At 49.9% G+C, this 67,202-nt stretch overlaps 5 protein-coding genes and 2 long non-coding RNA genes across 9 annotated transcripts in view; 5 read left to right on the top strand and 2 right to left on the bottom strand.

The window, feature by feature from the left end:
* The window catches only part of LOC149912240 (rho GTPase-activating protein 33-like), an 802-nt gene extending 602 nt beyond the window's left edge, over positions 1-200 (top strand). Inside the window, exon 3 of the mRNA XM_090130723.1 lies at positions 1-200. This exon is cut by the window's left edge and continues 111 nt beyond it. Coding sequence (XP_089986849.1) covers position 1 — 1 coding nt within the window. The 3' untranslated portion in view covers positions 2-200.
* A 790-nt stretch (positions 201-990) lies between these two features.
* LOC149912239 (rho GTPase-activating protein 32-like) lies at positions 991-2,213 on the top strand. Its single transcript, XM_090132138.1, has 3 exons — positions 991-1,192; positions 1,368-1,513; positions 1,701-2,213. The coding sequence occupies exons 2-3, from the start codon at positions 1,435-1,437 to the stop codon at positions 2,126-2,128; spliced, it is 507 nt and encodes a 168-aa protein (XP_089988264.1). The 5' UTR covers positions 991-1,192; positions 1,368-1,434; the 3' UTR covers positions 2,129-2,213.
* An 8,497-nt stretch (positions 2,214-10,710) lies between these two features.
* On the top strand, positions 10,711-16,572 carry LOC149912238 (uncharacterized). Of its 2 annotated transcripts, XR_016462111.1 has the most exons (4): positions 11,190-12,242; positions 12,375-12,478; positions 13,204-13,391; positions 15,387-16,572. It is a non-coding gene; the product is annotated as an uncharacterized LOC149912238 (long non-coding RNA). The 2 variants fall into 2 exon arrangements; XR_016462110.1 differs by lacking the exons at positions 11,190-12,242; positions 12,375-12,478 and adding an exon at positions 10,711-11,181.
* Positions 16,573-27,174: 10,602 nt separating this feature from the next.
* LOC149912237 (uncharacterized) lies at positions 27,175-27,831 on the bottom strand. The gene is made up of 3 exons (XR_016461523.1): positions 27,691-27,831; positions 27,312-27,414; positions 27,175-27,216 (listed from the first exon to the last, which is right to left on the bottom strand). It is a non-coding gene; the product is annotated as an uncharacterized LOC149912237 (long non-coding RNA).
* Positions 27,832-28,608: 777 nt separating this feature from the next.
* Positions 28,609-29,810, bottom strand: LOC149912236 (rho GTPase-activating protein 33-like). The gene is made up of 3 exons (XM_090130669.1): positions 29,736-29,810; positions 28,968-29,090; positions 28,609-28,786 (listed from the first exon to the last, which is right to left on the bottom strand). The coding sequence occupies exons 1-3, from the start codon at positions 29,787-29,789 to the stop codon at positions 28,649-28,651; spliced, it is 315 nt and encodes a 104-aa protein (XP_089986795.1). The 5' UTR covers positions 29,790-29,810; the 3' UTR covers positions 28,609-28,648.
* Positions 29,811-55,015: 25,205 nt separating this feature from the next.
* LOC149912235 (uncharacterized) lies at positions 55,016-55,875 on the top strand. Its single transcript, XM_090130957.1, has 3 exons — positions 55,016-55,080; positions 55,350-55,471; positions 55,630-55,875. The coding sequence occupies exons 1-3, from the start codon at positions 55,056-55,058 to the stop codon at positions 55,873-55,875; spliced, it is 393 nt and encodes a 130-aa protein (XP_089987083.1). The 5' UTR covers positions 55,016-55,055.
* A 22-nt stretch (positions 55,876-55,897) lies between these two features.
* Positions 55,898-66,766, top strand: LOC116241264 (maestro heat-like repeat-containing protein family member 2B). 2 transcript variants are annotated; one of them, XM_090131812.1, is made up of 28 exons: positions 55,898-56,052; positions 56,188-56,286; positions 56,446-56,597; positions 56,956-57,099; positions 57,633-57,725; positions 58,009-58,078; positions 58,194-58,307; positions 58,393-58,466; positions 58,785-58,904; positions 59,050-59,157; positions 59,346-59,505; positions 59,613-59,653; positions 59,890-60,031; positions 60,580-60,632; positions 60,965-61,072; positions 61,376-61,501; positions 61,683-61,805; positions 61,940-62,095; positions 62,313-62,435; positions 62,721-62,800; positions 63,144-63,279; positions 63,396-63,488; positions 63,867-63,962; positions 64,139-64,262; positions 64,442-64,551; positions 64,927-65,079; positions 65,336-65,490; positions 65,634-66,766. In XM_090131812.1, exons 1-28 carry the CDS (start codon positions 55,908-55,910, stop codon positions 65,683-65,685), a joined length of 3,150 nt encoding a protein of 1,049 aa, XP_089987938.1. In that variant the 5' UTR covers positions 55,898-55,907; the 3' UTR covers positions 65,686-66,766. The 2 variants fall into 2 exon arrangements, with proteins under 2 accessions (XP_089987938.1, XP_089987939.1); XM_090131813.1 differs by lacking the exons at positions 65,336-65,490; positions 65,634-66,766 and having other exon boundaries at positions 64,927-65,328.
* Positions 66,767-67,202: the final 436 nt, after the last annotated feature.

The raw sequence follows: 67,202 nt of genomic DNA, 5'->3' as shown, positions 1-67,202 counted from the left end.
AACTTCTGGTTCTGTTTCAACACAACGCTTCATCTGTTCTCCAGTAAAAAAAACAATCCTCCCTTTTTCTCCATCAAATGTGCTCTTCTCCTGTAAAATCTGTGGCTGACAGAAGCGCAGGAGCCTGGGTTGTTCTCCAACCCCACGGGCACAATGTCTAGGTGACAATTGTGCTCTGTTCTTTAGATGGGAGTGACGTGTCCTTGATCATCCAGGGGAATTTCTGCAGTGGCATCACTGATTGCCCACTGCGGAAGTCTCCAGAGCCTCAGCTGACAGCTTTTGGCTGCAACAATTCAGACTCGGGGAAACGGTCTTGGAGAAATGACTTCTAAAATCTGCCTTTTCTACAGATCACAGCAGAACGAGTCTGCCTGCGCCAGCGGAAGAGCTGCCTGCATGGAGCTGCAGACGCAGTCGGATGTGGTGGAATTTCTCATCAACCACACAGACGTCCTCTTCTGCTCCAAATCCGGAGCAGACATCGCAGATGCAGCAGGTGAGTGTCTTCCTCCATTAGCTTGATCTTGACCTGACACCTTGATCAAATGCAGGCCTTCTCCGGGACCTTTGAGATTCTCTTTTACCATCAAGGGGACAGCAGACTTCTGGGCTTCCATTAGGGTATGGCATTCTGTTCCTGGATGCTGAGAATGTCCAAGCCCAAACTTCACAAGGAGGAAACCATCATTATTATGGTTTGCATGCAGGAAAAGCTTGATGCAAGTGTGGCAGTGAAGCTTTCTCAGTTCCCTGCCCCCATTTCCTTGGGTTTTTCCTTGCCTATTATGATACAGTAAGCTGCTCTTAATGATGACCGTGTCCTTTGCCATAAACAGACCTCTGCCCACATGGTTATTTTGAGCTCCTCTTCTTCCAGTGGCTCGGATAAGCAAGCCTGAGAAAAATACAGCACCTCCCCCAGAACTGTGGTGGCTGTGCTGCTGCTTTCTGATCCTCGCTCTTACCTGTGGTTTTCCCTGACAGGGCACAATTCTCTCCCAGGGCCCAAGTCTGTGGGGGTCTCTTCTGCTGCCACAAAGCTGCTCAGCCTGGAGGAGGCACAGGCACAGAGGCGAGGCCACAGCAGCTCTCCCCCTGTGACAGAGAGCAGCCGGGACATTGAATTGGAAGAGAGCCCTGCAGCTGGGCAGGGCAAATTCCACACTGTCATCGACTTTCCATCTGACAGGTAAAGAGGACTTTCTTTTCCAGCACCCAGCATCATTGTTTGGGTGGGTTTTTCTGTTTTTCTGCAGAAACCAGGCAGTGCTAGGAACAAGCAACTGCTGCCAAGAGCTCAGTGCAGCTCTTCCCTCACCCTGCACAACGCACGACTCACAGCATTGGCTGTTTTCTCTCTCCAGGCAAAATCCACACAGCAAGAATGAGGAATCACCAGCTAGCAGTTGGTGTTGCTGCTTCAGCCTCAGAATGCCATCCTATGGCAGCAAACGCCAACTGCAGCACAATGCCAGGCAGCCCTCAGAAACAGCAGTGGTAGTCCTGGCAGGTAAGGGTGCAAATGCAGCTTCCAAATCCCTGCTTTTCAGGAACATAGAATTCAAGCTTGCTCTGCACTTGTATCTCCTTCTGGCATTCCAGCCCCTGCCTAGCATCTTCAGTTCACCCCTGATCAAGAACCACTGTCGTAATTCAGCTTGTGAAAGTTTGACACTAACCCTGTGTATCCTTTCTAGGTGAATCGAGCCCTTGCCAACCCAGAAGATCCAGGGCAAGTAGCAATGATGCTCTCTCTGCTTCCATCAGTGGAGAGCTCATAGGAAGCACGAATCGCTGCAGTTCCAACAGCAGCCTTACACACGACAACAGTGATGGAGAGAAGGAGCTCATCGAAGTTCATGCTCTCATTACACCTGGCTCTGCTGAAGTTGATGACCTGGGCCTGCAAGACACCACAGTCACAAGTGTGGTCTGTCAGCCAGAGTCTCTGCAGTGCAGCCCATCCCAAGCACAGTGTGAGTGCCCCGACAACAGCACCTCCATGCAGGAGCAGGCCAGCGTCAGTGAGGAGGAGCAGAGCCTCTTGCAGAGGGACTTTCAATCAGGCCTCCAGTCCCAGGCACCGGACAGCAGCACTGAGAGCTCTGAGCCACTCTCTCCATGACAAGACAGGATGAGTCCCATCTTCACCATGGACCTCTCACACCCTCCTGAACTTCATATAATAATAAAAGCACACTTGTGCTCAATCATTGCCTTGACTGCCTCCAGAGTCTTCATTCACACGGACTGGGATGAATGCAGCACACAGCAAGGCACCCCAGCTTGCAATGCTGTGGCTGTTGGGTTTGTGCAGCACAGCTCCGGGTTTGTTCCTGTTTTGTCTGGCTTTGGGATGTCTGCAGGGGGAGCTCTGCTACCATTTGGCATGGTAGCAAATAATCTCTCGCATCCTGGATGCTGCTCATGATACTCCCAAGCTTCCTGGCTGTGGCTTTGTGATGCTTTTCAGGGCTTTCTGATGCATTTTGATGCCTTGGCTGTTGCTTAACACCTCCCTCCTCCCATCATGTCCTTTCCTGGCTCCCACCTACGAACTGGCCCTGCAGATCATCTCCAGACCTGTCATCAGCACACTGCGGCAGGAGAAGCTCCCCCTGGCCAACGTCAGGCAGTACTGCTTGGTCTGCAGCTCAGTGGCCATTTCCCCTTTAGGCGGCTCCTGCAGAAGAATCAAGCAGCAGAACCTTTTGCTCACCCTGCAGCACACAAATGCTACGAAAGCAGAAACAACCTGGGAACCTCTGGGTCTGCAAGACTTCACAGACACTCACCGACTGTGTCTGATGGCTCCCTCCCATCCTTGATTTCCTTCTCCCCTTCTCCTCGTCGGATCCCACTGCTGAGCCATGATCAAGCTGCCCAGTGTGGCAGAGCATCGTGCAGAGCCGTGCTGGCACCTCCTCCCCTTCCTCTCCTGCAGCTCAGCGTGCAACCTGAGCAAGCTTTTTTCTGAGAAAGTGACCAGCTCTTTTCCATCCCTTTGCCCCTACAAACAGTTGTCCAGAGGATCTCGTCCAAGAATTCCTGGAACAGCCTGCAGCTGGCTCTCCTGAAGTTCAGGCTCCTGCCTTTGCTTCCTGCCAGGCCCGCATTCCTTGAGATCACCAACTCAAGGAGGGCATGGTCACTGCAGCCCTGACCGCCTCCTGTCGTAACCCCTGGTGTGCACCATGTCCAGCAATGCTTCCCTTCTGCTTGCTGTGCCCAATGCCTGCACCACAGAGTGATTCTCACTGCACTCCAGGAGTCTGTCAGATTGCTTGCAGCCAGCCATGCTGATTTCCCAGACTGACTGGAATCCCCCATCGGGATGAGAGTCAGTGAGTGCGATGCTTCTGCTGGCTGCAGTAAGCAGCTCCCACCAACAGGCTCTCTTTCCAGGCGGCTGTAGCAGACCCTCACCTCCAGAAGCCCTGCACTGCTGCACTTCCTAATTTTACCCACAAGTTCACAACCTGCTCATGGCTCTTCTGAGTTCTTTGCACTCAACTTCTCATCATAGAGGGCAAATCCCTTGCCTTCCAGAATTCCATAGTATCAATTGTGTCAGGATTTTTTTATATTATTTATTTATTTATTTATTTATTTATTTCCATTTTCTAGGTAGGAAAATGAATTTCTGAGCCAGGAGAAGCAGAAGTGAAACAGTCTTCCTGGCACTGCTCAGGTTGCAGGAGTTGCCAAGTGCTCCTCAGGTAATGTGTGCTGAAGAGCTGACCTTGGTGGCCGGGGCTGTGGCTGCATTTTGTGCCTGTCATGCGGGAATCCAAGAAAGCCTATTCAGAGCAGGAGCTGCAGAGCGAGATAAACATCACGAGAAGGTAAGGCTGAGAAGCAAGGACACCTCCAGAAAGAAGAGAAAAACTGAGTCAAGTGAGCTGCGTGACGGCCGTGTGATGCTGACCATGATTGGAGGAAGAGCGCATGGCTGGGAATGACTGATGGCTCTGGTTGGATGGGTGCCTGTGTGCACAGAGGTAAGGAGTGTTTGTGGGATGTTTTGCTGGCATCTAACGGCTGTAAGGGGAAGTCAAGAGAGAAAACTTGTGAATGCATAGAAGGGATGTTAAAATCTGGAACAGACTGTTTGGATCAGTCACAGCTGAGTCCAGATTGCCACACTGTCAGAACCTGGGGCCTAGGATTTTCCTTTAAGAGTGCCAACTGCTCATTTTAAATGATAAAAAGTAACATTGATAGAAGCTTCCCTCCTTGCATTAGAATAAGGCATTGATATTTGATGTTTCTGTCTTTCCATTCCTTTAGCAGCCTGGGTGTTGATGCAGCTGTATGCATCTGCTGCCCTCTCCTTCTGTTTTGTGTAAAAGAACAGTAAAATATGCAATCAGTGTGAGATCTTTCTGAAGTATTTTACTTTATTTGCCCCTAGGCTGCAATGGCTGGGAAATGGCAGTGTCAGCCAGGAGCCCACACGGCGACCTGATGTCTCATTGTTGGGGTCTATTGGAAACCACCACGATGACAAAAGAATGCCTGGGATTCCTCCGGCCCAAATGCCAAACCTTGCACTTGGCTGTGCTGAACCTCATGAGGTTCACCCAGGCCCACCTCTCAAGTCTGCTGAGCTCAAACAGATGTCATTTTTCTCGTGTCCTTCCATTCCGAGTCCATCTGTTCCCCAAAGCAAAAGAATTTGGAGGGAACCACCGACAGTTATGTGAGCAATTTCAGCGTCTATTTCTGATCATGGCAACAACTTCAGAGGTCACACTTAATTTACGGTGCCCGTTGTAATTCTGACCAAGGCTGCAGTTGCAGCTGACTTCCCAAGGCTGCAAGACGTGGTGGTGACACAGCCTTGTGCTTCTGCATTGGTGCTCATCCCACGTTTCCTTTCTCTGTCTCGCAGGTCAGCTCCTGCTGGAAGCAGATGGTATCCCAGTGTGAATGAAGGTCAGTGCAGGAGCAGCTGCTGATGGGAGGAAGGAAGTCCATGCTGAAGAGCTCTGAAGCATCTGCAGGTATGGTTCTGGAGGAGGCAGCAGTGATGTCGGAGGGCTCCCAGCAGGAAGCTGTCTCATCCAAATGCTTGCTGAGTGGTTGGAAGGGAGCTTTCTGCATGACAGCAGCACCAGCTGCTTGCTTCAAATGCTGCAAAGACAAGGATTAGCACGAGTTCCAGTATCTACAGTATCATCACGAATCACGATAGGATTACAATGTGTCCTCATACAAACACAGCCATTTCTCTCTGAGTCCAGAGGCTGTCCGGAAAGCATCTTTGAGGTCTCTCACACCAAACCACTGCTGCCCGTGTGGGATCTGACTCATTAGGGTATAGGGGTTAGGAACCACAGGCTGTCTTTTGAGAACGGGTTCAGTCATTTCCTTACATCTTGCACCAGCCGATACGTGCCGTCTGCCTTCCGTGCCGACAGGATTGGGGTGTTATAAGGCCACAGACAAGGTTCCAGAAGACCATCCTTAACCACTGTCTGTGTTACAGCTTTTAGACCCACTCTCCCTTCTAAGGCTATGGGATATTGTTGCTGTTTCACAGCTCCACTCCCTCCTTGGGCAGTTCTTTGTAAGGGAAAATTGTGAGTCCACCCCGATTTCCTTCCCCTGCCCACAGCTTTGGATTCATTTCTTCTTCATCACAGCTGATAACACATTCATTGACACCCTGACATCTGTTTCACAGACTTGCAGCTGTAATCCTCATTTAAGTGTTAAATCTCTCCCCCATAAATCGGTCCCTGCTTCAGGCACAGAGAACAATTGCCCTGCAACTATTTTATCTTTCCATTTTAGTTCTGTGGTCTCCAAGAGTGGAGCTGTCATTTCTGATCCCTCAGCCCCCCTCCCAAGCCTGCTCATGGCTGTAACACTCCAGCAGGGACAGCCTCGGGACCCTGAGGATGCATTTTCTGCCATTCCTGCATGGCAGCTTGTCGAATCATTCCTCTTTCCTCCCTGTTAATCAACATACTCAGGATGGACATGATCTCGTCCCATGGGTAAAAATCTGGCCCCAAGAATTGATTACACTGCTCTGCTAATCCAATAGGATCTTCCACTGAAGATTTCATTTCGCTTTTAAAATCTCTCCCCTCTCCACTATGAATGGGGCATTGACATGCCCTATTCCTGTTAACCCTGGAATGGCACTGACAGCTTAGAGCAATGAGATGCTCTTTCTGCAGTGTCCTGCTTGCCTGCTCCTCCCTGGAGGACCAAATGCCACAGATGTGCACCGTGCCATGGAAGTAGCAGGAAAAGAGCACGAGAAGGCACTCCTCACCGTGCCATGGGGGAAGGAACAGTGCTTTGTCGTGTGTGTGTCCTTTTCTGCATGTGTGCAGCAGTAGAACACCACGTTTCCTGCAGTGCTCTGGAACACAACTTTCCTTTCACCTGGCTGCTGCTGGGTGTCCAGGAAGTTATGCACAACAGCCACATACATCCAGATACACGTCTGGTACCTCTGAACTAGCTAATGCTGTAGGATGGAATGTTGTTTCTGCACTGGCTATCAAATGTGGGACTGGTCAGAAGCAGTACAGCACAATGTGTTTTGTAATTTGCCCTTAGAAACAGTTTGAAACAGTTTGAAAAAGTAGAAAGACTTTATTAGTATTAGTAAAAAGAAGTTATTTCATAACATATTTTAGAAATACAGTTGTTCAATCATGTGATCAATTCTCACTTACAGAACTGTAATAGTTACAAATTGCATGGGTATAGCATTGAGGACCAGAAAGCATGTTGTAAGGCCATTCTGTTTGGATAGGAGAAGCTCAGCAAAAGAAAAACAGACTCCAAAGAAGCCAGGGCCTCCACACAAGGCCGTATTGACTCACTCTGTGGGCAGGTTGGGATGCAACAGGCAGGCATCAAGAGACTCCCCTCTGTCCTCCTTCCAAACTTCTCTCTCTTCAGGGATGAGCAGGTGTCCAGAAATAGTGGCCAAGTGTTGATAAGCAGCTGTCAGACGTTCAATAATTAGCAGTATACCTGCTGAGCTAGCAACAATTGGTGTTTAGCCAGTCACACACACACACACAGAATGGCCCGGGTTGAAAGGGACCTCAAGGATCAGGAATCTCCAACTCCCTGCCACAGGCAGGGCCACCAACCTCTGTACCACTGCACATATGCACATTGCTGGATAGAAACAGCAGTGTGGGAAAAATCTGTATGCTGTGGATGCAAAGGGTGAATCAGAATGGCTTAACAGCTCAAATTATGAATGTATTTTCACCTTCACATTACCCATACAATGTCTGAGAAGGAGCTGTCAGATTTTTTTGTAGCCAAAACTTACTCTGCTAGTTGAAAAGATGTGGCAAGAAAATGAGATCAAAAGGGGAGGCAAGAGCAGCAAAGGCAGCAGCCAGATGTTGGAAAAAACACCCAAGAAGACTGAAACAAAGCAGACATCATCTCTCCAGAGCGACTGTTGCCAAAGATCAAGCTGTGGCACGTAGCTCACAACAGGTCAAAAGGCTGCAGACCTTCTAACGATGGCTCTCTCTGTCTCTCAGCTTCCTGCATTTGGGCCTTATGCTCCCTTTCTTTCACCAGCCCTCATGTGAAGTGCCTAGCTGATGGCAGCCCTGCTCAGCCTCAGAGAAAGGTGACCCCAGCCAGCATTTCTGTGCTTTGTGTCCTGTGTCAGCAATAACTCTGAGTAACTAATGCATTCAGGAAAATCAGGGTCTGTTCGTGGACCATTTGCAAACATAAAGAGATGCCAAAACCGAATGGATAACTGACCTGTTATGAATGATTATCCCCACCTCTTCTGTTTGCAGCTCAGTGACTGTGGGCAGCCAGTCGAGCCAATGCACACCCCAGAAACATCAGACAAGGCACTTCTGACCTCGTTCTTCCTGTGACCTTACAGCACTGCCCTGCAGAATGAATGTGTGCCTGCAGAGATCTCTCTTGGCATGACTTCAAGAGCAGCTCAGTCAGTAGTTCACAACTTCACACCCATCTGGCTGTTAGATCTACGAGGGAACTGTTAATGTCAGAGCTAGAACATTGCCAAGCTGCAACAAAAGCTGCATGGCAACGCAGTGTTGATGATCTCCACATCTTTCCAGCAGTGAAATTTATTTTTAATTCTCTGCAGGAAAAGGTTTGTGCCAAATGACAAAGGAAAGAACCCTTCCTGCAAAACGTCTGTTAGAAAGCAGCACGTTGTCAGCTGGAATCATGAGTTATTTCAGCCCTCACTGGGCTGATCTGGAGAAGGGCTGTGCCAAGGTATTTACAGATGTCTTCTGATGGGTTTGAAGCATTTCTGGCTTGCGGGGTAGGCATAATTCTGCAAAGCTGGTGGATTGCTTGATCAATCTGAAATACAAGAAAGATCAATAAATGACCAGAAAAAAAAAAAAAAAGCACCCAGATATATTGATAGCTGCATTACGTACTACATGATTCCTTTCAGCTGTATGTTTTTTTTTAGATAAGAAAGTGTAGAGCTGCCAGTTCCCTTATCCATCCTTTCAAGCTCCAGGCTAAGTAAGAAATGTTATTCCTCTCAACTGGAAGATGCATTCTGGGAAGAATGGTCTTCAAACTATTTGCGTTTCTTTAAGACATTCAGTTATGGGAAAATAAAACAAACCAAAACAAAACAACAAAAAAACCCACCAACAACCTCTATATTCTGAAAATGAAAAAAAACCCTTTTGACTTTCTCTTGACTGACTGAAAAGTATAACACATCACATACAAATGTTTAAGGAACAAAGAGCTGTCATGGAAAAGGAGGGAGCTGCTCTTTTACCTATCAAACCTTCCACATCTTTGAGTGTCTGCCAACAACCAGAATGTGTGGAGGCACCTTCAGTAAATGGAGGGCAGTGATGGCACTGCACTTACATTAATCCTTGATGAAATAGTACAGCACTGATAGAAACTTCCCAACAGTCTGTGCTGATCTGAAATGCTCTGGCAACTCTTTGCAAAAGGCACTTCATGCTGAGTATTTTTATGTCATTGCTTGCTTGCTGGTATCACCTGTGCTGAGCTAGCTGGACAAACCCAGATTGGCAGCTCCTCAGATGTGTTACCAGCTAATTTCTCACTGATCATTAGAAACAGAAAGTTAATTCTGCTGGGAATTTAGCCAGCTTTCTTGCTGTGTATTCATCCTTGGCATAACTAATTCTGTCTTTAGACATGTTTTTGAAACACTCACACGTTTTACCAACAGATAAGTAGATAAGAGACCAAAATGCTGAATGGGAATGAAAAAAAAAAAGCCATGTCAAAACAACAACAACAACAAAAATAGAAGAATTAAAAGTGTTCCAAAAGGTTAAAGATGTGGACTGAAAAAGTCTCAGCCAAAAGTATTTCTGAGGAATTTTTAAATTTATTTCTGTATTTCTTCTACTTGCCAAGAAAGCACGATCTTACTTCTCCAGCAAAATTGGTGTGCCCTTATCTTACTAGAGAAAGGGCCTCTCACCATGGCACAAAGCTGCTAGAGTTTCCCAGGACACAGGAACAAGATTTTCTCCACTTTTCCACTCCTCCACTGTAGCATTTTGCAGTCAATGCTTTGGGGTTTTGGCAGAACTCACGGGTTACCCTAGTGTAGGATACTGGCTTCTATATTGCCAAGATACCTCATGGTAATTTTGGTCGCCCAGATTTCAGCTCTGTTGGGGATGAAAAAAGAGGCTGAATTTCCCACCGTCAGTCCCACAGATTCCTTCTCTCCCATTGGAAACGTCTGGGACATTACTGAGAAAAACACTGCAGTCTTTTGTTCAGGGGTTGGCAAAGGCAATGCTCCCTGCATTCCTTGCAGGGGGCTTTTTCCATGACTTTTTCACTGCTGTACACAAGTGCATACGGATACTTGGACACTCCGATGTAGGTCGCTCCAAAAGTAATGCCTGCTGTTGATTTCGATGGAAACTGCAGCTCTGCTGCCCTCTGCTGGCACGACAACAAAACGTAATGGAGTATTTGTAGGAAGGTTCAGCCTCTGCTGCCGTACCACCAACAGTCACCTCTGATATCACGGGCATTCATCATTATCTGTCATCACAACACCTGAACGTACGGCCACTGACACACTGAGGGAGAGGGGAAGGAGGAGAGGAAGAGGGGGAAACGGCGCGGGGGGGTCGGCGGGGGCTGGGGAAGGGGCGGCCCCCCCGAGGAGCTGGCGGGCAGAGGCAGCGGGGTGCAGCTCCGCACAGGACCCGAGCGGCTGCCCCTCTCCCTCCGGCCCGGCTCAGCCGTCTCAGCTCGCCGCGGAGCAGAGCGGCGCTTTCCCTCGCACTGCCGCGCTGTGACCGGCATTCCGGACGCTCTCGCGTCTCTCGCTTTGCCGGATCGGGTTCGTGCGGCGAGTCGCCGTTCCTCCTCGGCTCGCTGCCGTCGCGTTTTCTCTCGCTTCCAACGATCTGCTCGCTCTCTGCCCTTCCCCCTCTCCCGGAGCCCGGGGCCGGCCGGCTCGCGGCAAAGCGTTGCGAGCCCTGCGGTTGTTTGTCCTTTTCCCGGGGCTGTGCCCCCGTCACGGACACGGAGGAGAGGAGAGGAAGGGGAAGGAGGGGGGGGAAGGGAGGGGGAAGGAAGGGGGAGGAACGGGGGGGGGCTGGAAGAAGGGAGGAAGGAAGGGGGGCGAAGGGAGGGGGAAGGGGGGGGAAAGAAAGGGGAGGGAAGGAGGGGAAGGGAAGGCTTGGAAGGGGGGGGAAGGAAAGGGGAAGGAAGGAAGGTGGAAGGAAGGAAGGCAGAAGGAAGGGGGGGCAAAAAGGAAGTGGGGGCAAGAAAAGAAGGGGGAAGGATGGGGGGGCAAGGAAAGAAGGGAGAAGGATGGGGGCTTAGGAAGGGGGGGAAGGAAGGGGGAAGGAAGGAAGTGGGGGGGAAGGAAGGGGAAAGGAAGGAAGGGGGAGGAAGGGGGGGCAGAACGAGGGAGGGGAAGGAAGGTGGGAAGAAAGGAAGGGGAAATAAGGGGGGAAGGAAGGAAGGGGGAAGGAAGGAAGGGGGAAATAAGGGGGGGAGGGAAGGAAGGCGGTAGGAAGGAAGGGGGAAGGAAGGGGGGGGTAGGAGTGCTGGTTTGGTTTCCTGTTGAATCTGTCCACATTTCATAGATGTACAGCACCCTGTGGAGAAGGATTCTGTCCGTACCAATAACCTTCCAAGCACTTGAAGCCAAAGGTGGGTGTCAGAGGAGGTGGGAATATCCTGTTCTCTGTGTCCAGAAGAAGTGGTGAGATGACTGAGATGTTAGAAGAACATAAGAGGAAACACTGGGATGGGCGACTGCTGGAGGCCGCTCAGTTTTTGGTGATGGCTGCCTTTGAGAAGCGTGCAGATGAACAAATCTCAGGACAGGGACAGGTGCTGGATTTCTCTGGCGTAGAGGCAACAGAGCAGCTACCATACAGACCTACTTTACTGCCTAGTTATTTACAGTCTGATTTTGGCAGAAGAGAGTGAAGCAGCTTATGAGTGCCGATAGTCAAGAGAAGCATGCCTGTATCATGCTTGCAGATCATAAGCTGGGACCTGTTTGTGAGAACAGTGCTCTGCAGGACTAGTGCTCGTGTTTGCAGGGAGTTCTCGTGGTTCAGAATCCAAAGCCATCTTACAGAAATGAAATCTTTTTTTTGAGATTAAAAAACACAAAACCCACCAAACCCACAAACAAATCTGATAATGATTTGGTAGATGTGAGAGAAACTATTTTGTCAAAGCAGTGGCATTTTCTTACCTTGAATTGAAATGTCTGTAAATGGGAGCAGTGATATAAGAATGTTGTTAAAGTAAAGGTGACAAAGTTTTGTTCGTATAGTAAATACAACTCTTGGAAGTCAGTAGTTGAAATTTGTGCTAGGAATAATGGAGTTTCATTTATGAGTTTATTGAGTCTTTTCCTGATGCTTCTGGATGCTACCCTATTATGGTTCATTCAGTTTTGGGATTTTCTTGTTCATTTCACAGAAAAACTGAGTTGGGCCTTGTGAGTGATTGCTGGTGGTACTGATTTTCCTGGTCTTGGTCTCAGTCCTGCACAGCCACTGCAGTGAGTTAGCATTGCTTTTGTCCCACAGGAGTCACCACCGCCTGTTGTGGAAAGGATCACAGGTGGCTGGGAGTGGATTTATCAGAGCTGCCAAAGCTGAGCGTAGCTGTAGGTGAAGCAGGACTGGACAGTGATGTCCCCACCCTTTCCATAGCAGAGGTGGTGCTCACCTCCATGGCAAACAGCAGCTCAGGTGAGCTGTCCTTGGTTAGCTGGGCTGTGAAATGAGAAGCAGAGGCTTCACTGTAAGTCATGGGAGACTTGTGTCTTAAAACTAAAGCCTCGTGGATTCTGTGCAAGCTCCAAACAGCTCCTTGCATTGTAGGAATGAGGGAGCAGCTGATTCCCACAGCATCATAACAGGAGGCAGTGTGCACAGCTGGAACACAGGAGCTTCTGTCTGAACATCTGCAAACGCTTCTGGACTGTGTGAGTGATGGGCACTGTCACAGCTTGCCCAGACAGGCTGTGGAGTCTCCCTCCTTGCAGATCTTCCAGAGCTGTTTGTGGGGGTGGAGAGTGATAGGGCAAGGGGGAATGGCTTTGCACTGAGACAGGGGGTGTTGAGGTTTAGGTTGGATGTGAGGAGGAAGTTTTTCAGCCAGAGGGTGGTGAGGCACTGGAACAGGTTGCCCAAGGAGGCTGTGGATGCCCCATCCCTGCAGGCATCCAAGGCCAGGCTGGATGTGGCTCTGGGCCACCTGGGCTGCTGGTTGGCGACCTGCACACAGCAGGGGGTTGGAACCAGATGATCTCTGAGGTCCTTTGCAACCCAGGCCGTGCTATGACTCTACTTGGCCATGGTCCTGGGTAGGCAGCTCTGGGTGGTTCTGCTGGTGTAGGAGGTTGGAGCAGATGGCATCCAGAGGTTTCTCCAATCTCACCTGTACTGTGAACCTAAAAGGGAGGTTAGAAAAATACAAAGAAGAAGAACCTGAAGTACTGTGGGTTTGTTTGTTTGTTTTTAAAATTTTGGGGTCTTCTCATCCCAGACTCTCTCTATGAATGGATGAGACTTCCATAGATCCCCAGTACAGGTTTCTCTTTTGTATGTTATGTGTCAGGATGCCTTAATAGCATGCCTTAAGCTGCACCTGTCCTATAAGAGGTGGTCCCACGGGTATTTAATTATCCGTACGTCCGTCTCCCGACAGGTCAGGAGCCTTGATTCAGTGGGCAGCAGAGCATTTCTCTCATGCATGCTTTCTGCTCTATGAGCAGATGCACCCAGAGGACCCCTTTGGACGTGTCATGCAACAGCATTTCAGCCAGCTGGACTCTGCACTTTGCTCTTTGTCTCCAAGCCTGATTGTGAAGCACAGCAGCAGAGTTTTTTGGAAAAGTGAGTACCTGCAGCCCTCAGAGCCATGGGAAACTGAAACACCTGCAGAAGGGGTAACTGCAGGTAATTGTAGAAGTGGCCAGCTGGGCCAGCTGGGTTGAAGCAAAAAGGGCCGAGGCAGAGCTGCTGCCTGCTCTGCTGATGTGGCTAGTCATCTGAAGGTCCCTCGCCAAGAAGCAGCCTGTTTGCTGGTGTGGGATAAGGCAACGTATGGGTTCCTCTGAGGCTTTTCATCTTAGGTATTCTGTAGAAATTCTTAGGCAAGACATCTCATCAGACTTTGAACTGCTGCTTCTTTCCAGCTGGGCAGTTTTAAAGACCCCCCATGCAGATGCTTGATGGAGGGTCTTTGTTGTGTTGTGGGAAGTGAGTCTTTTCTTCCAGAAGGAATCATCTGGAGGGATTTCTGTTTTAGATGTGAGCGAGTGTTTTCACCTGCTGTGTTCCAGAAGATGAGCAACACAGAGTGCAGGCTCTGGAGCCTTTTGATGAATATGAGGTAATCCTTGTCAGCACTGAAAGAAGACTCTTCTGTGTAAGAGAAGATTGGTGTTCCTTGCTCAGTGAGAGATGTCTTAGGGAGGCAATCTCAGCACTGCAGAGTAGCTGCTGTTGTAAAGGCTATTGCTGACCCTGAAAATTTGCAAGTGCTCCAGTTGCAATTCTTTCAGTGCAGAAATGCATTGAGGATTCCTTGAATACTTGGAAAGTATGCCTGGTGTGAGGTTCCTGACCTGCAGATGTGTGGGAGCATTTCTGGAGGGAGTGCATGCTGCTCTTGCATTTCCCTGGGCTGTTAGTGTTTTGTAGCCATTCCTGTAATAATGACTGAGTTTTAGCTGTGACTGTACTCTGTGCCATTTTTCATGTTAACTGCTGGCAAATTTGCAAGTGTCAGAAGTGTAGGACTGAAGATAAAGCAGGGACAATGAGTAACTTTGAGGTAAGTGTTGTGTGAGATAATCACTGGATGTTTCTCGTTCTGCTTTGTGGTTCTCTGTTTCTAATTCTAGAAGTGTAACAGCCTGCAGTATGAGAACAGTTGAATGTGGTTGTGTTTGCTTTGCCACCAGGCATCGTGAACAAAATCGTTAGCTGAAATTCTGGAGATGAGCACAGTGGTGTAGCAGTGTTCACAGCAAGTATTGTAGAGGAAGGAAATGTCTCTGAAAGTGGGAAAGCAAACTCTTAAATTTCCAGTATTTACATTTTATGCCATTTTGCAAAAGATTCATCTTCACCTAAGATGAAATTTGGGCTTGTTGTTGATGCTGTTATTCCTTTGCACTTTAAATTTCTTGTTCAGGCCGCCTTGTCACACAGCGGGGTGAATCCATTCAGTCCCCTGGTAGTGAACACACTCAGTTCCTCAACGTCCACCAAAGCCAGGTGACCTCTAGTATTGCTGCTGGCGCCTTGTGCAGGGCTCTGCTTGTGCTGTTTGCCTCTGAGAGATTGCACAGTGAGATGGAAATCATGGTTAGGTATGGTCAGACAGCAGAGGCCGGGCTGTATCTTTGAACACTTCTGATTTCTGTAGGGTCAGTCATATTTCGTGACCTCTGGGGAATCTCCATCCCTCTGGTATACAGCCTTCAGCCCTTTGTATGATCACAGCTGGCAGCAAAAAGGGAAGTTGCTTCCGAAGAAGAGCATTCATCATGCAACTTACAGTACAGCTGTGGAACTCGTTGCTGTAGAATGTGTGTGTGAGTTTAAAGAGCAGCTGGATGGCTCATGAATGAGAAAACCACCCAGAGCTGTTTGATGGAGCAGGGAATCCCTGGGCTGTGTATTTCTGAGGGTTAGGAGAGATTGTACAGACTTGTTCTTTCTCAGATGCAGTTTTAGGCTTCTGATTTTGGCCATTGCTGGAAATACTGTGGAGCCAGTTTCATTTGTGCCTTGCTTGCTCTGGCCATTTGTTAGTAGCTTTTGGTCTGAGATTTTGAGAGCTCGTACTTGTTTTTGTTTCTTCTTTTTGTCTTGATACAGGAATGGCATCTGAGGTGTTCTCCTTACTTTGCCTTGACTGCATCAGAGGGGATGGAGCCCTCCTGGACTCCCTTCTGATCCACCGTGACAGGTACATGCTGACTGGTTTTTGTAGTGTTCTTTTATCTCACACAGGCTCCTCTGATAGATGTGAGGAGACAGTAAAACCCTGGGAGGAACAGATGAGATGGTGATATCCAGTTGGCTTTTTCCATTCTCATTCACTAAGGACTGCTCATTGCCAGGTGAAGCCAGCCCGACAAATTCCTGCTTTTGGCTGCTTGCTTCCTTTAGGGAGCGGCAAGCAGAAGCTGGAAGTTGGTGTAGGGCAGTTGAAAGTGCTGCAGACTGATTTCCAGGGCATGTCAGATTGTCAGAGGGCTGCATCAGGTTCCTTTGCAATTGTTAGTTTCATTCTTGGAGCTAAGAAGTGCAAGTGTTGGTTCTTGTTTGCTTGAAATTCAGGTGGTTGTGGTCCTGGTTGGCTTGCAGTTCCTCCTCCTCGTGGCCCCATCAGGTTGGCTGGCAGTGTCAGTGCGTTGGCACTGCAGCTCAGTCTGAAGCTCTTGGCTTGAGACGTGACGGTCAGCACTCCGCTCTTACAACACCCAGTGTGATGCTGAGCACTGGAGGCTCTGGGGCGGAGAACGGAATCACTGTCGTCTGCGGAGTTCTCCTGTTCTTGTGGAGTCTGCAGGTCCTGGCACAGCAGCTGTGTGGAAGAGGAAATGCTGATACAGGTGGGGAAGTGTTTCAAGTGGGATGCTGATGGCAGGGGTAAGGGAGATGTGTTTGTGCTGGCAGTGAAATGTCTGTCAGTGAGTGATGTCACCGTGCAATTGCACTGGCAGGCAGTGAGATGTGAAGGTTGGAACGTCTCAGGAGAAAGAACAGTGTGACCTGTGGTATCTTCTGTCTCTGGAGATGAGCGACTGCAGCATACTGTGCCGTGTCTCTCAGACAGCCCAGCCCTGGTGGTAGGAGGACGAAGATCCCCATCAAATGCAGCTTTGGCAGTGTTGTGGCTGAGGTTCCCAGAAGAATGGCTGTTGGGTAGAGAGACTCCAGCATAAGAAGCGATGCAGCCAGATGTCGGTGTTCCTGCTCCTGCAGGGGGATTCTGTGATTTATGGCACTCTGGGAAGCGCCTACGGTGCCCTCCATCAACAAGGGGACTTGGAGAGAAATCTTGGGTGCCCGAGAAATTGAGTGTCCCCAGGAAGCCTGCAGGTTTCACAAGTAGGCTGCTAGGATCTGGGAGTGCTTCAGAGTGTGCTCAGGTCCAGTGCAATGTCCCTGGAAGCTTCTAGGGCACGCTGTGCCAGCTGAAGAGCAGCCAAGTAACCACTGAGGAGCTCTGGGAGAGCTCTTAATGTTCCCTGGAATGCAGTGAGAGCATTTTGCAAGCATCTTAGGGCACCCAGGGACTCCAGGGTGCCCTACAAAACAGCAGGTAGCACTGGGAAGCCTCCAGTGTGTACTGGGAGGACACTGGAGCACCCTAGCAGACAATAAGAGGCTTTGGGAGAGCTCTAGTGTGGCCTAGAGTGCAGCAGGGTATCTTGGGAGTCCTTTAGGGCACAAGGGGAGGCCTTTGGGGCATCCCAGAGCACTGAGATGCTCCAGGTTGGTACTTTCATAGTGATCTACTGGACAGGGCCCCCACACTGACTTAGGTAAAAATGATACACTGGGCTTCTTGAGTAGCTGAAGGATGTTTTGCTTATCAGCAGAGCCAGGGTGTGTTTTGCTTAGCAGTAGCTGGTTTTGTGAAAGCAAGTGTTGTTCAGACAAGCATGCTAAACATCAGACCAAGTCTGTTTTGCTGAGCGCTGCTGGAAATACCCAGGTGATGCATCAGGATGGTATCTCTGATAAAAGCAGATTTATTTGCGGTTGCAGAGCTGGGCGTCCTGCAAGCAGAAGGGCACCTGCAGAAACAGCATCACACCTTTTATGCCCTGTTACCCAATGCTTCTCCTTCCCTCCCCGGTTCCTCATTGGCTGAGCACTTCAGGTTCACAGTTTTCCCTCTGCTCAACTCAACACACGGATGCTATGAAGTGTAACTGAGGATGTAATGAGTGCTGCCCTGCTAAACCTCTGCCATATTTTTTGGGTGCTCTTCACAGTGATGGTTTTCTTGTGGAGAAAATCATTGGTGGCAATTCAGCAGCTTACCTTTGTTTCTTCAAGTTTGAAAAAGTTGTCAGAGCATTTCTCTCCATATTGTAAGGATTTAAAGCGGGTCAGCTTTTGGCCTAGCAGTGATGGAGCCCTTTAAATATGCTCTAGCTGTAGCGTGTTATCAATCCCTGTGGCAGCGTAAAGTGCATTGTTTGGTTGCTGAGAACAGCATGTTTTCCTTTGCTTGTGAATTGGTCCCTGAAAAGTTCCTCCTGAGAATATGTTTGTTCCTTCCTTCTTTTGTTCATTCTTTCTTTCTTTCTTTCTTTCCTTCTAAGGAAACTCAGAACTTGTAACTACAGATGTGCTGCTCTGCAGAAGACTCCAGAAATCACTGATCTGTGGTCAGCGTAGGCATTAATCTACCTGGGTTTGGAGATTAAAACAAGGAACGATTAATTACATAGCCTTGAGGTTATTTTTCAGACACAGCAATGGAAGCAGTGATGGGCAAGTCTCAAAAGGTTTACGTAAAGGTTCAGATCGGATCACATCCCTAAATGTCATAGACTGGGAAGGTGGCTGGAAACATCCATGAGAGGAAAAGTGCTTTGAGGATGTATTTTAAGTTAGAGCAATGGACCCAGTGGGAAAAATAAGGAAATGTTTAGAAAACACCTCTTCATCTTGGGGCTGAGAGTCAGTGCACATCCTTAATTACTCTGTGAAGGACAGCATGAGCATTTAGATGACTTCCAAAGTCTGAATACAGGGACAAATGTAGAATTTCTTGTCACATTTTATTCTTTTCATAATGACTTAGTGTTTGGTCAAACTGGGAACAAGGATTCCAGCACAGTAGAGATGCTATTCTTCTCATAGCTTTTCTTTCTCTTTGCTCCCACATAATGAAAAGACCTTCCTACACTGACATGGAAGATCATACGTTGTTATGCCAAATCCCTCGGGAGCATTTCTTCTGTGGCACCAATGGAACAGGAATGTGGAGAGATGTCCAAACACAGATTTTGTGCATCAGCCCTCATGATACCGCATAAATTGACCCATAAACCACATTCATTCTTATATCTTCCCCTTCTTTCTTTTTCTTTTTTTCTTTTTCTTTTTTCTTTTTGTTTTTCTTATCAAATATTCTGTCAATGCAGTGTACTTCTGGATGGCTACCAGGCTTTAAACTGAGAGGGAGCAATACAGTCATACTGCAGGGCAGAAACCCCTTTATATTACCTTACCTTTAACCCTGGGTTAACTCTGTGCTAACTGAGGCTCTGTCTTTCCCACTGCTTTTGAAAAGGAAGGACCAAGAGGGTGCACAAAAATCTGTCTATTTTCCAGTATGCTATGGAGATAGATCCTTAGTTTGTAAGCTTCTGGGAGCTGTGTCTAACAGTATAGTTGAGCAATGGACCTTCTTCCTCAGCAGTGCTTCTGGCTGTGGTGGCACCACAAGTACTGTGACATTACTTGAGCAAATGGAAGAGAAAACAACTGCAGTGATTTCTATCAGGGCCATGAAAAAGGTCCCATAGGCACTTCTGCCATGCAGCTTTTGTTGCAGCTTGGCAATGTTCTAGCTCTGACATCAGCAGTTCCCTCGTAGATCTAACAGCCAGATGGGTGTGAAGTTGTGAACTACTGACTGAGCTGCTCTTGAAGTCATGCCAAGAGAGATCTCTGCAGGCACACATTCATTCTGCAGGGCAGTGCTGTAAGGTCACAGGAAGAACGAGGTCAGAAGTGCCTTGTCTGATGTTTCTGGGGTGTGCATTGGCTCGACTGGCTGCCCACAGTCACTGAGCTGCAAACAGAAGAGGTGGGGATAATCATTCATAACAGGTCAGTTATCCATTGGGTTTTTGCATCTCTTTATGTGTGCAAATGGTCCACGAACAGACCCTGGTTTTCCTGAATGCATTAGTTACTCAGAGTTATTGCTGACACAGGACACAAAGCACAGAAGTGCTGGCTGGGGTCACCTTTCTCTGAGGCTGAGCAGGGCTGCCATCAGCTAGGCACTTCACATGAGGGCTGGTGAAAGAAAGGGAGCATAAGAAAAAAATCTGACACACAGCTCCTTCTCAGACATTGTATGGGTAATGTGAAGGTGAAAATACATTCATAATTTGAGCTGTTAAGCCATTCTGATTCACCCTTTGCATCCACAGCATACAGTTTTTTCCCACACTGCTGTTTCTATCCAGCAATGTGCATATGTGCAGTGGTACAGAGGTTGGTGGCCCTGCCTGTGGCAGGGGTTGGAGATTCCTGATCCTTGAGGTCCCTTCCAACCAGTGCCATTCTGTGTGTGTGTGTGTGACTGGCTAAACACCAATTGTTGCTAGCTCAGCAGGTATACTGCTAATTATTGAACGTCTGACAGCTGCTTATCAACACTTGGCCACTATTTCTGGACAGCTGCTCATCCCTGAAGAGAGAGAAGTTTGGAAGGAGGACAGAGGGGAGTCTCTTGATGCCTGCCTGTTGCATCCCAACCTGCCCACAGAGTGAGTCAGTTCGGCCTTGTGTGGAGGCCCTGGCTTCTTGGGAGTCTGTTTTTCTTTTGCTGAGCTTCTCCTATCCAAACAGAATGGCCTTACAACATGCTTTCTGGTCCTTAATACTATACCCATGCAATTTGTAACTATTACAGTTCTGTAAGTGAGAACTGATCACATGATTGAACAACTGTATTTCTAAAATATGTTATGAAATAACTTCTTTTTACTAATACTAATAAAGTCTTTCTACTTTTTCAAACTGTTTCTAAGGGCAAATTACAAAACACATGGTGCTGTACTGCTTCTGTCCAATCCCACATTTGATAGCCAGTGCAGAAACAACATTCCATCCTACAGCATTAGCTAGTTCAGAGGTACCAGACGTGTATCTGGATGTGGCTGTTGTGCATAACTTCCTGGACACCCAGCAGCAGCCAGGTGAAAGGAAAGTTGGGTTCCAGAGCACTGCAGGAAACGTGGTGTTCTACTGCTGCACACATGCAGAAAAGGACACACACACGACAAAGCACTGTTCCTTCCCCCATGGCACGGTGAGGAGTGCCTTCTCGTGCTCTTTTCCTGCTATTTCCATGGCACAGTGCACATCTGTGGCATGTGGTCCTCCAGGGAGGAGCAGGCAAGCAGGACACTGCAGAAAGAGCATCTCTTTGCTCTAAGCTGTCAGTGCCATTCCAGGATTAACAGGAATAAATTGACATGCCCCACTCATAGTGGAGAGGGGAGAGATTTTAAAAGGGAAATGAAATCTTCCATGGAAGATCCTATTGGATTAGCAGAGCAGTGTGATCAATTCTTGGGGCCAGACTTTTACCCATGGGACGAGATGATGTCCATCCTGAGTATGTTGTTTAACAGGGAGGAAAGGGGAATGATTCGACAAGCTGCCATGCAGGAATGCCAGAAAATGCATCCTCCGGGTCCTGAGGCTGTCCTTGCTGGAGTGTTACAGCCATGAGCAGGCTTGGGAGGGGGGCTGAGGGATCAGAAATGACAGCTCCACTCTTGGAGACCACAGAACTAAAATGGAAAGATAAAATAGTTGCAGGACAATTGTTCTCTGTGCCTGAAGCAGGGACCGATTTATGGGGGAGAGATTTAACAGTTAAATGAAGATTACAGCTGTAAGTCTGTGAAACAGATGTCAGGTGTCAATGAATGTGTTAACAGCTGTGATGAAGAAGAAATGAATCCAAAGGTGTGGGCAGGGGAAGGAAATCGGGGTGGACTCACAATTTTCCCTTACAAATAACTGCCCAAGGAGGGAGTGGAGCTGTGAAACAGCAACAATATCCCATAGCCTTAGAAGGGAGAGTGGGTCTAAAAGCTGTAACACAGACACTGGTTAAGGATGTCTTCTGGAACCTTGTCTGTGGCCTTATAACACCCCAATCCTGTCGGCACGGAAGGCAGACGGCACGTATCGGCTGGTGCAAGATGTAAGGAAGTGACTGAACCCGTTCTCAAAAGACAGCCTGTGGTTCCTAACCCCTATACCCTAATGAGTCAGATCCCACACGGACAGCAGTGGTTTCGTGTGAGAGACCTCAAAGATGCTTTCCGGACAGCCTTTGCACTCAGATAGAAATGGCTGCGTTTGTATGAGGACACATTGTAATCCTATCGTGATTCGTGATGATACTGGGATACCATCTGCTTCCAGCAGGAGCTGACCTGCGAGACAGAGAAAGGAAACGTGGGATGAGCACCAATGCAGAAGCACAAGGCTGTGTCACCACCACGTCTTGCAGCCTTGGGAAGTCAGCTGCAACTGCAGCCTTGGTCAGAATTACAACGGGCACCGTAAATTAAGTGTGACCTCTGAAGTTGTTGCCAGGATCAGAAATAGACGCTGAAATCGCTCACATAACTGTCGGTGGTTCCCTCCAAATTCTTTTGCTTTGGGGAACAGATGGACTCGGAATGGAAGGACACGAGAAAAATGACATCTGTTTGAGCTCAGCAGACTTGAGAGGTGGGCCTGGGTGAACCTCATGAGGTTCAGCACAGCCAAGTGCAAGGTTTGGCATTTGGGCCGGAGGAATCCCAGGCATTCTTTTGTCATCGTGGTGGTTTCCAATAGACCCCAACAATGAGACATCAGGTCGCCGTGTGGGCTCCTGGGTGACACTGCCATTTCCCAGCCATTGCAGCCTAGGGGCAAATAAAGTAAAATACTTCAGAAAGATCTCACACTGATTGCATATTTTACTGTTCTTTTACACAAAACAGAAGGAGAGGGCAGCAGATGCATGCAGCTGCATCAACACCCAGGCTGCTAAAGGAATGGAAAGACAGAAACATCAAATATCAATGCCTTATTCTAATGCAAGGAGGGAAGCTTCTATCAGTGTTACTTTTTATCATTCAAAATGAGCAGTTGGCACTCTTAAAGGAAAATCCTAGGCCCCAGGTTCTGGCAGTGTGGCAATCTGGACTCAGCTGTGAATGATCCAAACAGTCTGTTCCAGATTTTAACATCCCTTCTATGCATTCACAAGTTTTCTCTCTTGACTTCCCCTTACAGCCGTTAGATGCCAGCAAAACATCCCACAAACACTCCTTAACTCTGTGCACACAGGCACCCATCCAACCAGAGCCATCAGTCATTCCCAGCCATGCGCTCTTCCTCCAATCATGGTCAGCATCACACGGCCGTCACGCAGCTCACTTGACTCAGTTTTTCTCTTCTTTCTGGAGGTGTCCTTGCTTCTCAGCCTTACCTTCTCGTGATGTTTATCTCGCTCTGCAGCTCCTGCTCTGAATAGGCTTTCTTGGATTCCCGCATGACAGGCACAAAATGCAGCCACAGCCCCTGCCACCAAGGTCAGCTCTTCAGCACACATTACCTGAGGAGCACTTGGCAACTCCTGCAACCTGAGCAGTGCCAGGAAGACTGTTTCACTTCTGCTTCTCCTGGCTCAGAAATTCATTTTCCTACCTAGAAAATGGAAAAAGAAAAGAAAGAAAAAAAATCCTGACATTAGCAGACACAATTGATACTATGGAATTCTGGAAGGCAAGGGATTTGCCCCCTGTGATGAGAAGTTGAGTGCAAAGAACTCAGAAGAGCCATGAGCAGGTTGTGAACTTGTGGGTAAAATTAGGAAGTGCAGCAGTGCAGGGCTTCTGGAGGTGAGGGTCTGCTACAGCCGCCTGGAAAGAGAGCCTGTTGGTGGGAGCTGCTTACTGCAGCCAGCAGAAGCATCGCACTCACTGACTCTCATCCTGATGGGGGATTCCAGTCAGTCTGGGAAATCAGCATGGCTGGCTGCAAGCAATCTGACAGACTCCTGGAGTGCAGTGAGAATCACTCTGTGGTGCAGGCATTGGGCACAGCAAGCAGAAGGGAAGCATTGCTGGACATGGTGCACACCAGGGGTTACGACAGGAGGCGGTCAGGGCTGCAGTGACCATGCCCTCCTTGAGTTGGTGATCTCAAGGAATGCGGGCCTAGCAGGAAGCAAAGGCAGGAGCCTGAACTTCAGGAGAGCCAGCTGCAGGCTGTTCCAGGAATTCTTGGACGAGATGCTCTGGACAACTGTTTGTAGGGGCAAAGGGATGGAAAAGAGCTGGTCACTTTCTCAGAAAAAAACTTGCTCAGGTTGCACGCTGAGCTGCAGGAGAGGAAGGGGAGGAGGTGCCAGCACGGCTCTGCACGATGCTCTGCCACACTGGGCAGCTTGATCATGGCTCAGCAGTGGGATCAGACGTGGAGAAGGGGAGAAGGAAATCAAGGATGGGAGGGAACCATCAGACACAGTCAATAAGTGTCTGTGAAGTCTTGCAAACCAGAGATTCCCAGGTTGTTTCTGCTTTCGTAGCATCTTTGTGCTGCAGGGTGAGCAAAAGGTTCTGCTGCTTGATTCTTCTGCAGGAGCCGCCTAAAAGGGAAATGGCCACTGAGCTGCAGACCAAGCAGTACTGCCTGACGTTGGCCAGGGGGAGCTTCTCCTGACGCAGTGTGCTGATGACAGGTCTGGAGATGATCTGCAGGGCCAGTTCGTAGATGGGAGCCAGGAAAGGACATGATGGGAGGAGAGAGGTGTTAAAGAACAGCCAAGGCATGGAAATGCATCAGAAAGCCCTGAAAAGCATCACAAAGCCACAGCCAGGAAGCTTGGGAGTATCATGAGCAGCATCCAGGATGCGAGAGATTATTTGCTACCATGCCAAATGGTAGCAGAGCTCCCCCTGCAGACATCCCAAAGCCAGACAAAACAGGAACAAACCCGGAGCTGTGCTGCACGCACCCCACGGCCACAGCATTGCAAGCTGGGGTGCCTTGCTGTGTGCTGCATTCATCCCAGTCCGTGTGAATGAAGACTCTGGAGGCAGTCAAGGCGTTGGTTGAGCACGAGTGTGCTTTTATTATTAAATAAAGGACAGGAGGGTGTGAGAGGTCCACGGTGAAGATGGGACTCATCCTGTCTTGTCATGGAGAGAGTGGCTCAGAGCTCTCAGTGCTGCTGTCCTGTGCCTGAGACTGGAGGCCTGATTGAAAGTCCCCCTGCAAGAGGCTCTGCTCCTCCTCACTGATGCTGACCTGCTCCTGCATGGAGGTGCTGCTGTCGGGGCACTCACACTGTGCTTCAGATGGGCTGCACTGCAGAGACTCCTCGTTACAATCCAGGCTGGTGACTGTGGTGTCTTGCAGGCCCAGGTCAGCAACTTCAGCAGAGCCAGGTGTAATGAGGGCATGGACTTCGATGAGCTCCTTCTCTCCATCATTGTTTTCATGTGGAAGGCTGCTGTTGGAACTGCAGCAATTTGTGCTTCCTAAGAGCTCTCCACTGATGGAAGCACACAGAGCTTCCTTGCTACTTGCCCTGGATCTTGTGGGTTGGCAAGGGCTCGATTCACCTAGAAAGGATACACAGGGGTTAGTGTCAAACTTTCACAAGCTGAATTATGACAGTGGTTGATCAGAGGTGTACTGAAGACGTTAGGCAGGGGCTGGAATGGCAGAAGGAGATACAAGTGCAGAGCAAACTTGAATTCTATGTTCCTGAAAAGCAGGGATTTGGAAGCTGCATTTGCACCCTTACCTGCCAGGACTACCACTGCTGTTTCTGAGGGCTGCCTGGCATTGCGCTGCAGTTGGCGTTTGCTGCCAGAGGATGGCTTCCTGAGGCTGAAGCAGCAACACCAACTGCTAGCTGGTGATTCCTCACTGTTGCTGGGTGGATTTTGCCTGGAGAGAGAAAACAGCCAATGCTGTGAGTCGTGCGTGGTGCAGGGTGAGGGAAGAGCAGCACTGAGCTCTTGGCAGCAGTTGCTTGTTCCTAGCACTGCCTGGTTTCTGCAGAAAAAAACAAAAACCCACCCAAACAATGATGCTAGGTGCTGGAAAAGAAAGTCCTCTTTACCTGTCAGATGGAAAGTCAACGACGGTGTGGAATTTGCCCTGCCCAGCTGCAGGGCTTTCTTCCACTTCAATGTCGTGGCTGCTCTCTGTTACCACAGAAGAGGTGCTGTGGCCTCGCCTCTGTGCCTGTGCCTCCTCCAGGCTGAGCAGCTTTGTGGCAGCAGAAGAGACTCCCACAGACTTGGGCCCTGGGAGAGAATTGTGCCCTGTCAGGGAAAACCACAGGTAAGAGCGAGGATCAGAAAGCAGCAGCACAGCCACCACAGTTCTGGGGGAGGTGCTGTATTTTTCTCAGGCTTGCTTATCCGAGCCACTGGAAGAAGAGGAGCTCAAAATAACCATGTGGGCAGAAGTCTGTTTATGGCAAAGGACATGGTCATCATTAAGAGATCTCACCCCTAGATAAAAGGGGCAGGGAACTGAGAAAGCTTCGCTGCCACACTTGCATCAAGCTTTTCCTGCGTGCAAACCATAATAATGACGGTTTCCTCCTTGTGAAGTTTGGGCTTGGACATTCTCAGCATCCAGCAACAGGATGCCACACCCTAATGAAAGCCCAGAGGTCTGTAGTCCCCTTGATGGTAAAAGAGTATCTCAGAGGTCCCGGAGAAGGCCTGCATTTGGTCAAGGTGTCAGGTCAAGATCAAGCTAATTGAGGAAGACACTCACCTGCTGCATCTGCGATGTCTGCTCCGGATTTGGAGCAGAAGAGGACGTCTGTGTGGTTGATGAGAAATTCCACCACATCCGACTGCGTCTGCAGCTCCATGCAGGCAGCTCTTCCGCTGGCGCAGGCAGACTCGTACTGCTGTGATCTGTAGAAAAGGCAGATTTTAGAAGTCATTTCTCCAAGACCGTTTCCCCGAGTCTGAATTGTTGCAGCCAAAAGCTGTCAGCTGAGGCTCTGGAGACTTCTGCAGTGGGCAATCAGTGATGCCACTGCAGAAATTCCCCTGGATGATCAAGGACACGTCAGTCCCATCTCAACAAGACTGCAGAAATTGTCACCTAGACATTGTGCCCGTGGGGTTGGAGAACAGCCCAGGCTCCTGTGCTTCTGTCACCCACAGATTTTACAGAAGAAGAGCACATTTGATGGAGAAAAAGGGAGGACTGTTTTTTTTTCTGGAGAACAGATGAAGCGTTGTGTTGAAACAGAACCAGAAGTTTACCTTAAGAGGTTTGGAGCCCACACAATGGCTAGGTTCTTGGCATGCATGTTTGTTATACTGGAGCTCCCAGCCAGACACGCCAAGTGTCTCATCAGGTACTCCAGTGTCCTGGAAAACAAGAGAGGCAAACGTTCAGCACCAACATGCAATACGTGCTGCAATTCAGAAAGACAAAGGCTGGAACCGCATCGTTGCCCTCTGCAATGCAGCAGGGCTGAGCTCAGCAGGCTGAGGGCAGCACTGACCTGTAGTGAGGAGCGGGCAGCTGCTGGATGACGTCCTGCATTCTGAGCAGCCGCTCCTCCTCTGTAGCGGCACCAACAGCATCCTGGAGTAGTGCAGAAAGGGAGCGAGACACCAATCAGGCTAGTACACCACTGCGAGTAAACCTCGTGGGGCTGACAGCAAAAGGGCCTCCGAGCTGGGGCACGGCTGCAGCCATCTGCCAAGAGGCCCAGGAAGAGGGAAATGAAAGACGTGGCCTTGTGCTTACCGAGAACTTGCCGTACAGCTGGTGGGTGAGCAGAGAGTTCGGGAGCTCCCTGAAGTACATCTTGCAGAGGGAGCTCACGCTGTGAATGTCACGGACGGTGAGCTCAGGAATCTGCTCCGACTCAAATTCCTGCCTGGAGAGAGGGACGCAAACCCGGTTGAGCGAGAGGAAGGCAAGCCCAAAGCCACACCAGATGCACTCAGGCTGTGTCAGTCGCAGCACTCTTACCGCAGTCTCTGGATGTTGGACGCGACGCCGGACAGGCGGTATATCCCCTGCACCACGCCGTGCTGCTCAATGAACTCAGCGCAGCTCTGGAGGACCTGGGGGACTGAAGAACACGTGCCAGCCGTCAGTGGAGCTCCTGATTCAATCGTGCTGCAGGCTGTGCTTCACATCCCATCCACTAAGCCCAGCCAGGCTTGGCTGAAGCAAATACAGATGTGCTTGTCTCTTAGGAGCATCCGCCTCACTTGATCCTTCAGCCATCAACTCCCATTACACGTGTCTCCACGGCTATCAGCCTGCCCCCTGCTAGATATGAGCTCCCTTTCATCTTCTTTAGATGCCCAGCAGAGGAAGATCTCAGGAATGGGCAGCTCCTTACCATCACGACCGGAGTGGAGAAGATGCTCTCCCAGGTCACCGCCAAACACCCTTTCCTTCTCCACCTCCCGCTCGGTCGGTTTCTTTGGGCGGGCCTTCACCAAGGAACGAAGGAAGGTGAGGATCTTGCTGCGTTTCTTGGGCACTGCACAACAAAAGGAAGAAACCAGGTCATTTCAGGTCTGGCTCCGTTGGACGAGGCCGAGCACAGCACATTCTACAGAGCACGTCAGAACGGGAAGAACATTACCAACCAGTACATACAAAAAGGGATTTTCCCCATCTCTGGAGGAGCCCAAGGCCAGGTTGGATGGGGCCCTGGGCAGCCTGGTCTAGTCTCACATTAACTGTGGGGGCTGGGAGACCATCCTGATGCAAGGAAGTGGAAGCTTGAGGATCCTTAAGGACCCTACCATCCGAAGCCATTCTATGAAGATTCTATAGTTTCCCCAAGTCCAATCATAAACACAGGAGGATTGGGCCAAATCTCTGCCCCATGGTGTGCATGAAGAATCATCAACCCAGAGGACAATGTGGGATGGATAAAGGAGGTACTAAACATGGAACGCACCCCCAAAAAGACTTCATTTTGCTTCCCCACACCATCAAATGTAACATCCCTACCTGGCTTTGGCACAGAGTTGATGAGTGCCTCAGGAATGTTCTTATTAATCAGTTCCACACACTCCCCTGGGAAAAATCCAACCTGTAACAAGAAGAGAAGCCAACTATTGCATGCAGCACTTCTCAGGTCTGAACTGTTAAACCAAAAGCCACATAACATTTCCCTCGGAACGTGCTTGCCTGACGTTCCATAAGACTATCCAGCAGAAAATGGCCATAGTTCAAAGCATAAAGGTAATAATTTTTCAACATTTGCAGCCAACGGCAAGGTCCTCTGACACCGACACAGGGAAACTGTTTACGTCCATTAGGCATCCTGTGCATGCAGAGCAGCTCTAAGCTAAGATTCCTGCCTTTACTGCAGTTGCACTCTCCAGTCTGAAGCTTGTGCCTACCTGGAAGCCGAGCTTGCCTCTCCACCAGGGAGTCAGCTCCTTTGGTGGCATGTCGATGACACACACGATGTCTCCGACCTGCAAGAGATTGCAACGTCAATCCCAGCTTCAGCACAGCTGGGAGGAAAGCACAGCTCAAATGTCTGCATTCTTCTGCACTGCCAAACATCGCCGAGCCTGAGAGCACTTGCACCAGTGCAGCTCTGAAGACATTTGCCATTGTAAAATTGAGCAACAAGGAACGCCTTGAACTGCTTACCTCAAAGGAGAGTTCATCCGCTGCCTGGGCAACGTATCTCTTAATAGCATGGGCAGCAGCAATAGCTGGAACATTCACAGGTGCCACCTCATGGTCCAGCAGGGGCTTCCCCTTGTTCTCAGCCTGAAACAGAGAGCACAGGCCACGGTGAGGAGCTGGGAACCAACAAGGAGGATTTCAAGGTGAGGCGCACATCTGCAGAGAAAGCTGCAGGAAATGCACTCGGTCCTTATCATGGGCACTTCAGAAGGAACTGCAAGTCTAATAACGGCTGTTTCTCTCCCTGGTGTGCAGCAGGCACACGCCAGCAAAGATGCATCTCTCCCCATCCAGACTAATCAGCAATGGCACTGACGCAGACAGGTGGCCTTGTGTATTTTGCCACATCCTTTCCTGCGCTCTTTGTGCAGGAAGGCTGACTGTTTCAGATGCTAGGAGACCGTGAAGAGGGAAACCAAAGCTACGGCTGCAGTTACAAGGTGCAAACAGTGCCATTGCAAGCACCAAGCAGCTCTCTTGAGCAGTCCAACCAACAGCGAGGCCAAACAGAGCAGAGAATGATTGTTGTTTCTGCAGCCATTTCAAGGGAAAAGTCAGTAGAGGACAAACCCCACAGCCGAGATGGCTCTGGTACTTTTATAAACTTGCCACTCTTGCACTACTGTCTTGCCACAGAGGAGCTCTCTTGGAAAGCAGGAGAGCACATCTGCAGCTCACTCTGCTGGCTGCAGTCAGGGAACAAAGACCAATCAGAGCTTCATACTCTACCTCTGTCCATGCCAGGTCAGGCCCACAGCTGATCTCGCTGCACGCCACAGCCATCAGCGTAGGTGTGACAAGCTGGAACTGAAAAGAAACACACTTTTATTTTCTCTGTTCACATCTCTGCTGTGCTCCCTACAGCTGTCGGGCACACTCACACAGCCCAAGCACGCCTGCTGGTGTCCCTGGTGATGCTGTGCAGCTCTGCACAAGCTGGGGCTGGGACTCTTTGCCTAAGGGATTGGTTTCCTGTAGACCAGCTGGTCACAGCACCACAGACAGCATCCTTCTGAGGGCGGAGCTGCAGAGCACGTGGAGAAAACCCACACGTGACCAGCGTCCCATCAAAGCTGGATGAGGCTGTGTTACTAAACACGGGGCGTCACGGGCTGCTAAAGCATGTGGGGGGACAAAGCATGGCAGGTACCTGGCAAGAGATCAGAACGAGGGAGAGAAATCTCACGAATCCGCAGCCGTTCCTTGTCACTTTGCTCTGATCTTCCACGAGCAAAAGCTGCACCAGGATAGCAGGCAGAGGGTGGAGAGAGGAGAGAGAAAGAGCAGGTCAGTTTGCTTCCACGGTTTAGCAAAGACTACGAGGGAAAAACCAAAATCTGCCCTCCTTCAACTTAAAGAGTTAAGTTTTCAACTTAAAACCATTTCCCCTTGTCCTGCTGTTATCTACCCTGTCAAAGAGTTGATTCCCCTCCTCTTTTTAGGCTCCCTTTAGGTACTGAAGGCTGCCATGAGGTCACCCCACAGCCTTCATTTCTCCAGGCTGAACAAGCCCAGCTCCCTCAGCCTGTCTTTGCAGGGGAGGTGCTCCTGTCCCCTGATCATCTCTGTGGCTCGCCTCTGGACCCTCTCCAGCAGCTCCCTGTCTTTCTGGACACTGTACTGCAGCTGGGGCCTCACAAGAGCAGAGCAGGGGGGGACGATCACCTCCCTGTCCCTCATGGCCACCCCTCTGCTGATGGAGATAATGTGATCCTATGAGCTCCGCCAGCCAGCAGTTCTCAGCACTCACTGTCCCCCCGTCTCTCCCACACTGTCTCAGCTCACCTACAAGGTGCTGCACAGGACGGTGTGAAGACAAAGGGACGCAGTCGGTGCACAAGTGCAACAAGCGAGCTGCTCAGTCAGAGCTCCAGCGCTCCAATGAAGGGACGCAGCACGCACTGCTCCTCCCCTCATTCTAGCCCTTATGACATCACTGAGGGCCACCAGGCTGCTCCACCACGACGGACAGGGTGGGGAGGCAAGACCAGTCACAAGGGCAGAAGATTCCAACAGCCCAGCCCAACGTTCTGGAATCAGGGGCTGCTTGGAATTCTACCCCAGCCAAATCCTGGAGAAGCTGGCACGGGGTCGTCATGACCAAAGCGCAGGACCTGGCGCTTGCTCTTGTTGAGCCTCGCACAACTGGCCTCAGTGCATCCCTCTGGAGGGCCTTCCTGCCCTCAGCCAGATGGACGCTTCCTCCCAGCAGCGTACCTTGCAGTGCTGGGCCCATGTCAAATCCACACTAGAGTGGGTTTTGTTACATTCAAGGGCATGTTGCAGCACCCATCTATTTCACCTGGAAGGAAATAAAGCAGGAGATGGGAGAAACACAGAACTACTGCCAGACTGCTTTATCCCTTTCTCAGCCCAACTTCCCTTGCCTCATCCCCTACCCCAACTCCTGGATGATGCCCACGGGCTGATAGTTGGATCTCAAGTCCATAGGACTCCTTTCACAGGGCTCCATCAAAAAGGCTGTCACACTTGTTCCGTACACTCACACTGACCCAGCAGTGGTATCACAGTCACTTAACACACACACAACAACCAAACCCCGAGCATGCACATCCCTTCCTGCGTGACTGCAGCCCACAGCTCCCCTTCACACCTCCATGGATCTCTGGTGTTTTACACTGATGCAGCCTCGCTGCAGTTCCGTGGCTGTCACACAAGGCCTGCAGGACCTCTTTCTCTGCAAACCCCGTCTGCAGGCATGGGTTCACGAGGTTCACCTCCTGCCCTCCTGAGCAAAAACAAGCACTAAGAACAAGAGCAAAGCACTCTGGACTCGACCTGGCTGGATCCCCAACCCTCAGTCCTGTCAGTCGTACCCTGGTGTGGAGACTCATCCCCAAAGCCTGGCTGGACATCAGCACAGGCATCCTTCTTCAAACGCCCCATCCAAGCAGCAAGGGATCAAAGCGCTGGCACAGCTGAAACAGAAATGCTGTGTGAGTTTCCTGTTAGCACTGAGCAGGAACAAATCTACTGCTGAGCAGCAGGATGTGAGACAAGCAGCAGAAGACACCCAACCTGCAGAACCAGCTCGTTTGGGGTCGGTCCAGATGTTTGTCTGCTCCCTTCCCTGGCCCAGGCCAAGCTTGTGAGCTGCTCCTCCTTGGTGCAGGGGGAAATGGTGCAGATGCCATGTGGTGGCTATGCACAGCATGCCTTGGACTTGCTTTTCCTCTCTCCATCTGCCATTAGCAAACAGCATCTCCAGCCTCCAGAGATCACTGAGTCCAACCCCTGCACAACAGTGAAAAAGAGATATGATAAGGGGTACTTAAAGCACAGCATCTGTAATCAGATCAGATCTTCCTGCAGAGTGCATCACTTAGTCTCTCTTTAGCCTTGTGTTCATGGTTTTCCTGTAAGAGCTTGTCTAAACACTACCTGTAATCGTGGTTATGCTAGAAGCATTTGGATTTCTTGATCCTTAGTGTGATTTCAATAACAAATGCAGATGTTTTTTTGTTAGGGACAGCTTTCAATTTCTCAACTGAAATTTCAATATTGCATTAGGTGTTGACAACCACGGGGCTGCAGTACAGAGAATTACAGGAAGATTAATTTCTCCATCTCCATGCTCCTAGACATTTATGGTTACAGTGATGTAGTTATATACAAAGTTGCAAGATACCAAATCTAGAATAACCTCTTGGTGTTGTGAAATTGAGGTTCACAAATACAAATGACAAAATTTGATGAATCTGTGATTCTGAATACAAGAAGTGACTCCACTCTGATCAGAAATGCCTATTAATTGTGTTTATTCCTTACATGTCTGAATTTTCATTTCAGTGGTCCCTCCAGAAAGAAAAAAATCAGATCTCAGACCCTCACAATGATTCCAGACAGACATTACTGATACCACGAATGTTACAGCAGACCTTGGTAAAGGCAAACAGAAAGTTACTCAGAATTAATGAAATGATGGGTAGCACAGCCCTCATCTCCTCTGGCAAAAAAAATTCAGTGTTAGATTGATACCTTGCAATTAATTCGGACATCAGCACTGAATTCAGAACATTCAGGACAGCGATGCTCTGTCTAGGGAAGGATGTTTTTTCCATCCTTACAGTCCTTCCTGACATCAGCACTAATTGAAACAACATCCCACTCACCTTTGCCATGTCTGGCAGAGGCTGCAGCTCTTCCTATTGCATCCCTCTAGCTTTCAAGTCAAGAGCTCCTGTGTCACACAAGGAAAAGCAATCTTTTACCTGCTGTGCCATGCTCATGGCAGCAGCAATGCAGATGCCAGCAGCTGATGCCCACAAGGACAGCCAGCCTGGACTTATTTTCAATACATATCTTTGTCTTGATGTCCTTCTAGAGGCTTGAAAATTTCTCCCTCTGAGCAGCAGAGGGCATGAGAGATCCACGGTGAGGGCACACTCTCCCCTGTATATATGGCACTCAAAGAGAAAGAGAAAGTGAAAACCAGATGTGTTTCCCTGCCCATGGCAAACACCAGCCTTTCCATCCTTACAGTCCTTCCTGACATCAGCAGCAATGGAAACAACATCCCACTCACCTTTGCCATGTCTGGCAGAGGTTGCAGCTCTTTCTTTTGCATCCCTCTAGCTTTCAACTACAGAGCTCCTGTGTCACACAAAGAAAAGCAATCTGTTACCTGCTGTGCCATGCTCATTTCAAAACCAATGCAGATGTCAGCAGCTGATGCCCACAAGGACAGCCAGCCTGGACTCATTTTCATTACATATCTTTGTCCTGATGTCCTTCTAGAAGCTGGGCATTTCACCATCTCAGCAGAAGAGGGCAGGAGGGGTCCAAGTTGCAGGCACACTCTCCTCTTTTTCTCGCATACAAAGAGAAGATGAAAACCAGCTGTGTTTCCCTGCCCATGGCAAACACCAGCCTTTCCATCCTTACAGTCCTTCCTGACATCAGCACTAATTGAAACAACATCCCACTCACCTTTGCCATGTCTGGCAGAGGTTGCAACTCTTTCTATTGCATCCACCTAGCTTTCAAGTCAAGAGCTCCTGTGTCACACAAGGAAAAGCAATCTTTTACCTGATGTGCCATGCTCATGGCAGCAGCAATGCAGATGCCAGCAGCTGATGCCCACAAGGACAGCCAGCCTGGACTTATTTTCATTACATATCTTTCTCCTGATGTCCTTCTATAAGCTTGGAAATTTCTCCCTCTGAGCAGAAGAGGGCAGGAGAGTACCAAGGTGAGGGCACACTCTCCCCTGTTTATCTGGCACTCAAAGAGAAAGAGAAAATGAAAACCGGATGTGTTTCCCTGCCCATGGCAAACAACAGCCTTTCCATCCTTACAGTCCTTCCTGACATCAGCACTAATTGAAACAACATCCTTCTCACCTTTGCCATGTCTGGCAGAGGTTGCAGCTCTTTCTATTGCATCCCTCTTGCTTTCAAGTCAAGAGCTCCTGTGTCACACAAGGAAAAGCAATCTTTTACCTGATGTGCCATGCTCATGGCAGCAGCAATGCAGATGCCAGCAGCTGATGCCCACAAGGAAAGCCAGCCTGGACTTATTTTCATTACATATCTTTGTCCTGATGTCCTTCTAGAAGCTGGAACATTTCACCATCTCAGCAGAAGAGGGCAGGAGGGGTCCAAGTTGCAGGCACACTCTCTTCTTTTTCTGGAACACAAAGAGAAGATTAAAACCAGATGTGTTTCCCTGCCCATGCCAAACACCAGCCATTCCATCCTTACAGTCCATCCTGACATCAGCAGCAATGGAAACAACATCCCACTCATCTTTGCCATGTCTGGCAGAGGTTGCAGCTCTTTCTATTGCATCCCTCCAGCTGTCAAGTGAAGAGCTCCTGTGTCACTCATGGAAAAGCAATCTTTTACCTGCTGTGCCATGCTCATGCCAGCAGCAATGCAGATGCCAGCAGCTGATGCCCACAAGGACAGCCAGCCTGGACTTATTTTCATTACATATCTTTGTCCTGATGTCCTTCTAGAAGTTGGGACATTTCTCTATCTGAGCAGCAGAGGGTAGGAGAGTTCCAAGGTGAGGGCACACACTCCCCTGTTTATCTGGCTCTCAAAGAGAAAGAGAAAATGAAAACCAGATGTGTTTCCCTGTCCATGGCAAACACCAGACATTCCATCCTTACAGTCCTTCCTGATATCAGCACTAATTGAAACAACATCCAACTCACCTTTGCCATGTCTGGCAGAGGTTGCAGCTCTTTCTATTGCATCCCTCTTGCTTTCAAGTCAAGAGCTCCTGTGTCACACAAGGAAAAGCAATCTTTTACCTGCTGTGCCATGCTCATGCCAGCAGCAATGCAGATGCCAGCAGCTGATGCCCACAAGGACAGCCAGCCTGGACTTATTTTCATTACATATCTTTGTCCTGATGTCCTTCTAGAAGCTTGGAAAGCTCTCCCTCTGAACAGAAGAGGGCAGGAGAGTTGCAAGGTGAGGGCACACACTCCCCTGTTTATCTAGCTCTCAAAGAGAACGAGAAAATGAAAACCAGATATGTTTCCCTGCCCATGCCAAACACCAGACATTCCATCCTTACAGTCCTTCCTGACATCAGCACTAATTGAAACAACATCCCACTCACCTTTGCCATGTCTGGCAGAGGTTGCAGCTCTTTCTATTGCATCCCTCTTGCTTTCAAGTCAAGAGCTCCTGTGTCACACAAGGAAAAGCAATCTTTTACCTGCTGTGCCATGCTCATGGCAGCAGAAGTCCAGATGCCAGCAGCTGATGCCCACAAGGACAGCCAGCCTGGACTTATTTTCATTACATATCTTTGTCCTGATGTCCTTCTAGAAGCTGGGACATTTCTCCATCTCAGCAGAAGAGGCCAGGAGGGGTCCAAGGTGAGGGCACACACTCCTCCATTTATCTAGCACTGAAAAATTAAGACAAAATGAAAACAGATGTGTTTCCCTGCCCATGGCAAACATCAGCCTTTCCATCCTTACAGTCCTTCCCGACATCAGCAGCAATGGAAACAACATCCCACTCATCTTTGCCATGTCTGGCAGAGGTTGCAGCTCTTTCTATTGCATCCCTCTAGCTTTCAAGTCAAGAGCTCCTGTGTCACACAAGGAAAAGCAATCTTTTACCTGATGTGCCATGCTCATGGCAGCAGCAATGCAGATGCCAGCAGCTGATGCCCACAAGGACAGCCAGCCTGGACTTATTTTCATTACATATCTTTGTCCTGATGTCCTTCTAGAAGCTTGGAAATTTCTCCCTCTGAGCAGAAGAGGGCAGGAGAGTACCAAGGTGAGGGCACACTCTCCCCTGTTTATCTGGCACTCAAAGAGAAAGAGAAAATGAAAACCAGATGTGTTTCCCTGCCCATGCCAAACACCAGCCTTTCCATCCTTACAGTCCTTCCTGACATCAGCACGAATTGAAACAACATCCCTCTCACCTTTGCCATGTCTGCCAGAGGTTGCAGCTCTTTCTATTGCATCCCTCTTGCTTTCAAGTCAAGAGCTCCTGTGTCACACAAGGAAAAGCAGTCTTTTACCTGATGTGCCATGCTCATGGCAGCAGCAATGCAGATGCCAGCAGCTGATGCCCACAAGGACAGCCAGCCTGGACTTATTTTCATTACATATCTTTGTCCTGATGTCCTTCTAGAAGCTGGAACATTTCACCATCTCAGCAGAAGAGGGCAGGAGGGGTCCAAGTTGCAGGCACACTCTCTTCTTTTTCTGGAACACAAAGAGAAGATTAAAACCAGATGTGTTTCCCTGCCCATGCCAAACACCAGCCATTCCATCCTTACAGTCCATCCTGACATCAGCAGCAATGGAAACAACATCCCACTCATCTTTGCCATGTCTGGCAGAGGTTGCAGCTCTTTCTATTGCATCCCTCCAGCTGTCAAGTGAAGAGCTCCTGTGTCACTCATGGAAAAGCAATCTTTTACCTGCTGTGCCATGCTCATGCCAGCAGCAATGCAGATGCCAGCAGCTGATGCCCACAAGGACAGCCAGCCTGGACTTATTTTCATTACATATCTTTGTCCTGATGTCCTTCTAGAAGCTGGGACATTTCACCATCTCAGCAGAAGAGGGCAGGAGAGTACCAAGGTGAGGGCACACTCTCCCCTGTTTATCTGGCACTCAAAGAGAAAGAGAAAATGAAAACCAGCTGTGTTTCCCTGCCCATGCCAAACACCAGACATTCCATCCTTACAGTCCTTCCTGACATTAGCACTAATTGAAACAACATCCCTCTCACCTTTGCCATGTCTGCCAGAGGTTGCAGCTCTTTCTATTGCATCCCTCTTGCTTTCAAGTCAAGAGCTCCTGTGTCACACATGGAAAAGCAATCTTTTACCTGATGTGCCATGCTCATGGCAGCAGCAATGCAGATGCCAGCAGCTGATGCCCACAAGGACAGCCAGCCTGGACTTATTTTCATTACATATCTTTGTCCTGATGTCCTTCTAGAAGTTGGGACATTTCTCTATCTGAGCAGCAGAGGGTAGGAGAGTTCCAAGGTGAGGGCACACACTCCCCTGTTTATCTGGCTCTCAAAGAGAAAGAGAAAATGAAAACCAGATATGTTTCCCTGCCCATGGCAAACACCAGACATTCCATCCTTACAGTCCTTCCTGATATCAGCACTAATTGAAACAACATCCCACTCACCTTTGCCATGTCTGGCAGAGGTTGCAACTCTTTCTATTGCATCCCTCTTGCTTTCAAGTCAAGAGCTCCTGTGTCACACAAGGAAAAGCAATCTTTTACCTGCTGTGCCATGCTCATGCCAGCAGCAATGCAGATGCCAGCAGCTGATGCCCACAAGGACAGCCAGCCTGGACTTATTTTCATTACATATCTTTGTCCTGATGTCCTTCTATAAGCTTGGAAATTTCTCCCTCTGAGCAGAAGAGGGCAGGAGAGTACCAAGGTGAGGGCACACTCTCCCCTGTTTATCTGGCACTCAAAGAGAAAGAGAAAATGAAAACCAGCTGTGTTTCCCTGCCCATGCCAAACACCAGCCTTTCCATCCTTACAGTCCTTCCTGACATCAGCACGAATTGAAACAACATCCCTCTCACCTTTGCCATGTCTGCCAGAGGTTGCAGCTCTTTCTATTGCATCCCTCTTGCTTTCAAGTCAAGAGCTCCTGTGTCACACAAGGAAAAGCAATCTTTTACCTGATGTGCCATGCTCATGGCAGCAGCAATGCAGATGCCAGCAGCTGATGCCCACAAGGAAAGCCAGCCTGGACTTATTTTCATTACATATCTTTGTCCTGATGTCCTTCTAGAAGCTGGAACATTTCACCATCTCAGCAGAAGAGGGCAGAATGGGTCCAAGTTGCAGGCAAACTTTCCTCTTTTTCTGGAACACAAACAGAACATGAATACCAAATGTGTTTCCCTGCCCATGCCAAACACCAACCTTTCCATCCTTACAGTCCTTCCTGACATCAGCAGCAACTGAAACAAAATCCCACTTACCTTTGCCATGTCTGGCAGAGGTTGCAGCTCTTTCTATTGCATCCCTCCAGCTGTCAAGTCAAGAGCTCCTGTGTCACTCATGGAAAAGCAATCTTTTACCTGCTGTGCCATGCTCATGCCAGCAGCAATGCAGATGCCAGCAGCTGATGCCCACAAGGACAGCCAGCCTGGACTTATTTTCATTACATATCTTTGTCCTGATGTCCTTCTAGAAGTTGGGACATTTCTCTATCTGAGCAGCAGAGGGTAGGAGAGTTCCAAGGTGAGGGCACACACTCCCCTGTTTATCTGGCTCTCAAAGAGAAAGAGAAAATGAAAACCAGATATGTTTCCCTGCCCATGGCAAACACCAGACATTCCATCCTTACAGTCCTTCCTGATATCAGCACTAATTGAAACAACATCCCACTCACCTTTGCCATGTCTGGCAGAGGTTGCAACTCTTTCTATTGCATCCCTCTTGCTTTCAAGTCAAGAGCTCCTGTGTCACACAAGGAAAAGCAATCTTTTACCTGATGTGCCATGCTCATGGCAACACCAATGCAGATGCCAGCAGCTGATGCCCACAAGGACAGCCAGCCTGGACTTATTTTCATTACATATCTTTGTCCTGATGTCCTTCTATAAGCTTGGAAATTTCTCCCTCTGAGCAGAAGAGGGCAGGAGAGTACCAAGGTGAGGGCACACTCTCCCCTGTTTATCTGGCACTCAAAGAGAAAGAGAAAATGAAAACCGGATGTGTTTCCCTGCCCATGGCAAACAACAGCCTTTCCATCCTTACAGTCCTTCCTGACATCAGCACTAATTGAAACAACATCCTTCTCACCTTTGCCATGTCTGGCAGAGGTTGCAGCTCTTTCTATTGCATCCCTCTTGCTTTCAAGTCAAGAGCTCCTGTGTCACACAAGGAAAAGCAATCTTTTACCTGATGTGCCATGCTCATGGCAGCAGCAATGCAGATGCCAGCAGCTGATGCCCACAAGGAAAGCCAGCCTGGACTTATTTTCATTACATATCTTTGTCCTGATGTCCTTCTAGAAGCTGGAACATTTCACCATCTCAGCAGAAGAGGGCAGGAGGGGTCCAAGTTGCAGGCACACTCTCTTCTTTTTCTGGAACACAAAGAGAAGATTAAAACCAGATGTGTTTCCCTGCCCATGCCAAACACCAGCCATTCCATCCTTACAGTCCATCCTGACATCAGCAGCAATGGAAACAACATCCCACTCATCTTTGCCATGTCTGGCAGAGGTTGCAGCTCTTTCTATTGCATCCCTCCAGCTGTCAAGTGAAGAGCTCCTGTGTCACTCATGGAAAAGCAATCTTTTACCTGCTGTGCCATGCTCATGCCAGCAGCAATGCAGATGCCAGCAGCTGATGCCCACAAGGACAGCCAGCCTGGACTTATTTTCATTACATATCTTTGTCCTGATGTCCTTCTAGAAGTTGGGACATTTCTCTATCTGAGCAGCAGAGGGTAGGAGAGTTCCAAGGTGAGGGCACACACTCCCCTGTTTATCTGGCTCTCAAAGAGAAAGAGAAAATGAAAACCAGATGTGTTTCCCTGTCCATGGCAAACACCAGCCTTTCCATCCTTACAGTCCTTCCTGACATCAGCACGAATTGAAACAACATCCCTCTCACCTTTGCCATGTCTGCCAGAGGTTGCAGCTCTTTCTATTGCATCCCTCTTGCTTTCAAGTCAAGAGCTCCTGTGTCACACAAGGAAAAGCAATCTTTTACCTGATATGCCATGCTCATGGCAGCAGCAATGCAGATGCCAGCAGCTGATGCCCACAAGGAAAGCCAGCCTGGACTTATTTTCATTACATATCTTTGTCCTGATGTCCTTCTAGAAGCTGGAACATTTCACCATCTCAGCAGAAGAGGGCAGGAGGGGTCCAAGTTGCTGGCACACTCTCCTCTTTTTCTGGCACCCAAAGAGAAGATGAAAACCAGATGTGTTTCCCTGCCCATGCCAAACACCAGCCTTTCCATCCTTACAGTCCTTCCTGACATCAGCACCAATTGAAACAACATCCCACTCACCTTTGCCATGTCTGCCAGAGGTTGCAGCTCTTTCTTTTGCATCCCTCTAGCTTTCAACTACAGAGCTCCTGTGTCACACATGGAAAAGCAATCTTTTACCTGCTGTGCCATGCTCATGGCAGCAGCAATGCAGATGCCAGCAGCTGATGCCCACAAGGACAGCCAGCCTGGACTTATTTTCATTACATATCTTTGTCCTGATGTCCTTCTAGAAGCTGGAACATTTCACCATCTCAGACGAGGAGGGCAGGAGGGGTCCAAGTAGCAGGCACACTCTCCTCTTTTTCGGGAACACAAAGAGAAGGTTAAAACCAGATGTGTTTCCCTGCCCATGGCAAACACCAGCCTTTCCATCCTTACAGTCCATCCTGACATCAGCAGCAATGGAAACAACATCCCACTCACCTTTGCCATGTCTGGCAGAGGTTGCAGCTCTTTCTATTGCATCCCTCCAGCTGTCAAGTGAAAAGCTCCTGTGTCACTCATGGAAAAGCAATCTTTTACCTGCTGTGCCATGCTCATGCCAGCAGCAATGCAGATGCCAGCAGCTGATGCCCACAAGGACAGCCAGCCTGGACTTATTTTCATTACATATCTTTGTCCTGATGTCCTTCTAGAAGCTGGGACATTTCACCATCTCAGCAGAAGAGGGGAGGGGAGTTACAAGGTGAGGGCATACTCTCCCCTGTTTATCTGGCACTGAATGAGAAAGAGAAAATGAAAACCAGATGTGTTTCCCTGCCCATGGCAAACACCAGCCTTTCCATCCTTACAGTCCTTCCTGACATCAGCACTAATTGAAACAACATCCCACTCACCTTTGCCATGTCTGGCAGAGGTTGCAGCTCTTTCTATTACATCCCTCTAGCTGTCAAGTCAAGAGCTCCTCTGTCACACAAGGAAAAGCCATCTTTTACCTGCTGTGCCATGCTCATGGCAGAAGCAATGCAGATGCCAGCAGCTGATGCCCACAAGGACAGCCAGCCTGGACTTATTTTCATTACATATCTTTGTCCTGATGTCCTTCAAAAAGCTGGAACATTTCTCCATCTCAGCAGAAGAGGGCAGGAGGGGTCCAAGGTTAGGGCACACTGTCCTCTTTTTCTGGCACACACAGAGAAAGAGAAGATGAAAACCAGATGTGTTTCCCTGCCCATGGCAAACACCAGCCTTTCCATCCTTACAGTCCTTCCTGACATCAGCACTAATTGAAACAACATCCCACTCACCTTTGCCTAATCTGGCAGGGAGGTGAAACTCTTTCTACTAAACCCCTCTGGCTTTGAATTCACCAGTGACTGTGTCACGCAAGGAAATGCAACATTCCACCTGTTCTCCCATTTCCATAGCAACAACTATGCAGATGCCAGCAGCTGATGCCCACAAGGACAGCCAGCCTGGACTTATTTTCATTACATATCTTTGTCCTGAAGTCCTTCTAGAAGGTTGAACACTTCTCCATCTCAGCTGCAATGGTCAAAAAAGGTCCATGTTTAGGGCACTCTCTCCTCATGGCCTCTTGCACTCAAAGACAAAGGGAACATGAAAACCAGAAGTGTTTCTTTGCCCATGGCAGACACTAGCCTTTCCATCCTGACAGTCCTTCCTACAATCACCTGGAATTGAAACAACATCCCCCACATCTCTTTTTTGAACTTATTCAAGCATGAATAATAATAATGAGAATTTTTCTGTAAATCTTATTTCTGCATGGAAACGATCAGATAACCGGAGCTTTTTTCTCTAAAACAATCCAGGAAATTTGCATTGCTTATCTATGTATGCAAAATGTTTTTGCCATTCATCTCAAATATCAATTCAACTGGCCAAAGAATATAGAAAAAGTATTTACAGACATTTTTGGACATAGGGTACTTCTGGTCAAGTGGGAAAGAATCCCTAAGCTGCAATCATGAAATTCTTTTATCAGTTTCTCTGATTTAGCCAGTGTTACTAAAAGGGAAATAAGACACAGGCTTTTGATAGCAGCTGCCAATTTAAGAACGATAATAACTTTTATTATTCTTGGCTAAGATCAAAGTCCTGCATTTCAGGATTATCTCCAGCTCATCAAGTATAATTAACAGTTTTGGATAGCCACATTATTATATAGCAATATTGTCTTCCTGCAAGGAATTTCATTGTTTTGACACTTGCCACAGGTTGTTAATAGATTGCCTGATTCACATTTATTTTTTTTATTGGCTTATGATGACCACAGAAAACTATACAGCAGCACCATAAAAACTTTAAATCCTATCCCATGTATCTGCATTCATACGAAAATCATATTGGAAAGCATTGGTGAAACTAAGATTACAAAATGAAGCAGAGGACAATTTCAGTGAAAGCCTGCAGGTTTCACAGCTCTGCCCATTTCAAACCCCTGAAGACATCCACGGGTTTCCTGCTGTGGGACACAGGCACTCACCTGCAGCTCAGCACTGCCTGCTCATGCCTGCGCACACCTTCAGGCTGGAACCAAGGAAATCCTCAGCAAAGACATCAGTACACTTTTGTTATGATGACTTTCATAAAGAAGCATCAAATATTTCTTCACGAGAAATACTGCAAGTCCCTTTGACACTAGCCCTTATTTTAAATGTTTAGATTTGTGCTTCATTCAGGCATGCTGTCACTCACAAGAAGATTTTTATTCTTTTGCCTTTCATTCTGAGGAACACAGTGATTTCTGCCTTGTTTACTGACTGTAGGCACAGCAATTCTCCTGCACCTTCAGGGAAACAGCAAATCCATCTCTTTCACACCCTACTTCTATCAAGCTCATTCACCTTACAAGGTATTTATTGCAAGCAGCTCTTCCAAAAATGGAGATTAACAGAACCTGCAACCCAGGACACCTCAGTAAGCCAGTACTTTTCATCTCCTGAAGGTGTAGGTAGACACAGAGCTGGAACATCTTTTCCAGAGCTGTGTGATGCTATCTCATCTATGTTCCTTTACTGTGCACTCAGTGTCACTTCTTATCTAACCTGGTTGCATCCCAGGATTTCTGGTACCAAAAATAAACTGACAGCTTTCATCACTAGTTAAAAGGAAACTGCAATAGGAAAAGCAATTTTTCTGATTTCTCTGTTGATCAAAGATGCTTCCTGCAAGCCTGATGCAGTAGAAACAATATCAGCTTTAGAATGACAGTCATTAGAGCAGAATCCTTTCACTGATGAAATCCCACAGTCCTGATTCATACAACACTGACACTGGAGGACACAGTAGTTTAGATGAGAGCGCATTAAAAATGACTAAGTTAAGGTCTCAGAAAGAGCAAAGAGTGACAAGTATGAAAAAAAGAGGTTGCAGAAACTGCTTCAGTTTGGCACTCTGGCATAAAGTATGACAACACACAACCTGCCTGTGCAGTTCCAGAAGCAGAAGAAAGCCGTCAACCAAGACTTGTTCTCATCTGCTCTGAAAGTCCACTGGGACAAGGCCACTTTTCTCTGACGTGCTTCCAGAAGTATCACTTCTGAGCACTGTGCCAGGGAGTTACAAGATACTGTTTGTGTGTACAGAGGAGAAAAAGACGTCTGTCTGGAAACAGACTTGGTGAAGGAGAAGCAGCATTTTCCAGAGTACTTCAGAAAGAACTGAGCACTGCCCCAAGAGCTTCAGAGCGGCAGGCTGTCACAGTGTGCCAACCAGCTCAGCTGTGAGTTGGCACTGAAGCTGCACCACAGGGAGAACAAAGCCCCCTGTGCACCCTTGGAGAGCCAAGGGTTGGAGATTCATGAACCTTGAGCTCCTTTCCAACCCGGGCCATGCTGTGATTCTGGGATTCTCACCTTTGCCTCATCTGGCAGAGGGAGGCAGCTCTTTCTATGGTCTCCCTATGGCTGTCAGGTCACCAGGGCCAGTGTCACACAGGGAACTGCAAACACTGTGTGTGCTGTGCCCTGCCCATGGCAGCACAGAGGCAGCTGCCAGCAGCTGATGCCCACAAGGACAGCCAGCCTGGACTTCCTTTGATTCCTTCCCTTTGGATCAGCGTCCTTCAGGAAGGCGGAACATCTCTCCAGCTGAGCAGCAGAGGACAGCAGGGCTTCGTTGTCTGGGCATGTTCTCTTCTGGCCCTCTGGCCCTCACAGACACAGGAGGAGGACACAGAGGCTGCTGTCACACAGCCAGCCCTGCCTCTCAGGTCAGCTCTCAGGCCATCCTCTCTCCCCTCAGCAGCAGCTCACTGTTCTGCACTCCTCTGGCCTGGGCTGGCAGAGGTGTGCAGCAGTTCTGCTGATCTCCCAGTGCTGGCCATGTCTGCAGTGCCTGTGTGAAAGACACAGGAAGCTGCCAGCATTGCACTGCTCTGCTGTGCCCCTGCCATCACCGAGTTTGCTGTCAGCAGCTGCTGCTACACGTCCATTCAGGCACAGGCCTTTCCTTCCTGGCCCTCTTTCCCCCCCTCTCTCCTCTGCTCTCTCTCGTGCTCCCCTTTGGCCTGGGCTGGCTGAGCAGTGCAGGCCTTGTTGTTGCTCCCTGGGCCAACTACGTCACGGTTCCCCGTGACTCTGCCAGCTGCTCTGACACAGCGACTGCGTCCTCAGTGTGGATTCCAGAATGCGACAGACGTCCAGAGAAGACTTCCAGGGCTGATTGGAACATGCTGCCATCAAGAACTGCCATGGCTCAGGCCCCCTGGGAATCTGCTCACAGCGAAAGCTGCTGTCACTCTGTGTGGGCACAGCCTTGTCTGTGTAGGCCTGCTCACACTGCAGCCCCTGTCTGCACCAGAACCGTGCCGATCCACCTTCTCTTGGCCTCCTTGCCTGCATGGAAAAGGGCAGCTTGGGCTGAAGTCCCTCAACTTTCAGATGGCCGAGTGAAGTCTCTGAGCCCTGGTGACCCACTCAGCTCTTCAGCCTGCTGACCTGCTCTGCTGGGGCTGTCTTAACAGGCAGAGGGCACGTTATCCTAATGTCCCCACATCCATCCCTCTTAGCATACTGTAGGCCAGTTCCTAAAAGGACACCTGCACAATCTCTCTGAATGTTAATCAACATGTCGTTAGTTTTCAGTGGTGATTAGCTATGTGTTTAGTCAGAGGTGCAATGGTTCTCATGGTGAGAGAAAGACATTCCCAGTTGTCATCAGGTGGAACACACTTCAGACTGGAATCCTCAAGCAGACTGCAGTCAAGCTTTCTTAATTATTCGTTGTTGTTATCAATTCAGACGCATCTCTGAATTCCTGCTTGAATGAACATTCTGTAATAATCTGCTGAGACAGTGCAAGGCTTGACAATGAGACTATAGTTTATGAAAGCAGCACTTTTTACTTCCTTTACAAGTTCTTATCTGAATGCTAAATACAACATCAATTCACTTCTCACTGGGTTGAACGTTTGAAATATTTGGTAAACATAATGGTTCTAATTCTGACATTTAATATGAAAATATTAAAAATCCTTGCAAGTACTTTTTGTTAGAATGCCAGATGCTAAAGGGATGAAGTGGCACAAGAAAGCAAAATATCTCTGCTGATGGCAGGAAGGACTGTAAGGATGGAAAGGCTGGTGTTTGCCATGGGCAGGGAAACATATCTGGTTTTCCTGTTCTCTTTGTCTTTGAGTGCCAGAGGCCAGGATGATTCCTGTTTCCGTGGACTATCAGCAAATTGTCTTTCACTTTGGCGATCACTCATTCATCTGGACCCTGAGGATCCACCTGACAGTTTGCCAATAGTTCAAACTAGACAAACACAGACTGAAGAATCTCTCAGTTTTCAGAAGGTCCTCATCAGGTGTCACTTTGGTTCCTCTCCTCCAGGCTGTATGACATCTCTGGAATATTACCAGAGAGGCAAAACCCAAGGAAGTTGTGTACGCCCCACTCCTGTATGCATTCAAGGCCAGGCTGGATTTGGCTCTGGGCAGCCTGGTCTAGTGGTTGGCTGCCCTGCACAGAGCAGGGGGTTGAAACTAGATGATCATTGTGGTCCTTTTCAACCCAGGCCATTCTTTGATTCTATGATTTAATCAGAATGTAACTGCTGTAGTATCTCCTCATAGGATGCCAAAAATCAGTCAGCAAGTCCTGCAGTACTCCAGAATAAACACTGCAAATACACTGCAGTTCATTTAATCCAGCCAATTATTCAGAGCACTCTTTTTCTAGCCAGGCTACTTGGTCCCCTACAGCTTCTGGTCTTCTGAAAAACATCAGTGTTTTGTTATTCATTTGGAAGCTCAGTGTTACGTCCTGTGATCTCTCTAGATTTCTCCATGAGAATATGTAGAAATCTGTAAAGCTCTGATGTCCCTCAGTTCACTACACACAATTTAAGGGCAGTGCCAAATTCCGTATATCTAGCTCATCCTGCAGAATGATGCCATTTTTTTATCTCAGTGAAAAGTATAGCAGTCAAAACAGGACTGGATTTTTGTTCCAGGGCAGACCAAATTTCCTGCCTACCTTCAAGAAAAGCTCATCGTGTGTAGCTACAGTTACGTACAGATGCAGCTCCTCTGTTAAAATGTACAGAGAGAATGTTCTCTAACCTTGATATGAGATATTTACTGATCTTGTAGCATGAGTGACCTCCTGATTCTTCACGCCTGACAATAAATAATGAGAAATAAAAACACATATTTTTCAAAACAGGTATAGAGATTGACTTACAAAAAAATGTTTATCTTGAATAAATCATACACTCACCATTGCAATAAAAAAAAAAAAGAAAAAAAAAAAAAAGAAAGAAGAAAAGCCACATTCTTACAGTGGCATTTTACAGTATTGTAATTCTGTTGTGTAAAATCAAGGTTCTCTCATCGTGAAATAATGACCATGTTCTCTTTTCATATCTAAACATACAAATGCTAAAGGCAGCAGTGCTGTTCAAGAATACATTACCAGCTCAAACACTGCTTTGGCTATAAAACTGAAGGTAGTAAGGAATTTTATCAAAGAATCACAGAATTGCCAGGGTTGGAAGGGACCTCAAGGGTCATGAATCTCCAACCCCACTGCCACATGCAGGGCCACCAACCATCCCACCTAATGCTAGACCAGACTGCCCAGGGCCCCATCCAATCTGGCCTTGAACACCTCCAGGGACGGGGCATCCACAACCTCCCTGGGCAGCTGTTCCAGTACCTCACCACTCTCTCCGTAAAGAATTTCCCCCTGACGTCCAACCTAAATCTCCCTTCCCTCAGCTTAAAACCATTTCCCCTTGTCCTGCTGTCACTCACCCTTTCAAAGAGTTGATTTCCCTCCTGTTTGTAGGTTCCCTTTAGGTACTGAAAGGCTGCCATGAGGTCACCCCGCAGCCTTCTTTTCTCCAGGCTGAACAAGCCCAGCTCTTTCAGCCTGTCCTCATAGGGGAGGTGCTCCAGTCCCCTGATCATCTTCGTGGCCCTCCTCTGGACCCTCTCCAACAGCTCCCTGTCTTTCCTGTACTGGGGGCCCCAGACCTGGACGCAGTATTCCAGATGGGGCCTCACAAGAGCAGAGTAGAGGGGAACAATCACCTCCCTGTCCCTGCTGGCCACCCCTCTGCTGATGGAGCCCAGGATCCCATTTGCCTTCCGAGCCGCAAGGGCACACTGCTGGCTCATGTTAAGTTTTTCGTCTACCAAGACCCCCAGGTCCTTCTCCACACGGCTGCTCTCAAGGACCTCTCCTTCCAGTCTGTAGGGATGCCTGGTATTCCTCCGGCCCAAGTGCAAAACTCTGCACTTTGCTGTGTTGAACCTCATCAGGTTCACCCGGGCCCACCTTTCCAGCCTCTCGAGGTCCCTCTGAATGGCATCCCGTCCTTCAACCGTGTCAACCACACCACTCAGCTTGGTGTCGTCAGCAAATTGCTGAGGGTGCACTCGATTCCATCATCGATGTCATTGATAAAGATGTTAAAGAGCTCCGGTCCCAAGACAGACCCCTGGGGGACGCCGCTCGTTACCAGCCTCCACCTGGACATGGAGCCATTGATGACCACCCTCTGTCTGCGGCCTTTCAACCAGTTTCTTATCCATCGAGTGGTCCACCCATCAAATCCACATCCCTCCAGTTTGGAGAGAAGGATGTGGTGGGGGACCATGTCAAAGGCCTTGCTCAAGTCCAGGTAAAATAATTTGTATCAGTAATTAAAAGTACTTGCTTACTGCTTACAAAGAAGTACATAACTTACAAAGTACATTCGCCAGATGAAAAACAGGGCATCAATACATCTGCATTACTAGAAGCAAATATATTGCACTGACACTTGTAAACCATTTTACCTGTCTCACAGTGGTTTTCCAATAAGAAAACAAAGGAAGAAGAAGTATAAAGGCTCCTTGTGCTGCTGGTATGTAAATCACCCAAGCAATCACAAGTGAAGATGAGAATGGTGAAAGCTCACTGCTGATGTACCGAAATCTTCATGTGCTATATCAAACCTGCAAGGAATGCAATGGACAAATGACAAGCTCACGTCTCTCTTCTGACAAGGTTTTGGCTGCAGTGACAGCCTTCTTTCTGAGTCAAATCTTACCATCCTCCCAGCAACAAGCTCTACCTGCTGAATGGCATATTGCTGGGAGCATCCTTCCACAATCCAGTGATGGTCGGAACAGAACTGTGAGCTTGATTTCTTGGAAAATCAGGCTGTGTCTGAATGTATTCCAGCACAGAGCAGGAGAAGAGACGGCACTGAGCAGCATGGCAGCAGGTAAACAAGGCATCGTGTGCACTTTAGAAAGTAGAGCTTTCCTGTGACGGACAAGGGAGCAAGATGGGGGAAGATGGAGAGAATCAAAGACTGTGGCCCTTGGTGGGAAGGGAAAAGCTAACTTCAGTGTGGGACACAAGCAATAAGGACAGGATTTGGAGAGTTTTCTGCTTTCTATTGAGGTGTTCAGCACCTCACCACTCTTAGAATTTTTCTCCTAGTATCGGATCTGACTGTGTGGGTTCCAAATGCCCCAGGCAGAGGAAGAACTCAGTTTGGATTCCTCTCACATGTAGTAGAAGAGGGCAAAGGAAAGGCAATCTGCAGACACCATCTCCTCCAGCAATTTGTAAACCTAGCAGATCTGCCCCATGCTTTATTTATGAGTGAGTGAAACAGAACATTTGGCCTTGTGTCAGCTGGAGGAGCTGACTGCTGAACTGAATGGAAGATTTCAGTTTTTCCTTTCAGCCACAGAGATAAGCAATCATGTTTTAATTTCAGTCTGAGTCAGGACACACTGCATAGCAGAGTACTTGTATTTGTACTGTATTAATTGTGACTTTCAGAGTTACAGTTAAACAGTTTGGGCCCTGATGACTTCAGCTGTTGAAAATAATGCAGCCTAGTCACCTCCTTGGACGGTGACAGCAGTGGAAATGTGAAATTGCTGCTTTCCCTTTTCTTTTTCATGGTTTAGACTCTAAGGTTAGTGTTGCTAGCTAGGTTTGTCATGTTTCTAATGTTATTAGAAATGTAGCAGCAGAGCTCCAGATAGACACCAAAAGAAGTGAAGCTTCTATCTTCATGTGGGCTGGACTCTTAACTGTACGCTTTTTAATAAAGGAGATTATTTTGTATGCCAGCATTTTCTACAATAGAGATTAGTGTGTGTAATACTTTCCACGTATCATCTTTCCTTCTTTCTCACATGAGTTGCTCCCCTAAACAGAAAGTTTGATAAGGGCAAACTAAGAGTTACCTGAAAGCTGCAATAACTGATAAGAACACATCAGCAGAACCAAAGCGTGATTTCTCTTCTGGAGGTTTTATTTGAAATGCAAGTATTCTGCTGTTCAGATAGAAATTCCTTAATGAATCTCTGCTGTCAAATCATATTAGTACAAAAACTGAGATGGTAATGTCTCAGATTTTTTTTCCTTTAAAAAGCCAAACGGCTGAGCTCAATACAAATACCTGTAAGTGACAGAGATTTAATATTTAAGCCAGCAGTTAGTGAAGAAATGCTTAAGCAATTCAAATTCCATTATTTTAAAGTTATTCTCTCTACTCCTAACTAGCCTATTGAAATTGGTACAATAAGATTTGCAGTACTTTCAAGAGGTGTGTTTTCTTTATTTTCCTATGTATTTATCACTTTATTTTCATTTCAATAAAACCAGCTGAATGCACAGTTTGAAATTCTAGTGATGTATTTTGAAGCCTTCCTGGAGTGACGACATCAGTGGGCATTGGGCAACTGCTGTCATCTCCCTGTACTTGTGGAAGGCTTTTGACATGTTCCCACATTGCGTCCTTCTCTCTGAGTTGGAGAGAGATGGATTTGAAGGCTGAATCATTCTGTGGGTAAATAATTGGTCTGATGGTCACAGCCAGAGGTTGTTATCACCGGTTCTGAGTCCGGGTGGAGGCCAGTCGTGAGTGGTGTCCCCTAAGGGTCCATCCTGGGACTGGTGCTCTTCAGCGTTTTCATCAATGTCACAGGCAGTGGAAACAACACACGGAGGGTGGTGAGGCACTGGAACAGGTTGCCCAAGGAGGCTGTGGATGCCCCATCCCTGCAGGCATGCAAGGCCAGGCTGGATGTGGCTCTGGGCAGCCTGGGCTGCTGGTTGTGACTGCACACAGCAGGGGGGTTAAAACTACGTGATCACTGTGGTCCTTTTCAACCCAGGCCATTCCATGACTCTATGATTCCATGACACAAGTGTACCCTCAGCAAATTTGCTGATGATACCCAGTGAGGTGGTACAGCTGGCAGAGTAGAAGGGAGGGATGCGATCCAGAGGGACCAGGACACAGTTGAAAAGCAGGCACATGAGAATCTAATGAGGCTTAACATGGCCAAGTGCAAGGTGTTACACTTGGCTGGAGGCAGTCCCAAATGTGAGTACAAAGCGGAGAGATTAGGTCAGATGTTTGGAAGGATTTTTTATTTAGACAGCCAGGCTGGATAGGATCCTGGGTAGCTTGAGACAGTGGCTGGCAACCCTGTGGCAGGGGAGCTGGAGCTCGATGATCTTTAGGGTCCCTTCTCACCTGAGCCTTCTATGATTTTTTGATGATGGTAAGGTGACACGAAGACAACATAAGACTTTCCAAATCAAACAGTAAAATGACTATACGAGGGCTGCTTCAGAACTAATGCCTCCTATTGTATTATTTTGGCCCATGATATCAGAGGTGGACGTTGGGGTATGGCAGCAAAGGTTGAACCTTCCAACCAATATTGTTACATTTTGCTGCCGTGTGACAGATGGCAGTCTGAGAAATGGTGTCTGACATCTCAGTGCATATGATGCAAAGGTGTGTCACTGAATTCCTCCGTGCAGAAAAAAGTGGACCCATTGACTTTCACTGATGCTTGCTGCATGTTTGTAGAGACCAAACAGTGCATGTCAGCACAGCTGAGGTGGTGGGTGGTGCATTCCAGCAGTGACAGCACTGACATGAAAAGCAACCTGCATTCTGGATGGCCACGCAGATATTTATCAGCATGGAATGCAGGCTCTTTTCCATTGGTAAGGGAAGTGGATGGCTAATTTTGAATACGTGTGTGTGTGTGTGTGTGTGCCTCCTTGGGAAGACCTCTCTGCATTTGATGATTTAAGTATCTCTAACTTCAGTGTGAAATTGGAAGCGTTTGTGTGCTTCCCTCAGAGAAAGGGAAGAGTGACTGGAGCATTTGCATTTGTTTAATCAGTGTTGTGTGCCTCCCTGGGGGGAGGTAAGGAGTTGCCTGAGCTTTTGAATACGTGCACCCCCTCCTCCCTTGGTGTAGGTCTTTCATTGCATTGAAAAATGAGTGACAGCATCGCCAGCATGAAAAGTGGAGATGTCTTATTTGTGTGATGTGTGATAGAAAGCTGCAGCCACAGCATGAATCACCTCTGATGATGCCCGCTGATCCTGAGAGAACACTGCTGTAGTTAGGGGGCTTCCAGAGTCGTTAAAACCTATAGGTATACAGAACTCCTCGCTGTTGGAAAGTGCCTAAGTTTTGGTGAGAGATGTGTGTGTCTCTGGGATTACCTCTGATGCTTTGTACTGAGGGCTCTCATGTATCACTGGAGTCACCACTCCTGAAGAGTCACCGGGTGGCAAACTGAGTGACTCTGATTGTTGTCTGAAATTGAAGGATGATGGAGGAGTTGCTAAACAAATTGCCCATGGTGAAACGTCTCCTATTTTGTGTGCTGCTGCAGCTCTGATGTTTGTTCCTCGTATGATTTACTCAATTTCTGCAAGGCCTCGTATCCTCCGTGTGCTTTGTAAGCACTTGTACTGATGGACGAGTCCAACAGATCAGGGCAACATTTGTAGCCAAGCCCAAGAAACCTTTTACAATATATCTGACCCGGCCGACAGATGGAAAGATTCGGTAGCTCTGCAGCACAGCACATGCTGAATGGAGGAAGAGGAAACCTGTGTTCTGCAATTCGTACTTCATGCCCAGTGCCTGTAAGATCAACACTGCAGAAGGGTGAGATACGAACAAAGGTGGCTGTCAAATATTCAGAGCTGTTCAGTTTGCCTTCCAGCGTTTCAGGCTCTTCTGTCCTGTAAGGGCAAGAGGATGCACACGTCGGAGAGCGTTCCCAGCCCTGGCACAGCCCAGAGATCACTTTACTGCGTTCATTCCGTGGTATCCAGGGAACAGTCTGTCTGTGTGCAGTAGGTAGATTTAATTTCCCAAAATAAAACCTCACAGGTTCAGGTGTGGGAAGAAATAAAGTGGCATTTCTGATTGATGTCTCTCTGAAAATATTTATGAAGAGCCGTAACTGTGGCTGGTATATGAAGTACAGAACTTAGAGAGCTATTTATCTTTCCCCTCTTCTGGAGCATTAACAAGATGTCCTTTCATGGGCTGTGAGTTGGCTGTCGCAGCTCCACACCAACATCAAATTCCTGCAGAGAAAGCTTTGGGGCTGGGTTCAGCTGGACATTTACATCACCTTGTACCATGATGTGTTGTTCTGATGAGCCTCTGGGAATTACACGTTTCAACTGGACCAGGTCGAGGCTTCCTAAAGATACAGCTCCTCTTTACCAAACAGACATAATGATAAGACCAAGTAATAAAAGGCAGTGCAGTGGAGTTTCCAATTCTGTTAAGCAGTCTCCTTTATTTCACTGTATCCATTTGCCTATACAGCAGTGCAGCCTATGGAGCCTGTGAGATGTTTAGCTATCCAGAGATAGGATGAGCTGAACTCCTCTTCAGGCTGCAGTTGTTTTGGTTACATCTATGAAGAGCATAATGGGGGCTTAGCTCACAGAGAGAAAGTACACATTGCAAGCCAAAGCCCACCCAAAATGTTCAGTGTTGTCTTTCAGAACTGGGTTGGGAGCTCACACAGAGGTGTCAGGTCTGACGTGCAGTTTGAAAGAACCCATATCACATAGGAACAGCAGCCATTCCAGAAAGGTGAGATGCTTTTAGAGATGCTGTTCTGCATCATTCAGCCATTGGTTTTATGGCTTTGCATACCTGTCTTCAGAGACATGCATTCTGCTTTCAAACTCTGTGCTGACTGTGCAGCTCTGGCAGCACATCTCCGTGAAGTAGATGCGGCTCTTCAGTTACTCAGCACAGAATAAATACGTGCCTTATATTTGGCAGCATTTTCTTCACAAATACCTTCCTGCTGAAGCATGCCTGATTTTTCATAGTTTTTCTTCTTGCTCATTTGACAACGCATTCACTTTGAGCCTGTTCCTGCCTTATTTGTTTGGTGTTTTCCTTCACTTTAAGTATGTTGCAGCCATTTGTTTTGTAACGAGTAACAGGAGCACGTTTCTAAAAGCACTCATAAGATGTGTTCATTTCATTTTATTTGTTATAAACATTTATCCTTGGAATGTGTTTGGGTTTTGTGCCAATCTGACTGTAGCTGTTTACTTAGCACGGCGCATTTCATTCCAGTAAGAACCACTCTCTAACAAGATGAACTCATTTTGCACGAGTGAGTGTGCAATTATGGATTCTTTTCAAAAATAGTGAAAATCCCTTCACTCTTAGAAAAGTTATTAAACTATGTTGATTGCTGACATTCTAGGCATCAAATGTAATTGAGCTATGCACATTTATTGTTTCAGAGCATCAGAATGGACAGAAAACTATTGTAATCATCCAGGAGTATGTTTTAGTTTCTACAGTGAGACAGGGAATTTCTACAGTAACCGTGGTATCCATTAGGATAGTGCTAATGTGCTGGTGCACCAGTATTGCTAAACTGCTGGGGTTTGGTAACCAAGGGCTCCTTCTGAGACCTAAATCTTAAAATTAAGCCATCGTGAAGTACTTTACCAGTTCAGGTCCTATTTATTAAGCCAGTAAAATGTCTTTATTACAACTTCATGGAAGGAATTCCGCATGGAACCGGAACCCCAGAGCCGAGTGCATCACAGAACGTGCTGTGTTTGGGGGCCTGCAGGGCTGCCCTGCGTGCTGCCTGGTCCCCAGCCATTCCCTGTGAGGTGACACTGCGCTGTGATGTCACAGTGGTACCTCGTGCGCCCTCGTGGCAGCGGTGGGAGCGGTGGCTCAGTCCGCTTGTGGGACCCGCAGGAAGCGGAACCAGAGAGAGCGTTGCGTCTACCTGGAGATTTCCTGCTGTCATGGAGCGGCTGAGAGCCCTTCGAGGTGAGTCCCTCCACCTCTCCGCACGCCGTGACGCCGCCCGAGCGCACGTGTGCCTCCAGAGTCAGTTCAGGCCGCGCCGGCAGCACCGTCCTCGCTCTGCTGAGCGCAGCTGCCCGCCGTGGTTTCCCCGGCACCCCAGCAAGGGGAAAGCTCCCTCCCCCGTCCCCGCCAACCGTGGGGCTGGAGGAGCGTTCCTCCCAGAGCCGGCCGGATGCTCGGCCCTGGCTCCGAGCGACACCGGCGGCAGCTGCTCCGCTCTTTGCTTCCAGGTCTCTTTGCCTGTGTGGGCTGCGTGCCCAGACGTACGCGTCGCAGGGAGAGAAGCAGGGTGCCGAGCCCTGTCCCTGTCTCCGCTGTGACTGTGCTGCAACAGCGCCTGCAAGACCGGGAGGTGAGCTGGGGACGTCCGGCCGTGAATCCTTGCCGTGGCGCAGTGCCGTGGTCCTGTGGGTGCCGGGCCGCGGCACCACACCGGCACGGTGATGGGTGGCAGTGGGCGGCTCCCCGAGAGCAAGGGCAAAGCAAAGCATGACTGGTCCCTGTCCCCAGGGTGATCGAGCACAGGTGTACCGCGAGCTGGAGGGCGCCCTGTGGGAAGACGACAGCCGTCCGCCGTGCGGAGTGGTGAACCGGCTGCTGGCAGAGGTGTCCCGGGACCTGACGGCAGCCCAGGTGAGGGGTTACAGCCAAAGGCAAAGGGAGCCGCTGCCCGTGCTGGTGTTGTGCTGGTGGACGGCGGTGGCTCAGCCCTTCCCAGGGTCTCAGGCAGTCTCCTGGACGGTGTGTCACCAGTGACTCCTTTTCAGGGTGTCAGGGACAACGTGAGGATGGCTGCCAGCAACGTCCTGGTGGCTCTGGCCCGGATGCATTTCAGCTTGGTGATGGCTGAGCTCCAGGGCCAGCTGAAGGCCATCGGGGAGGTATCCAAGGATTTCGTGCTCATCACCCTCAGCAAACTGTTCGGCATCTACGGTAGAGTGCTCTCAGCCACCCTACACCTATGACAAGTGGGGAAAGGGGTCTTTCCTCTCTGGGGGATGCAGGGCTTCGCCCCCTCCTCTGTTGCTGCCAGGGCTCTGACTGTGGACCTCTCCTTCTCCTCTGCAGCTCCACAGTGCATCCCCTTCACGTGGCTGATGCTGGCTGGCCTGCGCAGTGTGGTGGGCCAGGTGAGGAGTGGCCGGACCCTGCGCCTCGCTTGTGCTGGTGAGTGCTGGCTCCAGAGCAGGGGGTCTCAGGACAGCCCTTGCATCCTGCCCTGCAGACTCTCACAGGCTCCCTTTTCTCTTGTTGGTTTGGTTTTTTTTGTTTTTTCTTTTAAAATTAATTCTTCGTTTATTTTCTTGTTTCATTTTGTTTTCTCAGTTGTGAAACAATGGTCAGAAGGAGTCCGGGTTCACTTCTGCTCTGGAAAGCAATGCCCCCGGCCTGCCGTGCAGAAAGAACAAATCTACGAGAATCTGCACCTGCTCTTCTTCTCCGTGCTGACAAACTGGCAGGACTGCAAGGAGGAAGAGGTGAGCACTGCTGCATTCCCAGCCCAGGATGGCAGCAGGGACCTCCGTGTCAGCAGCTCTGTCTGTGCCCAGTGGGCTGAGAGCAGAGGGGTGATGAGAGGGAGTGGGCTGGCTCTGCAAAGGGCCCCAAACTGCGCTCAGGGCTGCATCTCCGTGCCAGGAAGCAGCTGCATGTCACAGCACTGTGGCAGGGAGTGCTGGGGACGAGGGTGTGGGGAAAGTCTCCCTGCTGTCCAGAGCGAGCTCATCTCCTGCTGGGCAAGGGGGTATGGGGAAGGGGAAGGAAAAGAGAAAGCCCTCTCTGTCGGAAGGGCAGACCTTCAGTCTTTGATGCCGGGCCTCTGCCATCCCTCTCCAGGACAAACAGGCTGTCTTTGGGGCTGTGACTGCCATGATGGCTGTCCTCCTGCAAGAGGAGCTGCACCGAGAGCACGTCTGGGAGCAGCTCCTCTGGCTCGTGCGCCCGTATCAGGAGGTCCAAGACATCTGCAGAGTGACCAAGGTGAGATGTTGTGCAGGGCTCAGCGTGGATGTGGGGCCCATGCAAATGCCACGAGGGGTCAGGGGGATGCGGGGAGGAGGTGGGGAACCCTTGGAGAAAGAAGGAACAGGTGATCAAGGGAGGTCTGAGGCTTCCTGAGCTCTTCCGTCAAGGGAAGAACAATGGGGACAGGAACCAGGAGGGAGCCAGGAGTCAGTGGGGCCCATCTTCTGGGGATGGGAGGCTTCACAACCACCACCGTGGGGCTCTGAGTGCCTGAGGAGCTCTGTGCTAACAACCAGGCAGACCACGTTTAGTTGCATCTGATGAGGGAGAAGAGGGATGCTGGGTGGGAAATGCTTGCAAACGATGCCAACAGGGCTCGGTTGAAAGCAGAGAGACTTTGGGTGCTGCTGAGAGTTGGGGGACAAACAAGAATGCCAAACAGTGTGCAGGAGCTTCCCCCAGTGGAGAAACCATTGGAAAACAGTTTCTCCGCTCCCAAGTGGCTAGATGTGGCTCCAGCGCTTTTTTCCTCTCCTGGTCTCTTACAGAGCCTCACTATCTTCCTGGAGGCCTTAGAGGGAGTTCAGACCGTCATCCCCAAGGACAAGTTTCTGGCCATTACCAGTGCCATGTTCTACCAGGTAAGGGGAGCCTATCCTTGCACCCACAGCAGTTTCCCTCTTGTCCAAGTCTCAGGAGGACTGCAGAGCTCTGAGCCTCTGACCAGGTGCTCAGCTGTAGCTCCTGCATGCCTGAGGCTCCTCCAGAGCCATGCGTGTGCCCCCAGGGATGCTGTGGGGCAGGCCGGGTTTTGTCTGCATGTCCTCTCCCTGAGAGTGCCAAGGGAGACGAGAGCTGGCAGCACAGTTTCTTTCCTGTCCTCAATGCTGATGCGATTTTCTAAAACGGACCTTGTTCCCACAGCTCTCTGATGACACCAGGCAGCACAGCGAGGCTGATAGCACAGAGCTGACCCGCTGCATCCTGCTGCAGGGTAAGGAGAGGAGCTTTGGCAATGCTTGGCAGTGCCCTGGCCAAAACCTTTCTCGCCAACCTCAGGAATGGGCATGTGTTTCTTGCTAACACAGCACGGGATTTTCTCTCTGCAGCCCGGATCTGCCCAGAGGAAGCAGTCCTGTTTCTGCGGTTGCAGCTGGGCGATGAGAGGGAGGCTGGACGCGTGGCAGCCCTGGGTCTGCTCAGTGCTCTAGCTTGCTCTGATGGTCAGTACCATGGGTCGCTATTTCCAGGGATCCCTTTTGCCATCAGGGTTGTGTCTCCATGCATGCTTCTGCACATCTCTTGCAGAGCCTGTGATGACGGAGAAGCTGCCCCAGGTCGCAGAGGCTTTGCAGTGCGTGTGCAGCGACCCCAGGATCCAGGTGAGCTGCTTTGGGAAAAGAAAGCTCTGTCGGAGTGGTGACGGGCAGGGCTGGGGTGACTAGACAGGTGCTGGGGCATTGACCACGGGGTTGCAATGGCTCCTGTGGGGAGAGCAGGCAGAGTGGAGCAGGCAGGTCCCTGTGCTGCACTTGGAAGGCGCACCGCCTGGTGCTACAGCCTGGCCCTCACCTCAAGAGCCAAGGCTTGTCCTCTGCTCTTGCTGTCTCTGCTCGTGCCCAAAGGGCTGTCCCAATGAGCACGTAGCTTCCCTTTGCCTTCTGACCTGGAAAATCAAACCCATAACTGACCCCTGGCAGGTGAGGAAGGCCATTCTGCGTTTCATCGGGGACCTGCTCAGCACCGATGCCCAGAGCTGCTCATCCTGGGACGTAGTGGGGCATATCTTCAATGAGTTCAGCCGCAGCACGGGAAGAAGGGTAAGGACAGGGGGCTGCATCTTCTTTTGGAAGGCCTTTGCTGCTCAAAGGCTGGCACAGAAGCACCAGTGGGACCACACCTGAGCCAGCTGAGAGGCTCCTGAGAACTGAGAGTGACTGGTGTTTCAACAACAATGTTGTGCAGGCAGCTGGAGTCCTTTCTGCCCAGGAGGCCCAGGAAGAAGGAGCTCTGCAAGAGCAGTGCATGAGCATCCTGGGATCGCTGGATTTCTCAGTGAGAGGGATGACCAAAGTAAGTCACATCTGCCCTGCTGCCGCTCCTCGCCTTCGCACCACGTGTTCCTTGTCCCATTGCAACACCCCAGGTCTCTCCTCCAGCGTGCTCTGAAGCACACAAAACTCAGGGAAATTCACAGAGTCCTCTTCATCTCTGAGCGGAGGCAGGAATGCTGACACGCTCAACTGCTTCGTTCCCTACAGCTCCTGTGGCCGCGGCTGCTGCTCTATGTGGTTCCAGCTCAGTACACGGGCATGCTGATCCCGATCTCCCGCTGCATCCAAAGCCTGGCTGAGAGAGAGGACCTGGCAGCGCGGGAGGTAGGAGAGCTGGATCCACACTTCCTCAGCTCCGTGTTTCAAGGTAGGAGCAGAAACTCCCCCAGGGAGCTCTGCTGACCCGTATTAGCACCCAGAAGGGACAGCGGAGGGACATGTGGCAGGGCACTCAGCACACCTTTCTCCCCGCAGGCCCCCTGCTGACTCCCCAGACGCTGCTGGTGCGCCTGTTGGTGAGTAGATGCTCCAGGGGCCGGTGTCACAAGCCCCGAGGAGGAAGCAGCATGGCCGAGAGCGCCAGTGTCCACCTGAGCCCCGGGGCTGCCATTCTCTTCCCAGGCTCGCAGCACCATGGGAAAAGTTGTTGGTTGCTCCTTGCCCGCCAGGGCAGAGCCGAGCTGCTTCCCTCCTGGGAGAAGCCGCTGCTCTTGCTGCAGAAGTGACCCTGCTTCTCCTTGCTCTCGCTCAGGTGGTGGCAGGGAGCCCTTTTGCAGGCAGCGAACTCCAAGCTGCTGCCTTGCTGCTCATGCGAAACCTCCACAGCAGGATCCACAGAGCTGTGGGGGCCATGTGGGCAGCTGAGATTCCCCTGCTGCTGCAGTGCCTTGAAGGTAAAGTGCTGGTGGACAGGGGGAGGCGGAAGAAGGGAAGGGAAGGGGAGGGGAGCGGAGCGGAGGGGAGGGGAGGGGAGGGGAAGGAAGGGGAGGGGAAGGGAAGGGAGGGGAGGGGACGGGTGGGTAAGGAAAGGGAAGGGAAGGGAGGGGAAGGGAAAGGAAGGGAAGGGAAGGGAGGGGAAGGGAAAGGAAGGGAAGGGAAGGGAGGGGAAGGGAAAGGAAGGGGAGGGATGAAAATACAACGTGTGGCCCACTGCTTGCTCTACTGCAGTTCCCATTTCAGGGATACGGCACTGAGGCCCAGGGACCTTTTCCCCTGGGGTCTACCCATTCCAGGAGATGGATGGGCCCTTCACCTCCCCTCAGGCAGCAGTCCTGGAGCAGTTCTGTGCTCCTACTGGGAAAGTGTTTGTGGGGAGGGACAGGTCATTGTGGAGGGGGCGCAGGTCCCAGCTTTGCCCAGTGCCCAGGCCAAACCAGGTTTGCGGCAGCTCCTTTGTGGCTTGATCCCAAGCAAAGGTCTTTTGCTTCCTATTGCTGTGCAGGGAAATCGGAGAGCTTCCCGGACACTGCAGAGTGGGAGCACCATCTACTAAAGGTACAGCATTGCCAGGAGGCGTGGTGCAGAGCAGTGCTTGCCTGCCTAAAGGTGACCTGCTCTCATATGAGCCCCTGCAGGACAGGAACAACCTCTAAAATGCTGCTGCAGAGCGGCCGCATGCCTTTGCAGCACTGCCTCTTCCCATTCGTCCCAAGCCCAAGGCGGCTCTTAGGAGAAGAGCTGCAGGTGGCTTTAATGGAGGGGATGCTGGGGGCAGCTGAGAGAGGGCCTGCTCTTCCAGACACCTCTCCCCAGAAGGCTGCAGCAACTTGGAAATGGGGGAAGAGGCAAAGGGCAAGGGAACATTGGCTTCTTCTGTTCTCCAACAGTTCCTGAGGGCTTCTCTGGAGACGATGGAGGATGACGCCTGGACAAAGGGCCTGAGCTGTGAGCTGAGCCGCTGGCTGGGCAGCTCTGCCAGCAGCTCTGCAGAAAAGGTGGGTTTTCCCCCGGGCTCTACCCAGCGGTGCAGCTGCAGGTGTCCAACTGGGGCTGGGGCTGCGGCTGGTGCTCTGCCCACTCGTCCCGCTCATGCTGCTTCCCCAGCCCACGTCCCCCAGAGGGCCTTTCCCTGCAAGCTGCCCGGGGACCGGCTAAAGCTCGGCCTGCGGCTGCTCTCAGCGACTCCCAGGGAGCGTGGGTGCTCCCTTCCCACCTGGTCCTCTGCCAACAGGCCAGGCTGCTGCTACATCTCAGATTCTGACTTCCTTTTCCGTCCCTTCCCTTCCCTTCCCATGCAGCCTTTCCTGTACAAGGCGCTGGGGACAGTGCTGGGAGCCTGTAAGGCAGTCCTCCACATTCACGTCCAAGAGAAGCTGCTGCAACATCTGACGGAAGCAAACGCGGAGGAGCCCTCTGAGGCCCAGGTGAGCTCTGCCCTCCTGCAGCTTCTGTGAGCGTCCCCAGTCTGTCTTCTAGCCCTGCTCCGGACCTTTCTGATCTCCTCACTGCTGCCGTTTCCCTCAGGCGAGGACTGGCCCAGCCACTGTGCTTGGCTGCACCAGTAAGGTCACGCCTGCGCCAACTGCCCCTTGTTCTTTTGTGCAGGGAATGATCTCTCTTGTCAGCCATGCTGCTGAGGGCAACTTCCACCCAGTCCTGGACACACTCATCATGTTTTCGTCCAGGCTGTGCAAGGGCCGGAATGGAAGGACTGCCAGGAGCAAGAAGGTAAAGCATTACGGGTTTCCACCTTGGCTTTCTTCTGCCTTATTTTCACAGCAGCTCCTGCCTTGGGAGCCCAGCTGCACTGTTGGGCACTGGGGGCCGCTGAGCAAGGTCTCAAAGCACTTCTCCCCACACAGATGGAGCTGGACAGCACGAGAGCTCATGCCACACGCAGCGCTCTCATGCTCGCCTATGGCAGCTTGGCACTGCGTGCCAGCAAGGAGCAGCTGCTCGCCCGCCTGGAGGTAGACATTGTGGGCAACATCCTGCTGCTGTACAGCTGCAGCTGCCAGGTGAGAGCTTGAAACGTGCCAGGGTGTCTGTGCCCAGCCGCAGCCCCTCCTCTGGGGAGATGCTGAGATGGGCCTTCTCTTTCTGAAGGTCCCCTGGGGAACGGTTTGTGCCCAGATGAAGACCCAAGCCTTCCCTTAGCATCGCCCCCACGTGTCCCTTTTGCAGCCCTCGGCCCTTCCCGCAGTTCACAGAATGTTTTTCTCTCTTGGGCCTCAGGACTTGCGGAACAACCTTGCACTGGTGCAGAGCATCACCGACTCCAGCTCTGCCTTCCAAACCGTGGGTGATTCCGCCAGCCTTAACCCCTCCTTGAAGGGCAAGCTGCTGGAGATCCTGATGGTGAGTGCCTAGAGCCAGAGCTGCCTGCAGTGGAGTTTTGGGCTGTGCCACGAGGCTCGCTTCCCTGGAGGCACACACGTCTCCAGCTGGTGGGAGCCTCAGGTGCTGGCAGGCAGCAGCTGTGCAGCGGGCTAGATCCAGCAGCTGTGGAGCTGCTGCATCCTGCAGTGGGAAATGTGGGAGTGATGGGGCTGGCGCGTGGCAGTTGTGTCTGTCTCTGGGCTGGGTGGAACAGCTCTCGCGTGCTTCTTGCCCGCTTTGACGGTGTCTCTCTGGGACTTGCAGGACTTGCTGAAGAAGTATTACTTGGGTGCCCCTGTCTCCCCAGTGCCCCTCAAGGTGGTTCTGGCCCTGGAGCAGTTGAGGTAAGGGCGCGAGCCTCTGGGATTGCAAAACAGGATGGTGCTCCACCTTCTGGGTAGCTCCAAAGGCCTGGAGGGGGCAGGGGGTGAGGAGAGAATGGCCCTGGTGCTCCCGTCCCGTGGCGGGGAAGAGAAGGGGTCTCCTTCCCTTCAGAGAGGGAGGTGGTTCACTGCTGCCAGGGAGGAGGCAGGCACTGCTGGAACTGAAGACGGTGCACAGCAGCATGCGCTGGGGGTGTTTACTTTGTAGCTGTTGATTAGGAGAACCTTGGATGTTGTCTGAACCAGTCTGGAGAGCGCTGCTAAAGGCCCTTTCTGCTTTCTCTTCCTTTTTTCCTCCTGTCAGCAAGCTGAAGCCCACTTTTGGAAACAAGGACATGCGTGAAATGTTGACTCTGTGCTGCAAGAACATCGTGACACACCCTTCAGCAGAGATGATGCTGAAGATCAGGAAGTCACAGCACGCAGCGCAGTACCTGCAGGTAACCTGCCGTAACTTTCCCGGCCACCTCTCAGCAGGAGCCCTACCTCAGCACACACAGCCTATGCTCTGGCAGCAGCCGTGATGCCACACCTCAATCTCCTCTTCTGCTTTCAGCTTCAGCAAACATCGTTGAACGCTCTGGGCCGGCTCATGGTGGTCCTGCTCGAGACAGAGCCCAGCTGTGACTTCTTCCAGAACATAGTCCAAGTGAGTACATGTGGGGCAAGGGAGAAAGTGTGATGCCTGTGGATGGCAGGGACAGAGATCTGGCGAATGAGAGGATGGTCAGCGGGGGATGAATCTCCTGCTGATATGCCAGCTCGCTGTGAGCTCAGAAACGGGCAGAGAAATGGGCCCTGCAGTGGGAAAGGAAGGAGCCAGCCCTGGCAGGTCACAGCTCCCGGTTTAGGAGGCAGGAACATCTGCAGAGAGCAGGGACAGCTGTGCGGGGGGGGGGGGAAGGGGAAGGGCTGCATGGAGCCACTGGGCAGCAGGTCCTGAGGAAAAGTGCTGGAAAAGGAGGGACAGGGAGAGGGGTGGCAGGAAAGAAAAGATGTCCGCAGTGAGACAGATGCCTTGCCCCAGGTCCTGCAGAAATCAATCACCTCAGACGATGTGTGGGAGCGCAAGAGGGCCCTGCAGACCTGCTCCCAGCTGCTGGCTGCTTCTGAAGAGCTTCCAGTGAGTAAAGAGCCCCACTGCATGCCCCCTGCTCCCTCCCCAGAGCCCCTGAACTGGAAGGCGAGCTCCGCCCAGCTGTGCATGCTGTGCCACCGTGTGTGGGGAAGGCACAGCTGGAAGTAGCTAGTGAGAGCTGGGGCTGCCTACAGCTTTTTTCCTGCCTCTTGCCCCTGCAGAGAGGAGATGCCTGCAAGCACTTTGGCTCCCTGGTGGGATTGCTGGCGCCTCTGACGTGCGACCCCATGCCCGCATCCCGCCAGTTGGCTGTCTCCTGTCTGAGCTCCCTTCTCCAAATCCAAGGCAAGTAGAATGGGTGTGCACCAGCCCTCTTCTCTCCTCCCCTAGGCCCTGTTTACAGGAGGGAGAGGCACTGTGCGCAGCTCTCTTCTCGTCCCCACCCCATCCTCTGTCTCTGCCCCAAGGAAAGCAGTTCTGTTTCCAGAAGCATGACTTTCCTTTTCTCTCCGTGCTCTTTCCAGCCAAGGAGACCGACACAGTCATCGAGATGGGAGACATCAGGAGCCTGTGCGAGGGGCTGCATGCCTGCAGCACCACCTTGCAGTTCCAGACCTCATCCAAAATCGCAAGGGTAAGTGGGCCCAAAAAGGGGCGGTGGGATCTCAGTGCATAGGCTTCTGCATGACCCTAAGCTGCCCCCAGCTATGTCTGGCCTTCAGGTGCCCAGTGCAAGGAGCTGACTGTATGATGTGCATTTGTGTGTATGTTGACTGTGTGTGTTTGTTTGCATGTGTGACTGTGGCTGCTGGGAGGTAGGCTTTGCATGTAAGCAGACGCCATGGGTGGAGAAGCTGAGAGAAGGCTCAACTGCCTTCCGTAAAAATAGCAGGGTACGGACAGCAGGAATGTTGTGATGGCTGCCTGAGTGCCCTCCAGACTGCTTTATGTTTTGAAGAGCTGCCGCAGAGCAGTGATGGGATCTCTCCTGCTTCTCGTTTCTCTGCAGATGGTCTGCAGAAACTTCCCCGTGGAACGCGCCGTCGACTTCATGATGGCCATCAAGGAGGCATTCAAGAAAGCCAAAGGAATGCGCGTGCGTGCTGCTGGGAAGTGGATGATCACCTTTCTGCAGATGTGCAGAAAGGACATCTGTCGGGACGTAAGAGACTTTCTTCCATGTGTCTTGGACTTTTTCTGGCTGTTGCATGATGCCTTGTGCCATTTGCTTCTTGTGCGAAAGAAGCACAGCCTGAGTGCAGAGCCAGGGCTTAGACAGGGGGGCTGGTGTGACATTTAGGCTTAGGCCTTGACAGCATGTCAAGGGAGCGGGCACTGCTCCTGCGCTGAATGTCCACGGTCACTCCCTGCAGAGTCAAGGATGCAGCAAGTTGTTCCTTCTCCCCTTCCTCTTTCAGGTTCCACTAATCCTGTACATCCTGCGCAGCTGCGCATCATCCACGCAGCAGAGCGCAGTCGTGCCCTTCCTGTGCCAGGCGGTGATCATCCTCACCCGCTGTCACGCAGAAGTCGTGATCGACAACTTCCGTCGGCTGCTTGGGCCCACAGACAGGTATCTGCTCTCCTGCCTTTGCTGTTGCTGCGGTCAAACTTGTAGCTGGGGATCCCGGGACAAAGCGGCTTTTCTTTTTCCCTCTCAAAGTCTGTTTGAGGTGAAAAGAACTCACTCACAACTTGAGACTCTCCTTTTTCTAGTGAGACGTGGAGAAGAATGAGAGAGTTCTGTCTTCGACGGTGGAGCCAGTAGACCAAAGAAGAGAAAGGCAAAAAGAAAAAGAGAAAAGAAAAGGAAAGAAAAGATGGGAAGAGGAAAGGGAAAGAAAGGGAAAGAAAGAGAAAGATAGGAAAAGAAATGAAAAAGGAAAGGAAAAGAAAGGAAAGGGAAAGAAACAAAAAAGGAAAGGAAAGGAAAAAATGAAAGGAAAAATGAAAGGAAACGGAGCGGAAGGAAATGGAGGGGAAGGCAAGGGAAGGCAAGGGAAGGGGAAAGGGAAATGAAAAAGGGAATCAAAAGGGAAATTTGAGAGGAGAGGAGGGGAGGGGACAAGCAGGGGGAATGGGTGAGGGGAGTGGGTGGGGAGAGGAAGGTAAGAAGGGAAGGGAGAAGGGAGGAAAAAAGTGAGGAAGGGAAGGGGAAGAGGAAAGAGAGGAGAGGAGAGGAGGGAAGAGGAGAGGAGAGGGAAAGGGAATGAAAAAGGGAAATTTAAAAGGAGAGGAGAAGAGGAGAAGGGAGGGGAGATTGGGGAGAGGGGAGGGGGCAGAAGGAGAGGGGAGGGAAGAAGGAAAGGGAGAAGGGAAGGAAAAGGAGGGGAAGGGAAGGGAAGAGAAGGGAAGAAGGGAATGGAAGAGAAGGGAAGGGAAGAGGAGAAGGGAAGAGGAGAAGGGAAGAGGAAAGAGAGGAGAGGAGAAGAGGAAGAGGAGAGAAGGGGAAGGGGAGGGAAGAAGACGAGAGAAGAGGAGGAGGAGAGAAGAGGAGAGGAAGAGGAGAGGAGAGAAGAGGAAGAGGAGTGGAGAAAAGGAAGAGGAAGAGGAGAGAAGGAAGAGAAAAGGAGGAGGAGAGGAGGAAGAGGAGAGAAGAGGAAAAGGAGAGAAGAGGAGGAGAAGAGGAAGAGGAGAGAAGAGGAAGAGGAAGAGGAGAGGAAGAAGAGAGGAAGAGAAAAGGAGAGGAAGAGGAGAGGAGAGAAGAGGAGAGAAGAGAAAAGGAAGGGGAAGTGGAGAGAAGAGGAAGAGGAGAGAAGTGGAGAGAAGAGGATAGAAGAGGAAGAGAAGAGAAAAGATGAGCTTAAAAATGTATTATTTATTTAAATAAATTAAATACCAGAATCCTGGCTAAGATGTGAAAAGGGTTTTTTTTTACCAAGTCTTCATTTTAATAGCTGCTATCTCTTCTCCACACCAGTTACGGAATCACAGAATCACCGAATGTTGGGGATTGGAAGGAACCCTGTATGATCATCTAGTCCAATCCCCCTGCCCTAGCAGGAACACCTAGATCAGGTCATACAGGAACGCATCCACACAGGTTTTGAATGTCTCCAGAGAAGGAGTCCCCCCAGCCTCTCTGGGCAGCCTGTTCCAGTGTTCTGTCGCCCCCACCGTAAAGAAGTTCTGCACTGGACTCTCTCAAGCAGTTCCCTGTCCTTCTTGTGAACGGAGAGGCCCAGAACTGGACACAATACTCCAGTTCTGGTCACCTGGGCAGAGTAGAAGGGAAGGAGAACCTCTTTCGACCTGCTAATCACAGCCCTTCTAGTCTGCCCCAGG

The sequence above is a fragment of the Phasianus colchicus genome, chromosome Z (assembly GCF_987193195.1).
Source record: "Phasianus colchicus chromosome Z, bPhaCol1.hap1.1, whole genome shotgun sequence".
Lineage (NCBI taxonomy): Eukaryota > Metazoa > Chordata > Aves > Galliformes > Phasianidae > Phasianus > Phasianus colchicus.
This window is presented reverse-complemented; position numbering and strand designations above follow the sequence as displayed.

What these genes read in the sequence shown, in the direction of transcription:
- LOC149912239 (XM_090132138.1), top strand. Translation starts at nt 1,435, where the DNA reads ATGCCATCCTATGGCAGCAAACGCCAACTGCAGCACAATGCCAGGCAG. An exon ending in AGCAGTGGTAGTCCTGGCAG is followed by an intron (nt 1,514 to 1,700) that starts GTAAGGGTGCAA and finishes TATCCTTTCTAG; the next exon opens with GTGAATCGAGCCCTTGCCAA.
- LOC149912236 (XM_090130669.1), bottom strand. Translation starts at nt 29,789, where the DNA reads ATGGCTGTGGCGTGCAGCGAGATCAGCTGTGGGCCTGACCTGGCATGG. An exon ending in CTGACCTGGCATGGACAGAG is followed by an intron (nt 29,091 to 29,735) that starts GTAGAGTATGAA and finishes TCTCTGTTTCAG; the next exon opens with GCTGAGAACAAGGGGAAGCC. An exon ending in CGGATGAACTCTCCTTTGAG is followed by an intron (nt 28,787 to 28,967) that starts GTAAGCAGTTCA and finishes AATCTCTTGCAG; the next exon opens with GTCGGAGACATCGTGTGTGT.
- LOC149912235 (XM_090130957.1), top strand. Translation starts at nt 55,056, where the DNA reads ATGGAGCGGCTGAGAGCCCTTCGAG. An exon ending in GCGGCTGAGAGCCCTTCGAG is followed by an intron (nt 55,081 to 55,349) that starts GTGAGTCCCTCC and finishes CTTTGCTTCCAG; the next exon opens with GTCTCTTTGCCTGTGTGGGC. An exon ending in AGCGCCTGCAAGACCGGGAG is followed by an intron (nt 55,472 to 55,629) that starts GTGAGCTGGGGA and finishes CCCTGTCCCCAG; the next exon opens with GGTGATCGAGCACAGGTGTA.
- LOC116241264 (XM_090131812.1), top strand. Translation starts at nt 55,908, where the DNA reads ATGGCTGCCAGCAACGTCCTGGTGGCTCTGGCCCGGATGCATTTCAGC. An exon ending in AGGAGCCCTCTGAGGCCCAG is followed by an intron (nt 61,502 to 61,682) that starts GTGAGCTCTGCC and finishes TCTTTTGTGCAG; the next exon opens with GGAATGATCTCTCTTGTCAG. An exon ending in TCTTCCAGAACATAGTCCAA is followed by an intron (nt 63,489 to 63,866) that starts GTGAGTACATGT and finishes GCCTTGCCCCAG; the next exon opens with GTCCTGCAGAAATCAATCAC.